Source organism: Pyrus communis, chromosome 13 (assembly GCF_963583255.1).
Source record: "Pyrus communis chromosome 13, drPyrComm1.1, whole genome shotgun sequence".
Taxonomy (NCBI): Eukaryota; Viridiplantae; Streptophyta; class Magnoliopsida; order Rosales; family Rosaceae; genus Pyrus; species Pyrus communis.
This window is the reverse complement of record NC_084815.1, coordinates 811889-883977: the sequence shown is the minus strand read 5'-3', so window position 1 is coordinate 883977 and position 72089 is coordinate 811889. Positions and strand designations below refer to the sequence as shown.

Genomic DNA, 72089 nt, shown 5'->3' with positions numbered 1-72089 from the left:
AAATTTGACTTGGTCTTATAATATGATTATATTGAAATGTGATTATATATATATATTTATATATATTTAGCCATAGACCTATGTTTATCAAACATGATTTAGCTTGTGTACTGATGATGATCGTGGTATGTGAATTGACGTGCATATTCGAAAGGTGTTTGATTTACATAGATGGTATGTTATGATGAAATGTGAGTGACTTTAATATATGTGAATATGAAATGGTTTTATAATCATTTTTCCTATAAATTGTTAATTTTCATATTTAGCCAATGATATTGTTATATGATATGAAGTGGGATTTGACGTGCATATTGGAAATATGGTTTGTTTTGTTTGATTGGCTTGATTTGATGAGGTGAGGGCTAGTGGTGGACCGTTAACCCATTGTCATGGGGTTTGTTGCTTTGAAACATGTGTCAATGCTCGTTTCATTATTTCATTTCTTGTTTCGTTGAGCCTTTATAACTTGAGCAACTTGATTCATGTATTGTTTCATTGATTGGTGGTTATGCAATGTACTCCGTGATTCCGTTGAGTGATGGTCAGGAATCGTATCTTGGTTTGGGTTTCGTTGAGTGATGGTCCGGAATCCCTCTTACTCCGCGATTCCGTTGAGTGATGGTCAGGAATCGTATCTTGGTTTGGGTTCCGTTGAGTGATGGTCTGGAATCCTTCTTACTCCGCGATCCCGTTGAGTGATGGTCCGGGATTGTATCCACATTAGTTCATTGAGTTTAGTTGAGATGGTTGCAAAGGTGTAGGCTTTGGATGAACAGTGCCGCCCTAATTCTACTTTCATTGTGTGTATGTGAATATGGGTGTGAGATGTTATGGTTGTTTGAAATGAACTTTTGGATGTCTGGGTGACTCCCTCGGAGTTTTCAAAAGTTGGGTATTGATTTCTTTTGAAAGATTTATATTCAAGGTTTATAAATTATAATTGATGGCTAGTTTTATTATTGTATCACGTGCTTATTTTATTGTCCCTCACCTGAGCCTCTCAGCTTGTCTGGGTGTCTGATTTGCCAGTGCACGAATTCCATAATATTGGCATTGACTTTACATATGACAGGTCTGGGTAGATTATGAGAAACCGCTTGATATTTTGGTTCCGTTGAGTGGTCCGGAACCCAATGTTGTTGCATTTCGTTGAGTGGTCTGGAATCCTTGCTCTTATTCATTCCGTAAGGTGATCTTAGAATCCTAAATTCGAGTAGATGGGAATTACCCACAATAGATATTGTGAAAATAATTAGAATTACCATGTTATTATTCTTAACCCAAATTGGGAATTATGTAGAGTTCCTTAATTAAATTCGTGAAATGATATGTTATCTCACTGATTGATTAACGTAATTAAATATTAATATTGTACTTCATGATTCCTTGATATGTTACAAGCTATGTATTGAGATATAATGTTGGAAGTATAGTGATTAGTATGATGAAGTAAAATGTGATTTGACTTGTGTATTGGAAATGGTTGTGACATGTGATTGAAACGCATATTGAATTGCTTGGGAAATGGGAGGTCTAGTAAATGACTGATGACCCATTGTGATGTGGATTTTACTCAATATTGCTTCGTTTCGTTGAGTTTCGTGAATTGGGTAACTTGAATCATGTCTTGTTCCTTCGAGCCGTTGTTATGCTTCTTGGACTTCCGTTCATTCGGTTGGGTGGGTTGGAACTGAGTTCTGTTTGGATTCCGTTGAGTGATGGTCCGGAATCCCCTTTGGAGCCTTGGTCCGTTGGGTGGTCCAAAATCCCCTTTTTCCAAAGATGTAGTCTTCAACTGAATTGTGTTGCTCTAGCCTTGCGTTTCGACTTGTTGTATGTGTTATTGATGATGTGATTATGGAATGACGTTGGATATGAGTGTGGTTATCATGAGTATTTTAGTTGATTAATATTTCTAGAGAATCATGTGTACTTTATTAATTCTTAACTATGTTACACACTATAAAATGCGATTTTATGTGGAAATCGTGATGAATTACGTGATGGATGAAGTGGAAAGGTTAATCGTCATGTGGGATTGTTATGTTGGATATCATGGTTATTGTCATGATTAGACTTGTTGATAAATGTGGCTAGAGAACGGTATTGTGCTTCGTTGGTTCTTTGAAGTGATATATGTTGTGAATTGCGGTATCATGTTGCGACATAATGATTTATATATAGTTGGAGGGGAAATCATGTTTTTCAGATGGGTTTGTTATGTAACCCTGAGTCTAGTATTTTCATGCTTGTCAAGTTCTATTGATTGATTAAGAAATGTTATACCTTTCGACTTAATCGGACTGTGTTATATATCAATTATTGTGCATGACGAACTACGAATGACTTGATCCCTGTTTAGGGTACGTAGGCAGTCTAACGGGGAGGTTAGATGCAGCCATAAAACATACGAAAAATAACTATGCGATTCGATTTTTGAGTTGTGCTTGCCCATATACCAGAGGTGGGATATGATGGATACAGATTTCTTTGGTGACGTCACGTGTCAATTTTGGACGTATGTCGGGATTGGGGCGTGACATGACCACTGCAACATATGCAGATCTAGAACTAGATTTTATTGAATCTATGTAAAAGGAAATTTCTTTGAAGAGTATCTAGATTTAACCTTGATCTGTTCAGATTGGTAGGCAGCATTAACACAATTGTGAGGCACATAAAAGGAAATAAGGAGGAAAAAACATTAGCTTTCCTGTGACTATGAGTATGAGCATACAATTCTGAAGAAACAACCAACGAAAGTAAATAAAGGGGAGAATACGTATATCCTTTCGATATATTGCGCCTTGAAAGTACAACAAAGTTGGCCGACTATCAAAAGTAGACGAGTCATTCACATAGGATTTGATTACATGCTTGTAGGGGGAAATGACGTCTTTCTGAACATTTACTACAATTATTATAACTTTTAGAGGGACCCTTGTTTGTCGTCGTTGGATAAAATTTCAATGGCCCGATGCGCTTGATCAGGAGAATCCTCACTGTTTGCTCAGGAGAGGATCCTGATCCGCATGTTTTGATATGGGTCTAATATATTGCACAGTCATAGGTAGGGTCTAATAAGTAGAGCAATTAAAGTGTCCATAATTTGAAAACAAAATTGCGCCGACTGTCGTTGAATGTTTTATCATGACTCTTCCAGAATTAACATGGAACTTTAAGTTACACATCAAATTTCATCATTTCATAAAAAACTCTCATCTTTTTTAGTGTAAAATATATCGTTGTATTAAAAAAAAAAAAAAAAAAAAAAAAAAAAGCTATTCATCAAATCTTGTCATTTCATAAAAAAATACTCTATCCGACTCCTGTTTTGAATTTTCCTCACGATTCCTGCAGATTAGTATCCAAATTTGAATTTGAATTCGCATGAAGCTATGAGAACTACAAGTAATTTTACATGTTTTCGTTGAGTCGTTTACAACAGTAAGCTTCATTTTTGCTGGTATTTGTTACCTGATTCTAGTCTACATGAATCGCGAGCATTATACATTGATTGTCTTTTGTAAGTAATTGCACAAGAGGCGTTTGACATTGATTATGTTAGCTTGGGGGGCTTTTAACATTACCAATATAGAGGACTACATCTTACTGTTATAATCATGTAAAATTACTTATTCCACCATGATAGGTAGTTTAGCTTGTACAAGTACTTATATGACATGCAGTTTAGATTGTAAAAATACTTATATGATAGGTAGATAGGTAGTTTAGCTTGTACAAGTACTTATATGACATGCAGTTTAGAGTGTAAAAATACTTATATGATAGGTAGTTTAGATTGTAAAAAATCAGCTGAAATTTTGGTTTATGCCGACTAATAGGGTACCTAAATTGAAAAAAAAATAGAAAAATAATATAACTAATAGCGAGGCCCCCCAAGAGATTTATAGGTGTCCGAAATTTGAGAAATGTCCTAAATTAATTTTAGAAAATATGTGGTGCGAATAGAATGACTCTAACTTTGGCTTATAGCACACAATTTTTTGTGAAAAAAAAAAATTTTGAAATTTTTAGCTTTAAGAAAAATTTTGCGCTGGAGTTAAGGAAAATATTGCAAAACTTTTGGATGTGATCCTACCGATTATTAGGTCATGAAACTATTTTTTTTTAATTCTTAAAGTGAGAAAATAGAAAAATATCTTTAAATTTAGGTTTTAAATCATTGATTACAAGTGTTTAAAAATGAATTATAATATATTTTGCAGGGAAACAATATATTTTGAAAAACACGAATATGATAGTTTGTTGTTATGGTAAGAGAAATAAAAGAAACATTAACAAAATAAAAATAAAAACTGAAAAAAAAAATTGCAAAGGGAGGGATCGGTATGAAGGTAGCGACTCTTAAAAGAATGAGCAAACATTTTATGCTACATTCTTTCTGCATAAGACATCTCCTTTACCGTAGCAAACTATACGAACAAGTTAACATGTAACTCTCAAATCCTGAATCGCCTCCGCTATGTATGCCATATCTGGAGCCCGCATGCACAGTAAAAATAAGAAATTTATACTTGAATCTATGCAACTATGATTGCTGTCTTGACCACTGCAACATATGCAGATCTAGAACTAGATATTATTGATTTTACATCGAAACGCATCTATGTAAAAGGAAATTTCTTTGGAGAGTATCTAGATTTAAACTTGATCTGTTCAGATTGGTTGTCAGCATTAACACAATTGTGAGGCACATAAAAGGAAATAAGGAGGAAAAGCATTAGCTTTCCTGTGACTATGAGTATGAGCAGACAATTCTGAAGAAACAACCAACAAAAGTAAATAAAGGGGAGAGAATACATACATCCTTTCGATATATTGCGCCTTGGAAGTACAGCAAAGTTGGCCGACTATCAAAAGTAGACGAGTCATTCACATAGGATTTGATTACATGCTTGCAGGGGGTAATGACGTCTTTCTCAACATTTACTACAATTATTATAACTTTTAGAGGGGCCCCTGTTTATAATCGTTGGATAAAATTTCAACTGTCCGATGGGCTTGGTTAGGAGGATCCTCACCCTTTGCTCAGGAGAGGATCCTGATCTGCATGTTTTGATATGGGTCTAATGTATTGTATAGTCATAGGTAGGGTCTAATAAGTAAAGCAATTAAAGTGTCCATAGTTTGAAAACAAAATTGCACCGACTGTCGTTGAATGTTTTATCATGACTCTTCCAGAATTAACATCGAACTTTAAGTTACACATCAACTTTCATCATTTCATAAAAAAACTCTCATCTTTTTTAGTGTAATCAAATCTCGTCGTTTCATAAAAAACTCTATTCGACTTCTGTTTTGAATTTTCCTCGCGATTCTTGCAGATTAGTATCCAAATTTGAATTTGAATTCGCATGAAGCTATGAGAACTACAAGTAATTTTACATGTTTTCGTTGAGTCATTTACAACAGTAAGCTTCATTTTGCTGGTATTTGTTACATGATTCTAGTTTACATGATTTGCGAGCATTATACATTGATTGTCTTATGTAAGTAATTGCTCAAGAGGCTTTTGACATTGATTGTGTTAGCTTCGGGGGCTTTTAACATTACTAATATGGAGGACTACATCTTACTGTTAGAATCATGTAAAATTACTTATTCCACCATGATAGGTAGTTACAATATGATAGGTAGTTTAGTTTGTACAAGTACTTATATGGCAGGTAGTTTAGACTGTAAAAGTACTTATAATAGGTAGTTTAGATTATAAAAGATAAGTTGAAATCTAAGTTTATGCCGACTAATATTATAATATGATAGGTAGTTTAGCTTGTACAAGTACTTATATGACATGTAGTTTAGAGTGTAAAAATACTTATATGATAGGTAGTTTAGATTGTAAAAGATCAGCTGAAATTTGGGTTTATGCCGACTAATAGGGTACCTAAGTTGAAAAAAAAAATAGAAAAATAATATAACTAATAGCAAGGCCCCCAAGAGATTTATAGGTGTCCGAAATTTTGGACATGTCCTAAATTAATTTTAAGAAATATGTGGTGCGAATAGAATGACTCTAACTTTGGCTTATAGCACACAGTTTTTTGTGAAAAAAAAAATTTAAATTTTTAGCTTTAAGAAATATTTTGCGCTGGAATTAAGGAAAATATTGCAAAACATTTGGATGTGATCCTATCGATTATTAGGTCCTGAAACTATTTCAAATTTAGGTTTTAAATCATTGACTACAAGTGTTTAAAAATGAATTATAATATATTTTGCACGGAAAAAATATATCTTGAAAAACACGAATACGATAGATTGTTATTATGGTAAGACAAATAAAAGAAACATTAACAAAATAAAAAAATAAAAAATAAAAAATGAAAAAAAAATTGAAACGGGAGGGATCGGTATGAAGATAGCGACTTTATACATGTAACTTCGCTACCATTATAGCGATTATTTACATAATGTATACCTAGGAAAGTACCGATCATACCGATCGTATCATTTTCTATTTTTTTTTTCTTTTTTTTTCTTTTTCCATTGAATAGCTATATAAGAGTAAAATAGTAATCACAATGCAAAGTATCAACCTAACAACAAAAAGTGTTGACACATGGAATCCTATTCATGGACCTAAATAAAAAAAATAACTAAAAATTGGACTAATCTAATTATTAGGCCATAAAATTGGGAAAGGGATTCTTTCCGGATCTCTTTCCCCAAATCTACCTAAGCACCTAATTCGGACCCTTGAAATTTAGTCCAAAGGCTAAATTAGTTATAACTTTTAAAGGGGCCCCCTGTTTGTAGCCATTGGATCAAATTTCAAGGGCCTGTATTAATTGATTGGGTGGATTTGGTGGAAGGGATCCGGAGAGAATCTCTTTCTATAAAATTGGACCTATTTCAAGTTAGTTTATTTACACATAACAGATTTGTAAGGAAGAAGTTAATTTAAACCACATATTAATGAAACTCTTTTTGTCAACTATAAGAGGGTGAAAAAACATTTTTGTCTTCTATCACAAAATAAAATTATGGATAATAAAGTAATTTGCACAAACTAAATTTTACAGTTGTTTTTAAAAACATCATCTACATGTAATCCTAACAAATCACCTACAAGAACTCCAGATTTTTACGGGTGTATTGTTTTATGAAACTTCTAATTTCTATGGCACTTATTTTCAAAACTTCAAGTTCGAGTTTAAGTACGAACTCTAGGTTCATGATACCTGCAAACAAACACAATATACATATGTAGTCAACGGGAATAGCTTCGGGACCTATGTGTGAAAAGAATGAGTGATGACCCAAAATATAGGGTTGTCGTGGCTTGCAAGCCCAAAAGAGTGGTTGTTGGGTTGCTAGGCAATAAAGGAGAAGTAAATGAGTTAACAGATTATATATCCAATTATTGGGCTAAGAAGGAAAAGTGAAAAGTAAGGCCTAACCCATGGGCTTGTTATTTCATGCGAGTAAAAAAAAAACAAGGCCCAAAAGAAAAAGAAAAACAAGTGGGACGGTTTGGTGCATATGCCCAATTGGGTTGCGGGTCGACTGGAGGCAGCCCAGGTCTGCAAGATAGGTGATACAAAATGGCTTTGTTTTGGATCTTAGAGTTTTGGAGCAGCAACGACTTGGTGGCTCGGGCAGAGCGGCTTCAGGCTGCGGCTCCTATGCGTGTAGGGTTTGAAAAATCCCATTTTTTTTCTTCTCTTATTCATACATATTCAATTCACCACAATTATAAGAACAATAAATTTAAGCTGAATCTATAATTTGAAAAAAAAAAAAAAAAAAAACGTAAAATTAGAGTTCATGCTTCATAGTGAATGTTTCATGCAATCATTGCTGAAAAAATATCGAAATTGAAACCATGTTTTGTAGATTACTTGGATTGCTTGACGAATATTGTGAACGGCTTTGTAGTATACAAGAATTCAGTTCCTTAGCTCAGTGTCAGGAGCGTGTTTAACAATGCGTTGTCACCTAAATTTAACTAAAGGAGAGAGAGATAGGGGTGCAGCTGCATAAGGAGAAAATATAGGCTTGGGAATTACTGTGATGATATTTCTCTGTACCTCGTGCCATTTTTAAGAAAAATAATGGGGTTACTTGCCCTACAAGTAATACAAAGTTGTGCCTTTTTGTTTTTTGTAATTAATTCTTGAATTGTTTCTTACTAACATTAGTAGTTGTTGAGACTATAAATACTTAAGTAATAATTTCTATTGTGAAATTGGTGTGAATGTCCATATAAAGAAAACAACCACATATGGCTAAGGGTGGAAAGTAGAACAATAGAAGTCAAAATTATATTGCTTAAATAATAGAAGTTTGGTTTTTATTGTTTTGGTGTGTAAACCTTTTACATGCATTAAAAGAGACATATGTTTGTATCGTGTGGGTAATACAAAAAGATGAAAAGCAGAAAGTAATAATCATGTTTTCCTCATTTGTCCCTCTCTATGTTCAATTCTCTTATCTGATACTAGTGAAGAAAATAAACAGAATAATACATGGTTCCCGTTTCACTTCAATCTCTAACAACTCTGATAATATATATAGGTACGCATCATCTGATAATAACATGTTTCTAAATGTTCAAGGTAATCATTACCTTGAATTGGTCAAAGCTCTAAAAGACTTCAAAACAAAAGTGTTGAACACTCTAATGTTTTAGCACATTCAATCACATATATTAAACATTAGCCCGTTCTATAACTATATTTTTTTTTCAAGTGAGGCATAAATATATATATTATATGGCCCTTTATAACCAAATATATCTCGGGATACTAAACCTAGTTAGAAACTAATTATTTATTTATTTATTAGTTTTACATATATTAAAATAAACGGTTAAATGGGTACCCGTTTATAACCGCGGGTAATACCCATAACTGTCCATTTAAATTTCACGGGTAAACAGTTATACCCATAACCGTTTATTTATCTAAATGGTTACTCATAGCCGTAACCGTCAAATTTAAATGAACGTATAACCGCGGTTACCTATAACCAATGGGTATTTGCCCATCCCTAGCACTAACTTTTCATTCTGAGCAATGCATATTCAGTGCTATGTATGATTGTATCTGTTCGTGTGTTCAGGGTGTGTACACATCCCGAGTTTCACATGATTTTGTAGTCTATGTACCCTTTTCATGTTTTGAACTGCAATCCCATCCACCCATTTAAATCAGATTGTATTTTTCTTTACATCATATGTTTGGACTTGGATTATGAATTTTCTGATATTGGTTTCCACATTTCATATATTTGAATAGGTTTACAATGCCCTCGGTGTCAGTTATGTCCGTGAGGGTAAACTTGCTAAGGGAATTACGCAGTTTGAAACTGCCGTGAAGCTTCAACCTAGGTGATGCTTATGAAAAGAGGAAAGACTTTAAGGATGCACTGAACGCATTTGAAGAAGTACTACTGTTTGATCCGAATAACAAGGTAGCAATACCACGGCGGGAAACTTTGATGGAACAAGTGAAAATGTACAGAGATGTTCCGGTAAAAACAAAGGAGAGATCATCTGACAGTATGCGTTGACGAGGATGCTATCAGCAGCAGCTTATGTAGGTTTTGCTTGGCATTCTCCGAAACATTCATGGCCCGTTTATGTAATTGGAATTAAAATAAGAGGAATTGAATTGATGAGGAATTAAATTGAGGAGGAATCAGAATTGGATTCATATTGAAACTGTTTACTTAAATATTCTGGAATCGGAATAAAAATAGCACTGAATTCATATAAGTTGTTTACTTATTCACCTGAATCGGAATGAAAATCAGTGTGATTACTATAATGCCCTTCTTCAAAAAAATTAAATTTGTATACAAATTTATTAGAAAATCTCTGCAAATCTCATCCTTCCCTGCTTCGGTGCTTCTAGTGCTCTTCACTAGAGCCACAATTCTCTTTTCTTCCTCGAGGAGACCCGTGGTATCAATAATGCCCTTATTCAAACCCAGTTGAATAGAATACTCCTCTCTCCTTGCAATTTTTCATATCCTTTATCCCTGTCCTCACCTCCATCTTCCCCACTCACCCTACCCCATAGCCACCACCTCTTCTCCTTGCAAAGTATTTCATAATTTTTTTGGGTTTTTGAGTGATTGCTTCCCCGCATTTGTGGGTTTCGGTCTAGTTTGAATTGTTTCTTTGTAGGATTTGGGTGATTGATTTTTGAATCTGGTTTCAGGATACGTGGATGGGGTTCTTGAGCTGGTGGGCCGGGTAGTGAAGGTGGCACAGGGTTGCATTGGTGGGTTGGGTAGTGAAGGTCGCACCAGGAGGTGGAACCGGAAGGTGAGGTGTGCCGCATGAAGCAGAGTGCGCAAGGAGGGTGGGGAGCGGTGAGTTGAGTGGTAGACTTGAAATTATAAAAATAATCAGAGGGCATAATAGGCAGGAAAAATGCATTCCCATTACCTCAATCTCTCGGAACTCAAATACCACATCCATATAGGGATTTCAATTCCTCCAATTTGTGGAGTTGGATTCCCTCTTTCGTGTGGGCCCCACCACACTTTTGATTCCTTCAAAATTAGTAAACGATTCAATACTCCGTAATCGGAATTCAACTACTTGTTTTGATTCCGATTACGGGCACGTAAACACGCTATCAATGGTTGTTGAGTTATCAGTTCGTTTTTTCCACGGTCTAAGATTTAGGCCTGCCTTCGATAGTCACATTTTGTATTTTCTAGTATCTAAGTCTGTAATTTGATTCAGAAAACTTGATTGTTGCTATCCATACACCCCTTTTTACCTTCTATACACCATTAATTTTTTATTTTTTATTTTTCAATTCATTCGACCTGACGGCCTAAAATTGCATATATGTAATACAATCTCTATCTGATGATCAGATAATAATTCCTGTGGTACATGTATTTAATACAATCAACATCTGCCGTTGATATAGTGATTTCTTAAATACAAAAGTCAAATCCTAAAATCTTGAATATGCCCCACCAATTTGAAGGGTCAAGATTGTAAACCTAAGGAGATTACCATATAGTACTGTACTTGCAATAATCCGCTTTGTAAGAGAGAACTAGTGGAGTTACTCTTTTAATGAAATTTTCTTTATCACAAGGATATTGTTTTTAGTGGGTTAAATAGTTAGTTATTACGGAGAAGGAGAATCAGTAAGAATCAAATCCGCACAAGAATATATAGACATGATTGTTTTCCATTATTTCAACATAAATTAGTCATCCTGAGGAGTTTCGACTGGAAAACAGAATGTATTTCAATAAATTCAGATACATTCCAATTTCGTTCTAAACTTGTTTGGAATTTTCGGATTTCAATTTTTGGATGTCGAATTTAATTGAAGGTGCTACAAAGTCGAAAAATATTGGATTGGAAAGCTCAAATCAAAATTGTCAATTCAACTTGCCCCCCTTGTCGAAAACTGTCTTCTTTTTTAAGTGCTTTCAAACTTGAATAATCGCATATTGGCCCTCCAACTTGATTGTAATGTGAGATTGAAACCACTAATTTATGTAAATTTGACCACCAATTTTTATTTCCTGCACACATTCGTCCTTTCAAGTTTTCATGCAAAATGGAAAAAACAGACCACGGTCTACATCCAGTTGGCCAAACAGAGCAGTCCCCATGAAGGGAATAGAAACCCAGAAAAATCATACATATTGACAAGAAATGCAAGCCTATTCACCGGTACGATCATCCAAACGATCATTTTGCCAGTTCGTTGCTACGAAACAACACAACGACAAGGACAAAATGCGTGTAAGAATGTCGGATGCAAGTGACCAGATAAAAATATTATGAGTTTACAGATGACAACCTTTTCTTTAGAAATGAAATATGACTACCAACTGAATTCTATCCTGAGTAGGAGCGAAGAACGAATCGGTTTTGAAGGCGTAGAGCTAACTTATCCAATTTAATTTTCTAATGTTGGAGCAAATGAAGATGTTTGCACAATGTTGTGTCTTGTAGTTTAGTCCTGTGTGGTTGTTAATAGTCAGAAAATCTGCAGAGACAGACAGTGTTAATTCCCCCGTCTTACCAAAAGTTACTTGGTGATGGTATCCTGCTTAACCCCGTCTCCTTCCGAGAAACTGTTCGAGAGAATCGTCTAGACTTGTGTAACTTCATTCTGATAGCCGGAACTCTGCGAGCAGCTGCTTGCCATATCATCTGGACAGCATCCCCCTCCCTTGACGGAAACTGAAACTCATAGAATTTCTGAACCTCCTGCAACTTCTTCCACATTCGCGTCCACTCGTCCCTCCCAATGTTCCTGGTGAGGTTTACGAGAAAGTTCTGCTTAAGAGCGTCCCTTGTTGGAACAAATATGCAGAACTCAGAGTAGTCAAGCACGTCCTCGTACGGAACTTCAATATCATCACTGATGATGACGGGGACACAGTGGCTAGCAATAGCGTCAAAGAGGCAATTTGATGATGGGGTGTCACCGGCTATGTTGAGGCAGAATTTGGAGGTGTGCATACCCTGGGAGGCCTTGTTGATTCCATCTTTTTGAACACTCCCAAACGTGAGTTAGGAATGAACGAACAGCCTAGACCAAAACAGAAAATGAAAGATAAAGAAACAAGGCAAAAGTTGACAACATAAACAGTGCATGAACCCAAAAAGGAAGCTTAAAAGAATGAGCAAACATTTTATGCTGCATTCTTTCTGCATAAGGCATCTCCTTTACCGTAGCAAACTATACGAACAAGTTAACATGTAACTCTCAAATCCTGAATCGCCTCCGCTATGTATGCCATATCTGGAGCCCGCAAGCACAGTAAAAATAAGAAATTAATACTTGAATCTATGCAACTAAGATTGCTGTCTTGACATGTGATATCCCGTCCCTAAAATTATGATTTTATTTTATTCTTGATGTGTTTCGAAGATTTGATTGGGACTAGTTCTTTATTTCTCCAAATTTGAGAAAAACGAAGTGAGGGTTACTTTAGTCATTTCCAATTTTCTTGACCTTTTCGGTCAACTCTTGAATTGGTTAGGTAGAGTTCGATTCCATGAGCGCGTAGGCGTAAACAGATCTTATTTCCGAGTCCGAATGGAGAAGTTAGAATCGTTTAAAGTTGGTGGCATTTTGATAATATTACCAAAATGCTATAAATGGGGGAAACCTCCAGAAAAGGGGGAGGTTTTCAGAAAATGAATGGGGGAGAGCTGCCTAGCCCGTTTTAGGGAGAATTTGACCCATAAACCCACTAAATTTGACCCGCTTGTATCTTTTTCATCCGAGCTCCGTTTTGGATGATCTTGGTGTCCATGGAAAGCTCTTGACGAGCCCTACACCTCTGTGATGTTAGATTTTCCCCTTTCTTTTCCATCTTTGCAGTTCGAGGTCGCAAAGTCCACGACTTTTCTGGCGGTTTTATCATTTTTCCGGCGATTCCGGCAACGATTTTCTTCGAGTGAGGTATGAAACTTCATCTACTCTTCATAATCTTCAAGTGGGTATGCTTAGTTTGTGCTTTCGTATTCATTTTAGAGTTGGGTGTTTAGAACCCTAGAAATCCGGATTTCTCCAGTGAAATTGGACGGTTTCCGGTTAGAATTTATCGTCGGCCTAGTTGTGAAAAGTGTTTCCGTTGTTGAGCTCTAGCTACCATGTAAATTTGAGCTCATCTAGTAAACGTTGAAATTCGGGGTTTGTAAACCCTCCATCTTGACTTCCACCGCGTGTGGCGGTGCGTGGGATCGTTCACGAGTGTTGTCTAGGTTTCAAATACCTTCTAGTGACCATGTGAACCTATGTCTAGCTTGGTTTCCAAAGATTCAATTGTTTGGTGTGGTGATCAATTTGGACCGCCACTTGTTTGTGTGATTGACGACAATTCGACCATTGGATCAAAATGAAACTTTAGTATGTTATCCTCGAAGCATAATGTGGACTTTGGGAAGTTATGGATCGTAAATCTGATTTGCGGATTGTTGTGGACCCCATCGTTGACCGGGAATTGATTTATGGTCAACATGTCTCGGAATGTTCTAAATAATAAAATTAGTACTATGGGAGACTTAAGTGAAGTCTAATGGGCCTACATTGGTTAGAGAGTGACTTGAACATATGTGATATGGTTATTACCTTGATTTCTTATATTGGTATCATCTGTGAATTTGACTTGGTCTTATAATGTGATTATATTGAAATGTGATTATATATATATATATATATATATATATATATATATATATATATATATATATATATATATATTTAGCCATAGACCTATATTTATCAAACATGATTTGGCTTGTGTACTGATGATGATCGTGGTATGTGAATTGACGTGCATATTCGAAAGGTGTTTGATTTACATAGATGGTATGTTATGATGAAATGTGAGTGACTTTAATATATGTGAATATGAAATGGTTTTATAATCATTTTTCCTATAAATTGTTAATTTTCATATTTAGCCAATGATATTGTTATATGATATGAAGTGGATTTGACGTGCATATTGGAAATATGGTTTGTTTTGTTTGATTGGCTTGATTTGATGAGGTGAGGGCTAGTGGTGGACCGTTAACCCATTGTCATGGGGTTTGTTGCTTTGAAACATGTGTCAATGCTCGTTTCATTATTTCATTTCTTGTTTCGTTGAGCCTTTATAACTTGAGCAACTTGATTCATGTATTGTTTCATTGATTGGTGGTTATGCAATGTACTCCGCGATTCCGTTGAGTGATGGTCCGGAATCGTATCCTGGTTTGGAATCCGTTGAGTGATGGTCCGGAATCCTTCCTACTCCACTCCGTGATTCCGTTGAGTGATGGTCAGGAATCGTATCTTGGTTTGGGTTCCGTTGAATGATGGTCCGGAATCCCTCTTACTCCACGATTCCGTTGAGTGATGGTCAGGAATCGTATCTTGGTTTGGGTTCCGTTGAGTGATGGTCTGGAATCCTTCTTACTCCGCGATCCCGTTGAGTGATGGTCCGGGATTGTATCCACATTAGTTCATTGAGTTTAGTTGAGATGGTTGCAAAGGTGTAGGCTTTGGATGAACAGTGCCGCCCTAATTCTACTTTCATTGTGTGTATGTGAATATGGGTGTGAGATGTTATGGTTGTTTGAAATGAACTTTTGGATGTCTGGGTGACTCCCTCGGAGTTTTCAAAAGTTGGGTATTGATTTCTTATGAAAGATTTATATTCAAGGTTTATAAATTATAATTGATGGCTAGTTTTATTATTGTATCACGTGCTTATTTTATTGTCCCTCACCTGAGCCTCTCAGCTTGTCTGGGCCTGATTTGCCAGTGCACGAATTCCATAATATTGGCATTGACTTTACATATGACAGGTCTGGGTAGATTATGAGAAACCGCTTGATATTTTGGTTCCGTTGAGTGGTCCGGAACCCAATGTTGTTGGATTCCGTTGAGTGGTCTGGAATCCTTGCTCTTGTTCATTCCGTAAGGTGATCTTAGAATCCTAAATTCGAGTAGATGGGAATTACCCACAATAGATATTGTGAAAATAATTAGAATTACCATGTTATTATTCTTAACCCAAATTGGGAATTATGTAGAGTTCCTTAATTAAATTCGTGAAATGATATGTTATTTCACTGATTGATTAACGTAATTAAATATTAATATTGTACTTCGTGATTCCTTGATATGTTACAAGCTATGTATTGAGATATAATGTTGGAAGTATAGTGATTAGTATGATGAAGTAAAATGTGATTTGACTTGTGTATTGGAAATGGTTGTGACATGTGATTGAAACGCATATTGAATTGCTTGGGAGATGGGAGGTCTAGTAAATGACTGATGACCCATTGTGATGTGGATTTTACTCAATATTGCTTCGTTTCGTTGAGTTTCGTGAATTGGGTAACTTGAATCATGTCTTGTTCCTTCGAGCCGTTGTTATGCTTCTTGGACTTCCGTTCATTCGGTTGGGTGGGTTGGAACTGAGTTCTGTTTGGATTCCGTTGAGTGATGGTCCGGAATCCCCTTTGGAGCCTTGGTCCGTTGGGTGGTCCAAAATTCCCTTTTTCCAAAGATGTAGTCTTCAACTGAATTGTGTTGCTCTAGCCTTGCGTTTCGACTTGTTGTATGTGTTATTGATGATGTGATTATGGAATGACGTTGGATATGAGTGTGGTTATCATGAGTACTTTAGTTGATTAATATTTCTAGAGAATCATGTGTACTTTATTAATTCTTAACTATGTTACACACTATGAAATGCGATTTTATGTGGAAAACGTGATGAATTACGTGATTGATGAAGTGGAAAGGTTAATCGTCATGTGGGATTGTTATGTTGGATATCATGGTTATTGTTATGATTAGACTTGTTGATAAATGTGGCTAGAGAACGGTATTGTGCTTCGTTGGTTCTTTGAAGTGATATATGTTGTGAATTGCGGTATCATGTTGCGACATAATGATTTATATATAGTTGGAGGGGAAATCATGTTTTTCAGATGGGTTTGTTATGTAACCCTGAGTCTAGTATTTTCATGCTTGTCAAGTTCTATTGATTGATTGAGAAATGTTATACGTTTCGACTTAATCGGACTGTGTTATATGTCAATTATTGTGCATGACGAACTACGAATGGCTTGATCCCTATTTAGGGTACGTAGACAGTCTAACGGGGAGGTTATATGCAGCCATAAAACATACGAAAAATAACTAAGCGATTCGATTTTTGAGTTGTGCTTGCCCATATACCGGAGGTGGGATATGATGGATACGGATTTCTTTGGTGACGTCACGTGTCAATTTTGGACGTATGTCGGGATTGGGGCGTGACATGACCACTGCAACATATGCAGATCTAGAACTAGATTTTATTGAATCTATGTAAAAGGAAATTTCTTTGAAGAGTATATAGATTTAACCTTGATCTGTTCAGATTGGTAGGCAGCATTAACACAATTGTGAGGCACATAAAAGGAAATAAGGAGGAAAAAACATTAGCTTTCCTGTGACTATGTGTATGAGCAGACAATTCTGAAGAAACAACCAACAAAAGTAAATAAAGGGGAGAATACGTACATCCTTTCGATATATTGCGCCTTGAAAGTACAACAAAGTTGGCCGACTATCAAAAGTAGACGAGTCATTCACATAGGATTTGATTACATGCTTGTAGGGGGCAATGACGTCTTTCTGAACATTTACTACAATTATTATAACTTTTAGAGGGACCCTTGTTTGTCGCCGTTGGATAAAATTTCAATGGCCTGATGCGCTTGATCAGGAGAATCCTCACTGTTTGCTCAGGAGGGGATCCTGATCCGCATGTTTTGATATGGGTCTAATATATTGCACAGTCATAGGTAGGGTCTAATAAGTAGAGCAATTAAAGTGTCCATAATTTGAAAACAAAATTGCACCGACTGTCGTTGAATGTTTTATCATGACTCTTCCAGAATTAACATGGAACTTTAAGTTACACATCAAATTTCATCATTTCATAAAAAACTCTCATCTTTTTTAGTGTAAAATATATCGTTGTATTAAAAAAAAAAAAAAAAAAACTTTATCCGACTCCTGTTTTGAATTTTCCTCACGATTCCTGCAGATTAGTATCCAAATTTGAATTTGAATTCGCATGAAGCTATGAGAACTACAAGTAATTTTACATGTTTTCGTTGAGTCGTTTACAACAGTAAGCTTCATTTTTGCTAGTATTTGTTACATGATTCTAGTCTACATGAATCGCGAGCATTATACATTGATTGTCTTATGTAAGTAATTGCACAAGAGGCGTTTGACATTGATTATGTTAGCTTCGGGGGCTTTTAACATTACCAATATAGAGGACTACATCTTACTGTTAGAATCATGTAAAATTACTTATTCCACCATGATCGGTAGTTTAGCTTGTACAAGTACTTATATGACATGCAGTTTAGATTGTAAAAATACTTATATGATAGGTAGTTTAGCTTGTACAAGTACTTATATGACATGCAGTTTAGAGTGTAAAAATACTTATATGATAGGTAGTTTAGATTGTAAAAAATCAGCTGAAATTTAGGTTTATGCCGACTAATAGGGTACCTAAGTTGAATAAAAAATAGAAAAATAATATAACTAATAGCGAGGCCCCCCAAGAGATTTATAGGTGTCCGAAATTTTAGAAATGTCCTAAAGTAATTTTAGAAAATATGTGGTGCGAATAGAATGACTCTAACTTTGGCTTATAGCACACAATTTGTTGTGAAAAAAAAAATTTTGAAATTTTTAGCTTTAAGAAATATTTTGCGCTGGAGTTAAGGAAAATATTGCAAACCTTTGGATGTGATCCTACCGATTATTAGGTCATGAAACTATTTTTTATTAATTCTTAAAATGAGAAAATAGAAAAATATCTTTAAATTTAGGTTTTAAATCATTGATTACAAGTGTTTAAAAATGAATTATAATATATTTTGCAGGGAAAAAATATATTTTGAAAAACACGAATATGATAGTTTGTTGTTATGGTAAGAGAAATAAAAGAAATATTAACAAAATAAAAAAAAATAAATAAAAACTGAAAAAAAAAATTGCAAAGGGAGGGATCGGTATGAAGTTAGCGACTCTTCAGGAAATTAGTTGCTAGATTTTTAGCGATTATTCTTATTAAACATACCTAGCAAAGTACCGATCGTATCATTTTCTTTTTTCTTTTTTTTTTCTTTTTTTCCTTTTCCATTGAATAGCTATAGTAGAGTAAAATAGTAATCATAATGCAAAGTATCAACCTAACAACAAAAAGTGCTGACACATAGAGTCCTATTCATGGACCTAAATAAAAAAAATTAACTATAAATTGGACTAATCTAATTGTTAGGCCATAAAATTGGGAAAGGGATCCTTTCCGGATCTCTTCCACCAAATCCACCCAATCACCTAATTGGGACCCTTGAAATTTATTCCAACGGCTAAAGTAGTTATAACTTTTAAAGGGGCTCCCTGTTTGTAGCCGTTGGATCAAATTTCAAGGGTCTGTATTGATTGATTGGGTGGATTTGGTGGAAGGGATCCGGAGAGGATCTCTTTCCATAAAATTGGACCTATTTCAAGTTAGTTTATTTACACATAACAGATTTGTAAGGAAGAAGTTAATTTAAACCACATATTAATAAAACTCTTTTTGTCAACTATAAGAGGGTGAAAAAACATTTTTGTCTTCTATCACAAAATAAAATTATGGACAATAAAGTAATTTGCACAAACTAAATTTTATAGTTGTTTTTAAAAACATCATCTACATGTAATCCTAATAAATCACCTACAAGAACTTTGATGGAACAAGTGAAAATGTACAGAGATGTTCCGGTAAAAACAAAGGAGAGATCATCTGACAGTATGCGTTGACGAGGATACTATCAGCAGCAGCTTATGTAAGTTTTGCTTGGCATTCTCCGAAACATTCAATGGTTGTTGAGTTATCATTTCGTTTTTCCACGGTCCAAGATTTAGGCCTGCCTTCGATAGTCACATTTTGTATTCTCTAGCATCTAAGTCTGTAATTTGATTTGGAAAACTTGATTGTTGCTATCCATACACCCTTTTTTACCTTCTATACACCATTAATTTTTGTTTTTTGGTTTTTTCAATTCATTCGACCTGACGGTCTAAAATTGCATGTATTCAATACAATCTCTATCTGACGATTAGATAATAATTCCTGTGATACATGTATTTAATACAATCACCATCTAACCGTCGATATAGTGATTGTCTTAAATACAGGAACCAAATCCTAAAATCTTGAATATGCCCCATCAATTTGAAAGGTAAGATTGCAAACCTAAGGAGATTACCATATAGTAACGTAGTGGCAATAATCCGCTTTATAAGAGAGAACTAGTGGAGTTTTGCTTTTAATGAAATTTTCTTTTATGACAAGGATAGCGTTTTTAGTGAGTTAAATAGTTAATTATTAGGGAGAAAGAGAATCGGTAAAAATCAAATCTGTACCAGAATGCATAGACATGATCGTTTTCCATTATTTCAACATAAATTAGTCATCCTGAGGAGTTTAAACTGGGAAACACAATGTATTTCAATAAATTCAGATACATTCCAATTTCGTCCTAAATTTGTTTGGAAATTTCGGATTTCAATTTTTGGACATCGAATTTGATTAAGGTGCTACAAAGTCAAAAAATATTGGATTGGAAAGCTCAAATCAAAAATTCCAATTCAACTTGCCCCCCTTGTCGAAAACTATCTTCTTTTTTAAGTGCTTTCAAACTTGAATAATCGCATATTGGCCCTCCAACTTGATTGTAATGTCAGATTGAAACCACTAATTTATGTAAAATTGACCACCAAATTTTATTTCCTGCACACATTCGTCCTTTCAAGTTTTCATGCAAAATGGAAAAAACAGACCACGGTCTACATCCAGTTGGCCAAACAGAGCAGTCCCCATGAAGGGAATAGAAACCCAGAAAAATCATACATGTTGACAAGAAATGCAAGCCTATTCACCGGTACGATCATCCAAACTATCATTTTGCCAGTTCGTTGCTCAAAACAACACAACGACAAGGACAAAATGCGTGTAAGAATGTCGGATGCAAGTGACCAGATAAAAATATTATGAGTTTACAGATGACAACCTTTTCTTTAGAAATGAAATATGACTACCAACTGAATTCTATCCTGAGTAGGAGCGAAGAACGAATCGGTTTTGAAGGCGTAGAACTAACTTATCCAATTTAATTTTCTAATGTTGGAGCAAATGAAGATGTTTGCACAATGTTGTTTCTTGTAGTTTAGTCCTGTGTGGTTGTTAATAGTCAGAAAATCTGCAGAGACAGACAGTGTTAATTCCCCCGTCTTACCAAAAGTTACTTGGTGATGGTATCCTGCTTAACCCCGTCTCCTTCTGAGAAACTGTTCGAGAGAATCGTCTAGACTTGTATAACTTCATTCTGATAGCCGGAACTCTGCGAGCAACTGCTTGCCATATCATCTGGACAGCATCGCCCTCCCTTGACGGAAACTGAAACTCATAGAATTTCTGAACCTCCTGCAACTTCTTCCACATTCGCGTCCACTCGTCCCTCCCAATGTTCCTGGTGAGGTTTACGAGAAAGTTCTGCTTAAGAGCATCCCTTGTTCAAACAAATATGCAGAACTCAGAGTAGTCAAGCACGTCCTCGTACGGAAGTTCAATATCATGACTGATGATGACGGGGACACAGTGGCTAGCAATAGCGTCAAAGAGGCGATTTGATGATGGGGTGTCACCGGCAATGTTGAGGCAGAATTTGGAGGTGTGCATACCCTGGGAGGCCTTGTCGATTCCATCTTCTTGAACACTCCCAAACGTGAAATGAACATCTTTTTCGTCTTGTAGAAGATAGAACAACTCTTGCCGAACAAAGCCACCCTCAACATGCGGAACCGGAAAGTCAAGAGCCGTGAGTTAGGAATGAACAAGCAACCTAGACCAAAACAGCAAACGAAAGACAGAGAAAGAAACAAGGCAAAAATTGACAACATAAACAGTGAATGAACCAAAAAAGGAAGCTTAAAAGAATGAGCAAACATTTTATGCTGCATTCTTTCTGCATAAGACATCTCCTTTACCGTAGCAAACTATACGAACAAGTTAACATGTAACTCTCAAATCCTGAATCGCCTCCGCTATGTATGCCATATCTGGAGCCCGCATGCACAGTAAAAATAAGAAATTTATACTTGAATCTATGCAACTATGATTGCTGTCTTGACCACTGCAACATATGCAGATCTAGAACTAGATATTATTGATTTTACATCGAAACGCATCTATGTAAAAGGAAATTTCTTTGGAGAGTATCTAGATTTAACCTTGATCTGTTCAGATTGGTAGTCAGCATTAACACAATTGTGAGGCACATAAAAGGAAATAAGGAGGAAAAAACATTAGCTTTCCTGTGACTATGAGTATGAGCAGACAATTCTGAAGAAACAACCAACAAAAGTAAATAAAGGGGAGAGAATACGTACATCCTTTCGATATATTGCGCCTTGGAAGTACAGCAAAGTTGGCCGACTATAAAAAGTAGACGAGTCATTCACATAGGATTTGATTACATGCTTGCAGGGGGTAATGACGTCTTTCTCAACATTTACTACAATTATTATAATTTTTAGAGGGGCCCCCTGTTTATAATCATTGGATAAAATTTCAACGGTCCGATGGGCTTGGTCAGGAGGATCCTCACCCTTTGCTCAGGAGAGGATCCTGATCTGCATGTTTTGATATGGGTCTAATGTATCGTATAGTCATAGGTAGGGTCTAATAAGTAAAGCAATTAAAGTGTCCATAGTTTGAAAACAAAATTGCACCGACTGTCGTTGAATGTTTTATCATGACACTTCCAGAATTAACGTGGAACTTTAAGTTACACATCAACTTTCATCATTTCATAAAAAAATTCTCATCTTTTTTAGTGTAATCAAATCTCGTCGTTTCATAAAAAACTCTATCCGACTTCTGTTTTGAATTTTCCTCGCGATTCCTGCAGATTAGTATCCAAATTTGAATTTGAATTCGCATGAAGCTATGAGAACTACAAGTAATTTTACATGTTTTCGTTGAGTCATTTACAACAGTAAGCTTCATTTTTGCTAGTATTTGTTACATGATTCTAGTTTACATGATTTGCGAGCATTATACATTGATTGTCTTATGTAAGTAATTGCTCAAGAGGCTTTTGACATTGATTGTGTTAGCTTCGGGGGCTTTTAAAATTACTAATATGGAGGACTGCATCTTACTGTTAGAATCATGTAAAATTACTTATTCCACCATGATAGGTAGTTACAATATGATAGGTAGTTTAGTTTGTACAAGTACTTATATGGGAGTTAGTTCAGACTGTAAAAGTACTTATAATAGGTAGTTTAGATTATAAAAGATCAGTTAAAATCTAAGTTTATGCCGACTAATATTATAATATGATAGGTAGTTTAGCTTGTACAAGTACTTATATGATATGTAGTTTAGAGTGTAAAAATACTTATATGATAGGTAGTTTAGATTGTAAAAGATCAGCTGAATTTTGGGTTTATGCAGACTAATAGGGTACCTAAGTTGAAAAAAAAAATAGAAAAATAATATAACTAATAGCAAGGCCCCCCAAGAGATTTATAGGTGTCCGAAATTTTGGACATGTCCTAAATTAATTTTAAGAAATATGTGGTGCGAATAGAATGACTCTAACTTTGGCTTATAGCACACAGTTTTTTGTGAAAAAAAAAAATTGAAATTTTTAGCTTTAAGAAATATTTTGCGCTGGAGTTAAGAAAAATATTGCAAAACCTTTGGATGTGATCCTATCGATTATTAGGACCTGAAACTATTTTTTATTAATTCTTAAAGTGAGAAAATAGAAAAATATCTTTAAATTTAGGTTTTAAATCATTGATTACAAGTGTTTAAAAATGAATTATAATATATTTTGCACGGAAAAAATATATCTTGAAAAACACGAATATGATAGATTGTTGTTATGGTAAGACAAATAAAAGAAACATTAACAAAATAAAAAAATAAAAATAAAAAACCGAAAAAAAATTGAAACGGGAGGGATCGGTATGAAGATAACGACCCTATACACGTAGAGTCGCTAAATTTGTAGCGATTATTTACCAGAGTTATACCTAGCAAAGTACCGATCGTATCATTTTCCTTTTTTTTTTTTTCTTTTTCCATTGAATAGCTATAGAAGAGTAAAATAGTAATCACAATGCAAAGTATCAACCTAACAACAGAAAGTGTTGACACATGGAATCCTATTCATGGACCTAAATAAAAAAATAACTAAAAATTGGACTAATCTAATTGTTAGGCCATAAAATTGGGAAAGAGATCCTTTCCGGATCTCTTCCCCCAAATCCACCTAAGCACCTAATTCGGACCCTTGAAATTTAGTCCAAGGGCTAAATTAGTTATAACTTTTAAATGGGCCCCCTATTTGTAGCTGTTGGATCAAATTTCAAGGGCATGTATTAATTGATTGGGTTTATTTGGTGGAAGGGATCCGAAGAGGATCTCTTTCTATAAAATTGGACCTATTTCAAGTTAGTTTATTTACACATAACAGATTTGTAAGGAAGAAGTTAATTTAAACCACATATTAATGAAACTCTTTTTGTCAACTATAAGAGGGTGAAAAAACATTTTTGTCTTCTATCACAAAATAAAATTATGGATAATAAAGTAAGTTGCACAAACTAAATTTTACAGTTGTTTTTAAAAGCATCATCTACATGTAATCCTAACAAATCACCTACAAGAACTCCATATTTTTACGGGTGTATTGTTTTATGAAACTTCTAATTTCTATGGCACTTATTTTGAAAACTTCAAGTTCGAGTTTAAGTACGAACTCTAAGTTCATGATACCTGCAAACAAACACAATATACATATGTAGTCAACGGGAATAGCTTCGGGACCTATGTGTGAAAAGAATGAGTGATGACCCAAAATATAGGGTTGTCGTGGCTTGCAGGCCCAAAAGAGTGGTTGTTGGGTTGCTAGGCAATAAAGGAGAAGTAAATGAGTTAACAGATTATATATCCAATTATTGGGCTAAGAAGGAAAAGTGAAAAGTAAGGCCTAACCCATGGGCATGTTATTTCATGCGAGCCAAAAAAAAAAACAAGGCCCAAAAGAAAAAAAAACAAGTGGGACGGTTTGGTGCATATGCCCAATTGGGTTGCGGGTCGACTAGAGGCAGCCCAGGTCTGCAAGATAGGTGATACAAAATGGCTTTGTTTTGGATCTTAGAGTTTTGGAGCAGGAACGACTTGGTGGCTCGGGCAGAGCAGCTTCAGGCTGCGGCTCCTATGCGTGTAGGGTTTGAAAAATCCCATTTTTTTTCTTCTCTTATTCACACATATTCAATTCACCACAATTATAAGAACAATAAATTTAAGCTGAATCTATAATTTGAAAAAAAAAAACGTAAAATTAAAGTTCATGCTTCATGGTGAATGTTTCATGCAATTATTGCTAAAAAAATATCGAAATTGAAACCATGTTTTGTAGATTACTTGGATTGCTTGACGAATATTGTGAACGGCTTTGTAGTAAACAAGCATTCAGTTCCTTAGCTCAGTGTCAAAAACGTGTTTAACAATGCGTTGTGGCCTAAATTTAACTAAAGGAGGGAGAAAGGGGTGCAGCTGCATAAGGAGAAAATATAGGCTTGGGAATTACTGTGATGATATTTCTCCGTACCTTGTGCCTTTTTTAAGAAAAATAATGGGGTTACTTGCCCTACAAGTAATACAAAGTTGTGCCTTTTTGTTTTTTGTAATTAATTCTTGAACTGTTTCTTACTAACATTAGTAGTTGTTGAGACTATAAATACTTAAGTAATAATTTCTATTGTGAAATTGGTGTGAATGCCCATATAAAGAAAACAACCACATATGGCTAAGGGTGGAAAGTAGAACAATAGAAGTCAAAATTATATTGCTTAAATAGTAGAAGTTTGGTTTTTATTGTTTTGGTGTGTAAGCCTTTTACATGCATTAAAAGAGACATATGTTTGTATCGTGTGGGTAATACAAAAAGATGAAAAACAAAAAGTAATAATCATGTTGTCCTCATTTGTCCCTCTCTATGTTCATTTTTCTTATCTGATACTAGTGAAGAAAATAAATAGAATAATACATGGTTTCCGTTTCACTTCAATCTCTAACAACTCTGATAATATATATAGGTACGCATCATCTGATAATAACATGTTTCTAAATGTTCAAGGTAATCATTACCTTGAATTGGTCAAAGCTCTAAAAGACTTCAAAACAAAAGTGTTGAACACTCTAATACTTTAGCACATTCAATCACATATATTAAACATTAGCCCATTCTATAACTATATTTTTCTTTCAAGTGAGGCATAAATATATATATTATATGGCCCTTTATAACCAAATATATCTCGGGATACTAAACCTAGTTAGAAACTAATTATTTATTTATTTATTAGTTTTACATATATTAAAATAAACGGTTAAATGGGTACCCGTTTATAACCGCGGGTAATACCCATAACCGTCCATTTAAATTTCACGGGTAAACAGTTATACCCATAACCGTTTATTTATCTAAATGGTTACTCATAGCCGTAACCGTCAAATTTAAATGGGTGAATAACCGCGGTTACCCATAACCAATGGGTATTTGCCCATCCCTAGCACTAACTTGTCATTCTGAGTAATGCATATTCAGTGCTATGTATGATTGTATCTGTTCGTGTGTTCAGGGTGTCTGCACATCCCGAGTTTCACATGATTTTGTAGTCTATGTACCCTTTACATGTTTTGAACTGTAATCCCATCCACCCATTTAAATCAGATTGTATTTTTCTTTACATCATATGTTTGGGCTTGGATTATGAATTTTCTGATATTGGTTTCCACATTTCATATATTTGAATAGGTTTACAATGCCCTCGGTGTCAGTTATGTCCGTGAGGGTAAACTTGCTAAGGGAATTACGCAGTTTGAAACTGCCGTGAAGCTTCAACCGGGCTACGTCACAGCTTGGAACAACCTAGGTGATGCTTACGAAAAGAGGAAAGACTTTAAGGCTGCACTGAACGCATTTGAAGAAGTACTACTGTTTGATCCGAATAACAAGGTAGCAATACCACGGCGGGAAACTTTGATGGAACAAGTGAAAATGTACAGAGATGTTCCGGTAAAAGCAAAGGAGAGATCATCTGACAGTATGCGTTGACGAGGATGCTATCAGCAGCAGCTTATGTAGGTTTTGCTTGGCATTCTCCGAAACATTCATGGCCCGTTTACGTAATTAGAATTAAAATAAGAGGAATTAAATTGATGAGGAATTAAAATGAGGAGGAATCAGAATTAGATTCATATTGAAGCTGTTTACTTAAATATTCTGAAATCGGAATAAAAATAGCACTGAATTCATGTAAGTTGTTTACTTATTCATCTGAATCGGAATGAAAATCAGTGTGATTACTATAATGCCCTTCTTCAAAAAAATTAAATTTGTATACAAATTTATTAGAAAATCTCTGCAAATCTCATCCTTCCCTGCTTCGGTGCTTCCCTTGGAAGTACCAGTGCTCTTCACTAGAGCCACAATTCTCGTTTCTTCCTCGAGGAGACCCGTGGTATCAATAATACCCTTATTCAAACCCAGTTGAATAGAATACTCCTCTCTCCTTGCAATTTTTCATATCCTTTATCCCTGTCCTCACCTCACCTCCAACTTCCGCCGCTCGTGGTTGGATTGGATTTTCCTCTAAAGGAATTGAAGAGGAAGCTTCTAAAGGACGAAAATGTGTCAATGGTTGTGCTGACTGCCCCCGGAGGATGTGGAAAAACCACTTTGGCTACAAAGTTTTGTCAAGACAAGGATATCAAAGGTATCATATATTATAAGTTTGCACTCTGAATTGTATATGTTTTTTTACTTTGTACAACTATGGAAGATTTAAATGACGCCTCAATGACTGATTCGTATGTCTTCTTTGTGCCAATCAGTGGTCCACGTGAAGATGCAACTCGTATTGGATCTGCTGGAGTTGTTAGGCGTCAGGCTGTGGATATTTCACCTTTGAGGCGCGTGAATCAGGCTATCTATCTCCTCACCACCGGTGCTCGTGAGTCTGCTTTTAGGAACGTCAAAACTATTGCTGAGTGTTTGGCTGACGAACTTATTAATGCTGCCAAAGGTTCATCTAACAGGTAGTTCGTTTGTTTGCCTATTGCACTGTATTTTCTCCAAAGCTCTTTTATCTGAGTTTTTTTATTTACATTCTTCCCGTTGATTCATTGTTTCTTTGCTGACGATTAGTGGTGTTTTATGTGCAGTTATGCAATCAAGAAGAAGGATGAGATCGAAAGAGTTGCCAACCGTTAAGAGGCTGCAATAAAAATGTTATTTAGCAAGGAGAATTCTGTGGGCGTTAAAAATGTTATTTTAACTGAAAAAAAAATAGCAAAGGGAGGGATCGGTATGAAGGTAGCGACTTTTCATGAAATCAGTTGCTAGCTTTTTAGCGATTATTATTAAGAGATATACCTAGCAAAGTACCGATCGTATCTTTTTTTTTTTTTTTTTTCTTTTTTTTTCTTTTTCCATTGAATAGCTATAGTAAAGTAAAATAGTAATTATAATGCAAAGTATCAACCTAACAACAAAAAGTGCTCACACATAGAGTCATATTCATGGACCTAAATAAAAAAAAATAACTAAAAATTGGACTAATCTAATTGTTAGGCCATAAAATTGGGAAAGGGATCCTTTCCGGATCTCTTCCACCAAATCCACCCAATCACCTAAGTCATTGGACTAATCTAATGACGAGCAGCTGCTTGCCATATCATCTGGACAGCATCCCCCTCCCTTGACGGAAACTGAAACTCATAGAATTTCTGAACCTCCTACAACTTCTTCCACATTCGCGTCCACTCGTCCCTCCCAATGTTCCTGGTGAGGTTTACGAGAAAGTTCTGCTTAAGAGCGTCCCTTGTTGGAACAAATATGCAGAACTCAGAGTAGTCAAGCACGTCCTCGTACGGAAGTTCAATATCATCACTAATGATGACGGGGACACAGTGGCTAGCAATAGCGTCAAAGAGGCAATTTGATGATGGGGTGTCACCGGCTATGTTGAGGCAGAATTTGGAGGTGTGCATACCCTGGGAGGCCTTGTTGATTCCATCTTTTTGAACACTCCCAAACGTGAAATGAACAACTCTTCCCGAACAAAGCCACCCTGAACATGTGGAACCGGAAAGTCAAGGGCCGTGAGTTAGGAATGAACGAAAAGCCTAGACCAAAACAGAAAATGAAAGACAAAGAAACAAGGCAAAAGTTGACAACATAAACAGTGCATGAACCAAAAAAGGAAGCTTAAAAGAATGAGCAAACATTTTATGCTGCATTCTTTCTGCATAAGGCATCTCCTTTACCGTAGCAAACTATACGAACAAGTTAACATGTAACTCTCAAATCCTGAATCGCCTCCGCTATGTATGCCATATCTGGAGCCCGCAAGCACAGTAAAAATAAGAAATTAATACTTGAATCTATGCAACTAAGATTGCTGTCTTGACCACTGCAACATATGCAGATCTAGAACTAGATTTTATTGAATCTATGTAAAAGGAAATTTCTTTGGAGAGTATCTAGATTTAACCTTGATCTGTTCAGATTGGTAGTCAGCATTAACACAATTGTGAGGCACATAAAAGGAAATAAGGAGGAAAAAACATTAGCTTTCCTGTGACTATGAGTATGAGCAGACAATTCTGAAGAAACAACCAACAAAAGTAAATAAAGGGGAGAGAATACGTACAGCCTTTCGATATATTGCGCCTTGGAAGTACAGCAAAGTTGGCCGACTATCAAAAGTAGAAGAGTCATTCACATAGGATTTGATTACATGCTTGTAGGGGGCAATGACGTCTTTCTCAACATTTACTACAATTATTATAACTTTTAGAGGGACCCTTGTTTGTCGCCGTTAGATAAAATTTCAATGGTCCGATGCGCTTGATCAGGAGAATCCTCACCTTTTGCTCAGGAGAGGATCCTAATCCGCATGTTTTGATATGGGTCTAATATATTGCACAGTCATAGGTAGGGTCTAATAAGTAGAGCAATTAAAGTGTCCATAATTTGAAAACAAAATTGCACCGACTGTCGTTGAATGTTTTATCATGACTCTTCCAGAATTAACATGGAACTTTAAGTTACACATCAAATTTCATCATTTCATAAAAACCTCTCATCTTTTTTAGTGTAAAATATATCGTTGTATTAAAAAAAAAAAAAAAAAAAAAAAAAAAACTGTTCATCAAATCTTGTCATTTCATAAAAAAACTTTATCCGACTCCTGTTTTGAATTTTCCTCACGATTCCTGCAGATTAGTATCCAAATTTGAATTTGAATTCGCATGAAGCTATGAGAACTACAAGTAATTTTACATGTTTTCGTTGAGTCGTTTACAACAGTAAGCTTCATTTTTGCTGGTATTTGTTACATGATTATAGTCTACATGAATCGCGAGCATTATACATTGATTGTCTTATGTAAGTAATTGCACAAGAGGCGTTTGACATTGATTATGTTAGCTTCGGGGGCTTTTAACATTACCAATATAGAGGACTACATCTTACTGTTAGAATCATGTAAACTTACTTATTCCACCATGATAGGTAGTTTAGCTTGTACAAGTACTTATATGACATGCAGTTTAGAGTGTAAAAATACTTATATGATAGGTAGTTTAGCTTGTCTTGTACAAGTACTTATATGACATGCAGTTTAGAGTGTAAAAATACTTATATGATAGGTAGTTTAGATTGTAAAAAATCAGCTGAAATTTTGGTTTATGCCGACTAATAGGGTACCTAAGTTGAAAAAAAATAGAAAAATAATATAACTAATAGCGAGGCCCCCCAAGAGATTTATAGGTGTCCGAAATTTTAGAAATGTCCTAAATTAGTTTTAGAAAATATGTGGTGCGAATAGAATGACTTTAACTTTGGCTTATAGCACACACTTTTTTGTGAAAAAAAAAAAAATTTGAAATTTTTAGCTTTAAGAAATATTTTGCGCTGGAGTTAAGGAAAATATTGCAAAACCTTTGGATGTGATCCTACCAATTATTAGGTCATGAAACTATTTTTTATTAATTCTTAAAGTGAGAAAATAGAAAAATATCTTTAAATTTAGGTTTTAAATCATTGATTACAAGTATTTAAAAATGAATTATAATATATTTTGCACGGAAAAAATATATTTTGAAAAACACGTATATGATAGTTTGTTGTTATGGTAAGAGAAATAAAAGAAACATTAACAAAATTAAAAAATTAAAATAAAAACTGAAAAAAAAATAGCAAAGGGAGGGATCGGTATGAAGGTAGCGACTTTTCATGAAATCAGTTGCTAGCTTTTTAGCGATTATTCTAAAGAAATATACCTAGCAAAGTACCGATCGTATCATTTTCTTTTCTTTTTTTTTCTTTTTTTTCTTTTTCCATTGAATAGCTATAGTAGAGTAAAATAGTAATCATAATGCAAAGTATCAACCTAACAACAAAAAGTGCTGACACATAGAGTCCTATTCATGGACCTAAATAAAAAAAAATAACTAAAAATTGGACTAATCTAATTGTTAGGCCATAAAATTGGGAAAGGGATCCTTTCCGGATCTCTTCCACCAAATCCACCCCATCACCTAATTCGGACCCTTGAAATTTAGTCCAACGGCTAAAGTAGTTATAACTTTTAAAGGGGCTCCCTGTTTGTAGTCGTTGGATCAAATTTCAAGGGTCTGTATTGATTGATTGGGTGGATTTGGTGGAAGAGATCCGGAGAGGATCTCTTTCCATAAAATTGGACCTATTTCAAGTTAGTTTATTTACACATAACAGATTTGTAAGGAAGAAGTTAATTTAAACCACATAAACTCTTTTTGTCAACTATAAGAGGGTGAAAAAACATTTTTGTCTTCTATCACAAAATAAAATTATGGACAATAAAGTAATTTGCACAAACTAAATTTTATAGTTGTTTTTAAAAACATCATCTACATGTAATCCTAACAAATCACCTACAAGAACTCCGGATTTTTACAGGTGTATTGTTTTACACCCCTTTTACCTTCTATACACCATTAATTTTTGTTTTTTGGTTTTTTCAATTTCGACTTGATGGTCTAAAATTGCATGTATTCAATACAATTTCTATCTGACGATCAGATAACAATTCTTATAATACATGTATTTAATACAATCACCATCTGACCGTCGATATAGTGATTGTCTTAAATACAGGAGCCAAATCCTAAAATCTTGAATATGTCCCACCAATTTGAAAGGTAAGATTGTAAACCTAAGGAGATTACCATATAGTAACGTAGTGGCAATAATCCGCTTTATAAGAGACAACTAGTGGAGTTTTGGCTTTAACGAAATTTTCTTTATGACAAGGATAGCGTTTTTAGTGCGTTAAATAGTTAATTATTAGGGAGAAAGAGAATCGGTAAAAATCAAATCTGCACCATAATGCATAGACATGATTGTTTTCCATTATTTCAACATAAATTAGTCATCCTGAAGAGTTAGACTGGAAAACACAATGTATTTCAATAAATTCAGATACATTCCAATTTCGTTCTAAACTTGTTTGGAAATTTCGAATTTCAATTTTTGAACGTCGAATTTGATTAAGGTGCTACAAAGTCGAAAAATATTGGATTGGAAAGCTCAAATAAAAAATTCCAATTCAACTTGCCCCCCTTGTCGAAAACTATCTTCTTTTTTAAGTGCTTTCAAACTTGAATAATCGCATATTGGCCCTCCAACTTGATTATAATGTCAGATTGAAACAACTAATTTATGTAAATTTGACCACCAATTTTTATTTCCTGCACACATTCGTCCTTTCAAGTTTTCATGCAAATTGGAAAAAACAGACCACAGTCTACATCTAGTTGGCCAAACAGAGCAGTCCCCACGAAGGGAATAGAAACCCAGAAAAATCATACATATTGACAAGAAATGCAAGCCTATTCACCGGTACGATCATCCAAACGATCATTTTGCCAGTTCGTTGATACGAAACAACACAATGACAAGGACGAAATGCGTGTAAGAATGTCGGATGCAAGTGACCAGATAAAAATATTATGAGTTTACAGATGACAACCTTTTCTTTAGAAATGAAATATGACTACCATCTGAATTCTATCCTGAGTAGGAGCAAAGAACGAATCGGTTTTGAAGGCGTAGAGCTAACTTATCCAATTTAATTTTCTAATGTTGGAGCAAATGAAGATGTTTGCACAATGTTGTTTCTTGTAGTTTAGTCCTGTGTGGTTGTTAATAGTCAGAAAATCTGCAGAGACAGTGTTAATTCCCCCGTCTTACCAAAAGTTACTTGGTGATGGTATCCTGCTTAACCCCGTCTCCTTCCGAGAAACTGTTCGAGAGAATCGTCTAGACTTGTATAACTTCATTCTGATAGCCGGAACTCTGCGAGCAACTGCTTGCCATATCATCTGGACAGCATCCCCCTCCCTTGACGGAAACTGAAACTCATAGAATTTCTGAACCTCCTGCAACTTCTTCCACATTCGCGTCCACTCGTCCCTCCCAATGTTCCTGGTGAGGTTTACGAGAAAGTTCTGCTTAAGAGCGTCCCTTGTTCGAACAAATATGCAGAACTCAGAGTAGTCAAGCACGTCCTCGTACGGAAGTTCAATATCATCACTGATGATGACGGGGACACAGTGGCTAGCAATAGCGTCAAAGAGGCGATTTGATGATGGGGTGTCACCGGCTATGTTGAGGCAGAATTTGGAGGTGTGCATACCCTGGGAGGCCTTGTTGATTCCATCTTTTTGAACACTCCCAAATGTGAAATGAACATCTTTTTCGTCTTGTAGAAGATAGAATAACTCTTGCCGAACAAAGCCACCCTGAACATGTGGAACCGGAAAGTCAAGAGCCGTGAGTTAGGAATGAACAAACAACCTAGACAAAAACAGAAAACGAAAGACAGAGAAAGAAACAAGGCAAAAATTGACAACATAAACAGTGAATGAACCAAAAAAGGAAGCTTAAAAGAATGAGCAAACATGTTATGTTGCATTCTTTCGGCATAATGCATCTCCTTTTCCGTAGCAAACTATACGAACAAGTTAACATGTAACTCTCAAATCCTGAATCGCCTCCGATATGTAGGCCATATCTGGAGCCCGCGTCAACAGTAAAAACAATAAATTTATACTTGAACCTATGCAACTAAGATTGTTGTCTTGACCACTGCAACATATGCAGATTTAGAACCAGATATTATTGATTTTACATCGAAACGATCTATGTGAAAGGAAATAAGGAAGAAAAAACATTAGCTTTCCTATGACTATGAGTATGAGCAGACAATTCTGAAGAAACAACCAACAAAAGTAAATAAAGGGGAGAGAATACGTACATCCTTTCGATATATCGCGCCTTGGAAGTACAGCAAAGTTGGCCGACTATCAAAAGTAGACGAGTCATTCACATAGGATTTGATGACATGCTTGTAGGGAGCAACGACATCTTTCTCCACATTTGCTACGTTTGGAGGATACCTCCCAAAGTCCGAAAGTATGAATGTTGCAGGCCATAGACTCATCCTCGCATCTAAAAGGCTATTTGGATGGTGAGCCACAATTAAGTGGTCTCTTCCCCCTGATCTCTTCCATTCCTTTTGAGCAGTCACATACTTCACCAATTTATCTTGCAGCACCTTATTATTGCTTTTCTTCTGGTGCGGGTTTCTCTTGGAGAATCGGTTATAGCTCAAGGAAGAAAAGAACGGTATAAAAATAATGTCAGCTTCACTAGCATTGCGCACTCTCATTGCAGCACGAGCATTTGGTGGGTTGGGAAGTTCCGAAGCGAGGAGGTCCAGTGTCAGCCAATATTCTATACTGTGTTGCAAATTCAACCCGCCGGGATAAGCAGGTATTTTAGTATGAAAATCTGGCCAAACGCCACGCCCTTGGGGTTTCCAATTCAAGAGTCCGAAATGAAATTCGGGGGGTAAATCATACATGAACACCTTGAGAACTACTTTCTCATTCGTGTTACATCTGACACCATTGTTAGCTTGGGACGCTTCTTTTTCTTGGGATGAAGATGATGGCTTTTCTTCTTCCTCATTATCCACGAGGATTGCTCGATTCCCAGTTGAGGGTTCGACATCTTTTTGACTCTCACTTCCAGAACTCCTACTGTCCATCACGGCATTAAACTTGGAATTGGGTAACAATTTATGGTCAATGAAGCGAGGACTGCCCGTCGAACGCAACACAAAGAACCAAGATAATATGAAGAGTGTTGATGTAACTATAAACAAAAAGAACAAAGATTTTCGAGTAATGACAGCGAGGGACGAAACATTCCTTTCGGCCATTGTAATTCCCATCCCAAAGGATTCAATGAATCATGATACTCAATACCCGAAAAATCGAAAACCATGAAAACCAACGAGAATTAGACTAAATGATCGATGAAACATATCACGGAATCACAAAAAACCGCGGCATTAAGCCGAAAGAATCTAAACACTGATCGGAACAGATTTCCATCAATCATTTCCCAGCACCACCACAAAAATGCGGAAACTTTCAACACCCAGAAGAGAGAAGAAACGCTAAGATTGGTAATCCAATGCAAAATATAGATTGAAGATAGTGAAACTAACCCATGAAAACAGATCTCATTACGCTCTCACACCATTGTTTTCTCTCTCCATTTCGCTACACTGGCTACGATTGAAGAACAAGAACAATATAGAGAGAAAATCAGCTCAGAAAAAGAAAACCCAGATGAAATCACATGAGAAAAAACAGAAAACCCAGGTGAAATCCAATCAAATGTGATCAAACCCACCAGAGGAAAGCAACCCAGAATCTAGCTGAAGCAGAAGAAGAGAAAACAGAGAGAAATCCAATGTGGGTGTGTTGATTTGGTAAGGAAGAAAATGGCGTGGATTTCGTACCGTGTATGAAAACCAATCGCCACGGTTGGTATTTTTGTTGAGTAGGTGACGAATTTGCCAGCTGAGAATTCGAGTTTTTATCTCAGAAGCAAAGGAGTGGGAAGAAGGAAGCGTTGGAATAGGGTCTATCTGTTGAAGCGGGCTCATCTGTTCTCGCAATTTCAATGGACTTTCCATAATTTCTAATTTCTTTGTTTTAATTTTTGTATTTTATTTTATAAAAAGTATTGTTATTGCTACTTAAGTTTAACTCAACCATAATTATGCTAATTATGGCTAACAAACAAATACTCTATTTATCAAGACACGTTATTTTGAGAGAAACTTCTGATTTCGACTCTTCGATAACGATCGATATACTTGATATTTTATTTTCGAAAAAACTTCATTTTTAGTGTAATTTTTCTTCTCGATACATCATATAGATAAGCAAAACAATAGTAGCATGAGATTCTCACCAATTCAAAGTTAAGCAAAACAAAGAGAAATTCAATGTGAATGTGTCACATTGTACACTAACGGAATGCTCATACTAATGCTCGATAGGCTTATTAAAAAGTAATATATAATGTGTTACGATAACGTGACAAATCACCAGTGTAAAATCTCTATTCCCCTCGATTACTTGTTTTATTTTTTATTATTTTTTTAGAATATTAGATGCTTTACTAACTCGATCGGGTTGTTAATTAAAAATAGTGGGGTGTACTTAATCTTTGATCCAAATATTATTTGAAAAATAAAATAAAATAATCATATTTGTTAACAACTCTCTTCACAATCAACAACTACGCACTGGTTGTTCTACTTTTTTAACATAAAAAACAGCCACGAATTGATGGATCTCCTTGAAAATAGTGGACATTTTGAGTCAAACTATGCAATCTGCACGTTGATGCTCAATTGGGATCTACAAATGCAACTAATGCAAATAAAAATATTTTCTTAGTTGGGAGACTAATTTACGTAGAAGAGATTTTTCAGTACGTTAAAAACATCATTCGGCATATTAAATGGTATAATATAATTGGTTGAAAAAAAATTCAAGTAACCAATCATTTTTATTATGATACCTAGTGTACGAGTTAATGTTCTCAGCATATTAAAACATTTTTCCTTACGTGAAATAAATTTATCGTCACATTATTCATTTCTTATGGCATTGTATTATGAGACTGAAATATTGCAACAGAAATTTGTTCAATGTAAATCATTTTCAGCCAGTTGGAACGGGTATATGACTTGGTCTTGCCTTTGTTTTTTTATTTGACCTAGTTAGCAACGGTCCCTTTCACCTTATTGATTTTTATTTTGATTTTGTCTAGGCATGGAGAGACTTTGTCAAGTGACATGTTGTCTCTCACCTTCCTTGCCACATATAACATGACGATGATAAACTTAATCAATGACGATAAAACTAGTTTGCTTGGCTATGAATTAGGCAAGGTTCTAAAAAACGTTAGGCGCTAGTCAGGCGGCAGGCTGAAGTCTAGCGCTTAGCGGTTAGGTAGGCGTCTAGGCGGATTTAGGTAAATTTCTTGTATATCTTATAAATAAGTGCATATTGATACTTACAAAAAATTATACTTGTATGAAATTCATGGATAAGATAATAAAAGAATGATAAAATACAAAAATAGTATACAACAAGTCCAAAATTTAAAAACACATTAAGCATATATGCCATATGACCACAATGAGAAGTATTGTAGGATGACACATGTATAACAAGTTCACAATTTTAAACCACTTAGACTTAGATAGGATTTTTTATTTTATTCTTTAATTTCATTTAAAAATAATAATAATAACCGCCTAGCTCCGCCTAGAGCCCATCTGATTTTTCCCACCGATTTGCAAGAAAACACCTCGGCTCATAGCCGCCTAGTCCGTTTTTTAGAACATTGGACTTAGGAGAGAAAAGTGTATTAATAGCAGTATGATTTAGTAGTAGAGAAATGCTAAGGAAACTTCCTATGGATTCTTTGTCATCTCACAGTTTAACATTAATTTCCACATCAACCTTAACAAATATTGTGCTAAAAACATGAGATGACAGAGATTTCATGAAAAGTCACACTTTTGAGAATCTCGTTAATAAGAGGTGTTTGGTTCAACTCACATTAATATAACAATTACCACACACATTTTTAACCATTTATGAATTTCGGCAAAAATTCAAATGTTTCCGAGAAGATTTGGAGTTGTTAGGTCGTCATCACTGGTGTGTTCAATCGAGATTTTTAAGAATTTTAAAAAAATAGATGAAAAGGGTGCTTAGAGTTGCTTATATTTGTAGTAAAGTGAATTTATTCCTAGGATTAATCCAAAATTCCGATCCCAAACCATCAGAAACAAGATCCAACATCCCTTCTTGAACCAAAGGAGTCCACTCTAACAATTACAATTGCCATGTAAAAAGTTCCATCCGACTTTTAAAGCAAAGAATGTGCTAAATTCACTTGTTCCAATGAATGGAAGTCCTTCGCTCGACCCGCGAAACCTCTGATTACAGCGTTTGTAGAAGACCGTGCAGAACGATCAGAACTGGAACTGCATCTCCGGTGCATATCCAAGTGCTTCAAGGTGACCAGCCATGGCCTTGTTCATCGGGGGCGGACCACACCTCAGAATCTGCAGATTTCAAGGACAACGTCAGCACTTCGCTTATAACAATACGCTAGCGACTTTTCATATCTAACAACGCGATAATGGAAACGCATGTTTGTAAGCTTTTAGATTCACTTACCTGAATATCATGCGCCGGGGCTGGCAAGTGCTCTTGAATCATTTCCTTTGAGACAAAGCCAACACCACCATCCCATACTTCCGGAGGCTGTGAAGTAACCGTTTTCAGAGGCAGTGAAAAAAAAACATAAAGGTCGTCAGTCATGGCATACAACATAAGGATTAGGAGTCAACACTAATAAAAAAAAGACGGAATATCATTCACAGTAACGAAATAATAGCATTGAAGCAGAAGATGGCAACTTCACGCTCCATGAGGAGAACTTTGTAGTAGTATGAGTAGAGTATGTATTTCTAAATATAAATCTTGAACCACTAGAAGTTGGAATATAATTCACGGTAAGCTGAAGACCATCCTTCTCAAAACACACATAGAGGTAAAAATAGAAACGGAATTCATGGCATTTTAATTTATTTTGGCTTGATAGCGAACTCTGGTAGCAAACTACAGGATAAAACTCAAAGTTTTTTCAAAAACACCAGGAGAAAGCAACGGGAAGAAAGAGTTTTAGAAAATACTGCAAGAGAAAGGCAGCTAACCTGATTCAAGACGTAGTAAATCTTGAAGCGATCGGGGTAGTTCCTAGCAAGGCCATCCAGCTCTTCCTGCAAACAAACAGAAGGAATTCCAATTACATGACTGCAATTCTCATGTACTACAATTCCTACTTCCCAGTTCAATGTCAAAGCCGAAAACAAATAACATCTTCCTAGACTATATACAGACCGAGCATGTAATTCATTGCACATTCAACAAGGCAGGTTATCTAAGTGGGAATTGTATAGTCAACTAAGAAATATCAAATTAAACTGCATTAGTAGACCCATCCTGCTAACATTTTATACTGACCCAATATGTTGGTTCCTTGGTGAAAGAATGGGCCAAACCAGTGGTAGTGTAAATTATCAAATAAACATAAGAAGTGGACAATGCAAAGATGATACGAAACACGATACATGATACAAAGGGGAGAGCAGGATACCTTTAAGAGAATGTCATCATATGTCACATTGGCATAGATCAAGTGCACCTTCGTTTTGTCTTTTGGGTTTTCTAATATTGCCCTCGCAACCTACAGTGGACGCAGATAAGGTGAGAATATTCTCCAAGACTAGAGCAACGAAAGAACAAATTGTACTCTTATGTGGTAAAACATACATACCTGGAACATTGGCGTGATTCCAGACCCTCCAGCAAGCATCCCAAATGCTCTAACTTGGCCAGGTTGATACTTGAAACGCCCCTGGTAACCATAAAATTTCAGAGATCAACTTTAGCATGTAGGATTTATATGATTTAATTGCCAAACACATTTGAATAGCAGATAAAATGTGTACCTTCGGTCCCTTGACAGCAAGATGATCTCCAACACGCATCTCTCGGAAATGATGTGACATTCTTCCTTGAGGATACATCTGATGCAAAGAAATATCCAATACATGATACCTGTTTAAAATAACTACATGTACATTTTTCTCTGTTTCCATGTTTCAACAAAGTGAAGGTACAAGTGAATCTCCCTACAAGTTAACAGATAAATACCTTTATAACCAATTCAAAATATCCAACATCAGAATCCAATGTAGTTGGGGTATATGGTTTGATAATCTCTTCTCCTTGTGCATCCTTGCCCCTATTCGACAAAGTATATCACATAAGAAGCTACAACGATACAATCAAGACAAAAATCATCCAAACTTCCTCTTTATCGATCAGAATTTCCAACAAACATTCAGTGAATCAACCATCATATATCAAATTATCAAAAGCTAAAGGACTCGGAAAAGATGACCATTTAGTAAACAAAGCAAACGAAAATAAAAACCAATACGAATTAATCGTACCTGCAACTTATGTGCTGTCCAATTGGAAGGCCTAAAACTGCTGTAGGTGTAGGAAGTTCAAATTTAAACTTTGCCACATTGTGGCTCAGCTGCGTGCGCTTGACAAGTTTGAAGTCCTTGAAATTCTCCGGATCTAAGTAGCCTGTAAACATACACAATGATGTGAGGCATTTTACACATTTTAATGGTCAATGTTTGGAAAAATGCCACACACACAATGAGTCCACCCAGTTTTGTATACCTTACATTGTTAACACACAAAACTGAAGGAAACTTGAGTAGAAGCTGCCATTTGACTACCGAGAAGGGCAAAAGAGCAAAAACAAGAAGGACTAGAAGTAAAATGGTCAAATCTAGGATTTCTTCAAACTAAACAAAACAGATATTAAAGATAACACATTTTCAAACTCTTCAAATAGATATACAAAACGTTTAAAATAGTCCTGCTTTTCGATGTTTGATTCGTATATTTACAAAAGGATGAAGAAAGGAAAAAGAAGAATTTGAAGATTAAGGCTTTGGTCCACCATTGTCTTCCAGAAAGTGATCCTCTTACCTTATAAGCCATTCTACTGGATAACATATAACCCTTTTCCTTAAAATCAAGCATCAAACTTTTTTGGATACAACAATGTTCTACTCTAGCGGAAATTTTGGCTAAGCCACACAATGGGCATGCAATAATAATAATAATTAAGTATCGAACTGAACTTAAAACCTCTACTTCCAAGTGACAAGAAATACTGCACTGTAGTACTAGTGACAGTGGCAAAAATCAAGCATCAATCTTAATCGAAATATGATTACCCAATGATCATTACAACTCAAACAAATATCACAAAAGAGTACATCACAAAGCATCAAACTTTTCCTACTCCTCCAAATCCAATCCAGACAAAAATCACAGAAAAATAATACATATTCATAACCCAACACTAAACACTCGAATGAACAACCATAAGTATGATCAAAGCTATGGAAACCACCAACTAATCACAAAAAATTGAAAGGAAAACAAAAGGGGCAATTAAAATTAAAAAAACAAACCTTTGGGCTTCTTGGAGGAGAAGAGATAAGCAACAGCCGCAATAACAACAACAGCCACAGCTACACCCACAAGGATCTGGGGATCCAGTGACTCTAAGAAATCCATATTACTTGTGGGTTTTTGGCAAAAAAATGATCTTGCTTCTTGATTTTATCAAAAGACATCAACCATATATAGTACAGTGTATGAAGAGCAGTGAGAGAGTTGGAGGTGATAGGGTGGTAGGTGAAATCGTTGATGGTGGGCTGACGGATGGTGAAATCGTTGATGGTGGGCTGACGGATCCGGTCTTTGGTACACCAAACGATGCTGACCCACAGTTGCAGACGCCCATAGAAACGATTACTTAACCCGGGACCGTTCTCAAAACAACGTTTCTCAATAAACTAGGGATGATATTACTCCTCCAATTAATTTCTCATGTCTTTTCCCATGCGAAATTTTGTCATGTTTTTATCATGTTATATAAAAAAATTTCGGATTAATTTTTGTTAATGGTAGGTAGACCAATTGTTAAGATTACATTTGCAAATCATATGATGTATCAGTGTCACTAATAAAAAATAAGTACGTTAATAAATATTTAAATGATAATTCAATCATTAACAACCACGTCATATGATTTAAAAAAATGAAAAATGATCATTTCCGAATCCTCTTTGTGGGGATTCGGGGGATCAATCAATCATGTCCGTTCATCGTACATCGTGCGATCAGTTTTCGTTATGTACTATTTATATTCAATTTTAAATTTTAAATTTTAAATGATTTATGACTTCATGATATATGATAAACGGACATGATTAATTCATCTTCCGGATCCCCACAAAGAAGATTCGGAGAGAATCTTTTTCCTTGTTAGATAGTGGGATATAAGCCTCTTTGATTCGAATACAGATATTGTTATAGAGTTTAAAGATGGAGGGTTAAAACGGGTTATAAAGTTGAATCTAAAATTCATGTATTTACTCTTTTCTGTATGACGAAGATGAATATAAATCTGATTTAGAATGGAACAATTATTTTAAAGGTCATAAATGTAAAAAAGGGAGAGTACCAATGAGAGCTTTCAGAGCTGATTAGTTTTAGGAAAAAAAGTCTCACAGTTGGACACTCTGTTAAAAGGGTGAAAGGTTGTTCCAACAATTTTTAGTTGATTCTTACGCAACACTTGAAGAAAATTGATTGGATTATATTAGAAGAAAAAAAATGACAAGTGAAGTTTATAAAAGTATTTATAATAGAATCTCAAGGGGTGAAAATGATGCCAATAATGTAAGACAAAGAGTGATAGTAGCTAGCTTATAAACCAGAAACCCTGAATATTTGCTTAATAATTATCAGGATGCTATAACTATTTACATATAATATGGGCATTCTGATTTGTTTAATACAAATCAAAAGATAGACTTGTCATGTGTTACGAAAAAAAATATAGACTTGTCATTGTTTCGAAGGTGTTTAAAACAAAGCTTACATCAAATCAGAAAATTTTTTTGGAGAAACTGAAGCAGGTAAATACAAACTCCACAGTTCTACTTTTCTCTATTTATCCTCCTTTAAAACATGATAGAACTTATCTCTTATTTTTCTTATTTGATCATAAATAGATGTTTGTATCATCGAATTTCAAAATAAAAAGGAAAAGAAAAAAAAAAAAAGAATTGCCTCATTCTCACATGCTGATTTAGTTGAAACGAGCTTACAAATGCTTTTTCTTAAAAATGTTGCACAAGTTATGAGTGGTGGCAAAATATAGAACATGTGGTGCCATGGGTCGAACATGTTATGAACGTATGAGTGGTGGCAAAATATGGAACATGTGGTGCCATGGGCGCAACGTGTTTTCCTGTAGCCCCATATGCTATGTGGTACAAACAAAGAAGTACCAAGCACAAATGACAGCACAAATGTGGGAGCATGTCCTGGCTTCTCTGTTCTCTCACTTTTCATACATTTTCATCATTTTCTATTTGTGTAGTCCTGATTAAGTTACGTTAACATTTTATATTACTATTATTTTTTATCTTATTATCTTTATAAAAAAAATCAATATAAAATGTTAACGTGGGTTAACCGTGACCGCACAAAATAGGAGAGAATGAAAGTGTATGGGAAGTGAGAGGGCAAAGAAGTCGAATCTACACATTTTTCATCCAACTAAAGATAATTAGACGTCATGGAAAATTTTGACCTTAACTTTTACTAAATTTGTTTTTAATCTCATTTTACTTTCTAAAACTCAAAAATCGTCATTTTACTTTATAAAATTCAAAATTCGCTCCACGTTGCCTTAATTATTTTAATTCCATTATGTAGGCTATTAACTCATAGTGGAGATTTATAACATTTTCTGTTAATTTCGTCATTTTACTCTACAAAACTCGATTTTAATATTTTTTTCATTGTTGAATGTTAACACATAGTTGAGATTTATAATCAAATTCATTGGCACGTGACACAGTCTTGTTGAATGGTGGGTCCCAAATATGTTTTAGAGGGCGAACTTTAAAGTTCAGGGAGAAGAGAACGTCCACAAGTCAAGGTGAAAAATACTTTTAAGTTTCAAAGAGTAAGGACTCGTTTGGATGTGCTTTTAAAATGATTGAGAACGCTTTTAGAGTAAGGACTCATTTGCAAGAAGCACCAGTTATGTGCTTCTTGTCCAAGATTTACTTCTATTTTTACTAAGGATTGATTCCAAAAACATTTTCACCACAAATGCTTTCAGTCATTTTGAAAGTACATCCAAATAAGCCCTCAAGTGGTGACTTTTGAGTTTTAGAAGGCAAAATGACATGAAAATTAAGTTTCAAGAAACGTAACTAAAAATAAGCCAAATTTTAAGTTTCAAAGAGTAAAGTAGTGACTTTTACATTTCAGTTGGCACAGTAAGATCAAAATTAAGTTCCAGGGAGAAGAGAGTCCACAACTAATTGCCCTCACCTAGTGTTCGTCCATGTCTCAACATGTAAAATGCATTTAGCTCCAATCTGGACAATTGCATAACTAGAAGAAATGTATATCTTTATACACTGTTTGGAATGCACCCAAAGTTTTGTCCAAGGCAACCTATGAAAAATACAACTATGCAAAAGTATGAAATAAACAATTATCTCATCTTCCAAAACAACAAAGAGGAAGTCCTTTTTGTGATTTCTCAGTTACCATCTCTTTCCTTTGCTGGATCAGAGCTTACAATAGGAAGATTTTTTCTGTATTGTGGAGATGTCAGCCTCCTCTCCAACGGCGTTTTCCGCTTGCTGACAACAAACCTATTCACCCCTTTCCGCATTGGCATTATTGACGGGAAATCTTCATCAGGAATCTGACTCAGCTCTGAGACGTCTTTTATCTGCGCAACGCGCTTGAACCATCTCTCCGCCTTTGCCTCTTCTGACATATCTAAAGGATCTGGCTCCTTCACTGCTGACCCCTCCAAACTTTTCCCAGTCCAGCCCTGCCTAATGTTCTGATCATTGGACTGTTGCGGTGGTGGATTCCATGTCGAACTTGCTGTCTGGTTAGAATTCTCTTTCCCTGAAGATCCACTGTTCAATCTATCCGTGCTGTTTGGGCTAGAATTAGCAAAATTGCGGGCAGAATCCTTGAGCTGACTTTGTCCCGAACTTTCTGAGTTCCAGCTTGGCACACTGCTTTGCTGATTTTTCATCTGTTGAACATGATCAGCATTCAGCTTCCCAGGTCTAGCATCAACCATATTGTCTGAAGGGTTGTTATCTGGGATCATAGTTGTAGTTGTTTCATCAGCAGTCTTATTAGTCAAATCTGTCTCTTCTGTCTGCTGGCTGTTTTTTTTAGCAAAATAGTCAGGTGGGAAGGGTACGAAGGGAACATAATTGGCATTGCCAGCTTGTTCAGTAGCTGAACGTCTCTTGTATGCCGGAGTAGTCAAAGACCGATCTTTCTTCTTGCTGACAACAAATCGATTCTCTCCTTTACGCATCGGCATAATTTCAGGAAAGTCCTCATCTGAAATTGCGCTCGCAAGATCAGTAACATCGTGCAACTCTGCAACCCTCTTAAACCATCTCTCAGATTTTTCCGCTTGATCTCTTTCGCCATCCTTGCTCCCAGCCTGTTCCGGAGGCTTCTCAGACAGCTGCACACTCTCCTCCACACTTGAATTCTCAGGTTTCCTGGCAAACTTATCCTCGGGTAATGGCACAAATTGGGAATAATTGGAATTGCCCCCATTAGGTTGTCCATACTCTGAGGAAACTGAGCTCTGCATGGAAGAGGGAGCGTCAGTTCCAACATTTTGTCTGGGATTGGTACTTGTATTATTTGATTCAGGAACAGATGCACGGCCAAGAATTTCATCTAAAGTCCGGTTGGCTGTACGACCAAGTGACCTATTCGCACTCCCAGCTTGAAGATCCTTGCCTTGATAATTGCCCTCATTATCCACGTTTCTTTGGTATTGAGCATTTTCCAGCCTCCTCTCTAATGGCGTTTTCCTAGTGCTTACAACAAATCTGTTTACTCCTTTTCTCAGTGGCATTATTTCAGGAAAATCTTCATCAGATACAGCATTGCTCATGTCTGAAGCGCTGTCTAGCTGAGAAATCTTACTAAACCACCGCTGTGCCTTCTCTTCATTAGCGGCCAGCCTGCTATCGATTTCAGCCCTATTTCTATCACCCACATTTTCATATCCCATATCTAACCTATTTTTGGTGGAACTAAGTGAGACCTCTCCAGGGCGCTTACAATCACACCTCAAACATACCGTGTTTCTACCATAGTTGAAAAAATCACATCTGAGAAAGAAGTTATTTTCATCATGAATTGATCGGTAAAGGAAAAAAAATTACCAGAACCAAAAAAAGAGATTTAATAAACAAGCAATGCTTACTGAGGGCACTCCCACTCATTGCCAGTCAGCTGTCTCTTTGGCCGAGCCTCCTCGCAGTCCAGGCATTTCATGTTTCTTGCAAAGTTCATGAAATTACACCTGCTCATCAACAGAATCTCATATGAACAATAAACAAAAGAAAAATAATGTACATTAAACTATCCCTATAGCCCCGAATCATTTCATACAAAATGCATTATAATATAAATGAAGATAGTAGGCCAAAAAAGGGACTCTACCTCTGACAAATCCAATCACCTCTTTTCATTTCAATAGTTTTTCCAAAAGGCCTAACAGATTCTCCATAGTTATCAGGGGATCGACTCTGCATTGCCCCAATAAAGTTCAAATCTGGAGCGCTAAAGCAGAGCTTGGCCATTTCACCCAACAGAGTACGAACAGATAATTCAACAATTTCTCTATTGTACAGATTGTTTCTGTCCGACGATAAAACAGGGGCACTAGCATAACTCAAAATAAATCTCATCAAATCAACCGTTTGTGCTTTATCAATGTCCAAGGCCTGTTATGGAGAAGGCAAATAGAGCATAAACATTGACTGGGTTAGCAACTTGTAACTTAAATGTACTTCATTTAAAACCGAGAAATTAGAAGATATCCAAATCATGTAGAAAGTCATAATGGTAAAAATTTAGACAAACCACATGAAACTCAAGTGGTCTTAATGCAGTTATATCAAATTTAACATAGAACAAAATTCAATTAGGCTGGAATGTTCAGTTTACAGAAAATTTTCAGCTCAACGGTTTTAACATAATAAACCTGCCTAGAGAACATCAGCTTTTGTACTTCTGTGGAACACATTACTTTCTCTGGTGGTTTCGCAAAGTGCCCAACTTAGGGAAGGCCATATATGTTTGCTCTAAAAAGTTACCGAACGCTACAATTTAAGATAGATTTCTGTAGTAAAAATGTTTGTTTGACCATATTTGTCTACCAGATTTTCTTCCTTATAGGTTTGTTGTATCTGATCAATCCAGTGTCTGAACAAACCATTTCACCAAAAACAAATTCAGGAGCATTGACAGAGTTAATGAAAACTCACATTGGTATCGCCTTGGCCGAGAAACAATCTCATTCGCCTCACCGAATCATCGCCATTCTGAAACAGAAATGGCGTCCCATTCTCCACCACAGCCTCTAAATCCCGCCTCGAAAGCAACCTGCATTGAAAACCACACACAATTCATCCATTGGTAAACATTTCGAGACTTTTACTGATTGAGAGAGAAGCATATAAAACATTACCTCAAAAGGCCAGCTCTTTGCCTAGCGAATGCCAAGCAAACATTCGCAGCAAGCATGAACTCCTCGGGCAAATCCCGGACCACAGCGGTGAACTCATCCTGGCCGTTGGTTCCGTTGTAGCCGGCAGCGGAGAGGGAGTTGAGGAAGTGGGACCACTCGGGCCAAGGGTGCGAGTGTCTTAAAGGGGCGGAATCAGTATAAGAAGGGTAGGCGGCGGAAACGGGGGAGTGGGAATGGGAATGGAAATGGTGAGAGGAATTGGGAGGGAAAGGGGAGGCGGAGGCGGAGGAGGAGGTGGGGCGGGAAGAGAGGGAGTGACGGTGGGAAAGGAAAGAGAGGGAGGAGGAAGCGAAGAGTGGGGGTTTGGAGTGGCGGGAAAGGCGGAGGAGAGAAGGGAAGCGGTGGAAAGGGTGGGTGGTGGTGGTGGTGGTGGAGAGGAGGGTGAAGAATCGGTTGCTGGCGCCACCCATTTAGAAGTGGAGTAGCATGGGAGTTTCACGGTGGAGCGGGAGATGATAAACCCTACTTGCTTGGGGTCGGGGATGGAAATGTGGTTGCAGGGATAAATAGCTTTTCTGAGGTTTCTGATTTTTTTTAATCTTTTGGATTCATAATAGGCCCAAATAAACAACAAAAGTAAGCCCAATATAATTCTCCAATTAAAATAGGGGTGTAACTTGGGCAGGATCAATTCGAACTCAATCGAAGCTTAACTTGAACTCAATCGAAACTTAATTAATTCGAGGCGTTAGAATTAGGTCAATACTTGCTCGTATCCAATAAATTTTTCCGATGGGTAGAGATTGAGTCAAGTTCTTCTCCTCCATAATCCAACCAGATTTCTAACTCGAGTGCTTATTAGCCACATGTTCAACATTAATAAATTATATTAATTAGGTATCTAACTCGTCATTCTCATAAGTTAGACCTAAGACACTTGAGAAGAATAATATTAATCAACTGTAGTAAATTAATACCAGTTGTTCACAAAACAAAAAAAATAATAAAAGTTAACTGAGCCAAGGTCAAGCCCAAGCCCATAATTTGAATGAAGGCTAGTAATTGGGCCTTGGTGTTCGTCAACTACACTAGTAACACTACATGGCCAACTCCTTCGAACCCACATCACAAAATTTCCAACATATAGAGGTGATCCAATCCAGCTTGTTTGAAATGAAAATTGGCAGCCACACAAAAGATACAAAACTAATTGGTGTTGATGTATCATGTTCATGCAGATGACACTTTACTACAGTGATGAAAAACAATCGTGCATATGCATTCCAATGTGAGTTCGTTCCCACCTATCCCCTCCTATGTAACAATTAACAATTTAATCTACGTTTTTCTAAAAAAAACAAAAACAATAGCTTAACATATTCCTTACATTGTTGAGTGAATTCTTTTCCAAATGTCTTCAAACACAATGACTTTATTAGGTAAAGTAGGGAGGATACTTGTCGGCAAATACATCATTCACGTGCAAACATATAGACCACTAAGTGATGTCGAATTTAAATAATAATAGAGCTACATTCTCTTGGTCATTAGGTGACTAAAAATTTACGGTCACTTATTATGAAATTTGATACTAAAAATTAGAGATTAAAAACAAAAGCTCATCCATTAATTCTTCATTATCAATATCAAATTCACGGTGAGTGACTATGCATTCTTTGATCATCTGGTCACCAAAACAACATATCGGATGAATATTATTATAGTCAACATATCGGATGAATATTATTATAGCATGGAAGTTGAGTTCATAGTGGTTTTGGGGTTTTGTCACATATTTTTTTAGTGTGTTAATTCCTTTGCAAAAGGGGAAGTAGTCAAAAAAGGCAGTTTAGTTGCAAATGTTGATGCCCCAAAGCCGCTTTTTCTTTTGGTTCAACAAAGGCTGCGATTGGTGTCCTTTTTTGGCTACAAAAGAGGCAAACCCCCAACCAATCTCAAAAGGTGCCACTAACACACACAAGTACCACCGTCTTGTAAGTTGTGACTCTCCCTAGTCCCAAATGAGTGCATGGTGACTGCCCATGCCTTTAGGTCATCTGGTTTTCTGAGTTGGGTTGATTTGGAGTTTGTTTAGTATGCATCTGTGCGTTGTATAATCGAAATTCTTAACAACTAGATCTTTAGTTTTTGAATTTAAGGTCTTATATTCAGCTATCAGTTCTTCCAATAAATGTCATGCATCGGAGTAGAGTAGAAATTTCGTAATTTATTATCACGCTCTCGTCTATTAAGTTTTCATGCATAATCTCATTTGATGAAATGAAAACTGAATATCATTAACTAATGATTATTTGCCAACCTTTTTTGAGAAACCATGCAGATTAAACCTATGTGTATGCTCAACCAAATCAAGTATACCGCTTTGTTACCCATAATTTATTTGGGATTACAAAAGCCTCCATTTTGTTGGAGAAAATCTCGAGTTTAAATTTCATAAACAACTGAGAAATGGGAATGTTTGTTGATTGGTTGGTGATACCACCTGGACATCTCAGGAGGTTGTTATCATTTTAGCTAGGGCAACTATCTATCAAGTAACAATCGTGAAAACGACTGCAGGTTTGGTATATAACATTCAATAAACACATATTATATATAAAATGGAATATAATTATCCCACATTATTGAGATGATGGTGATTATAAAATTCGAGTTTTAAGTAAATGACAAAGATTGTAGTTTTGTAACTATAAACTTTTGAATAATAATATAAAACCAAACGCTTAGTTTAGTTCTGCATAGGTATCTACGCAGAACTCGTGCTACTAAGAGTAGTGCCATGGCTTCTGGCAAGTGTACAAATATTTGAGCACATCCTTGTCAACGTCTTCCTCCTAAATTTGAATTATTGTGCATATAATGATTTTTTATGAACATATTTTATATGTATCAATTCGAAGGCTATATATTAATGTTACTAGATTCTTGCAAATACAATCAGGGATATGATGTGAAGAACAAGAGTCAAGAAGCTGACATCTTGGTCGTTAGCTTGGCCCACAGTTTACATTCATATATGATCTGTCATCTGAGATTGTATAACTCTAATTAAACTAAAAATGTTTATATAAAAAAGGGAGGTTTAACAAAACACTTTATGTACTGTTCACTTTTAACGAAAAATCACATGTATACCTTTTTTCTGATACTATTCACTATACCTTTAAAAATGATTTTTCATTAAAAGAGAAGTTTTTTTTGAACTTTTCATTAATTTTCCTCATAAAATTTTGATGACGATTTAACTAACATGCATGGTTTTGCATGCAAAACAAAATGCTAACATGCTTGGTTTTGTTGACCTATATTGACTGATAGGAATACCATGTCTTATTTGATAAAGTTTATCATTCAAGGATCAAACACCTTCATATAGATTTTCATTTTGTACAGAGAGTTCATAAAAGGGATCTTTGTGGAGCCATAAATATTCCCAAAAATCTCAAAAATGACATATAGTCTTTTTCCTGAAGAAGACAAGATTTCCTTCATTGCATGGGTAGGGCACACAAATATTCCCACGCGCAGCTTAGCATCTCTAGATGTCCAAGCAGCGGACGACGACTGCTCAAATCTCCCATGCTCGTGGCGTGGAAAAGTGAAAGACATTAAAGATAAGATTAATCACCAAATCCTATCTTTAATAACTCCACAATTGAAGATCAACTCAATCAAGCAAGGAATCCTATCACAGTCAAGGATGCTCCCATCATCATCCCAAGATATTATCTCCTAATCCAAAATATTAACCTCATCTATCCTGCAGATGACACAATTAACCTTGGCCAATGGGAAGTCGCCAGGTGTAGGGCAAAAACCTACACCTAGGCAGGTTACCGCCCTATAAATACCTCATCTCCATCAAATCTTGGTAAGCTTTTTGCTACACATACAAGCCATAAACACTCACTTTTTCAGAGATATTGACTTAGGCATTGAAGATCCACTATCCAACCCCACCCCCTCCCCCAAAACACCTCGTGGGCGAGTGTGGCTTTGGCTTTGATTGAAGGTGTTAATTGTTTTGTAGGTACACATTCGTCAAGATTGAAGACAACGAATTTTTGCTACCACAATCTTCATATTAAATACTAGCCTACTGATGAACAGACTATTGATATGTTAACTAAAGGATTTCATAGTCTTACCTTTGTTTGAAATTGTTGCAATCCTAACCTTGGTTACCCTAATTGAGATTGATGGAAGATGTTGACCTATATTGACTTATAGGAATGCCGTATCATATGCCATGGCATATTTGATAAGCTTGTCAAGTCGTAATAGGATTGGATTATGATAAGATTGCCATGTCATCATTAGTTTGGATAGGATTTGTTACATTGGCTTATAGTGTAAGAAAGGTAGTTATCCTTGTATTAGTAGTGAGGACAGAGATCATTTTGTACTACTGTTGTATTGAAGCTAATACACAGATATTACTTTTGCTTCATCAAGCTTTCTCTTTGTTCTTCTTTCTTTCTTTTATGTCATACTGTCAAGAGGTTTTATTTCTCACTTGGCACAACAATTTAATGATATTCTTTTTTATTGAAAATGAATATGTAATTTTAGGTTTGATTTTTTGAACGACGAGTTAGTACCAAATCACTGTTGGTAATCTCTTATGTGACTTGCCCGAATTTCTTACCCTTTTATATAACTATATCGTTGTGAAGAACCATGCATAGTTTTATCATTTATATATGCAGGCGACAAGTTCGTTAGAAATGGAATCGATTCAAGGACATCTGAAAGGTTGAGAATATCGAACATATGCATATTTTATTCGTAAAAACACTCGAACATATGTATATTTTATCAAGAAGGTGTAGGCTCTTGTTAAGTAACCACCTAGATCTGTTAACCTGTAAACATCTTGGTGAGTATATTGAAGCCAAGTTTTTATCTTGTTTTATCAGCGAGTATCTAACACTAGTGACAATGTCAAGAAAAATGGCCTACATTTGGAATTAAAGTAAGTTTCTAAATATATGAAACAACATAAAATGATAATATTTAACAAAGCAAGGGGTACACATACAAGTCACAACATAAAATTTTATACCCGAGTTTTAAGTACGGAGTTGCCTTTTTTCTATGGTTATGGATGCTTCACTAAATTACCTTATTCTTTAATACATATAAATAGAAGATAGAGTAATGATAGGGAGATTACATGTACAACATGATGTGGCAAATGATACACAACCAACATTCAATGAGATAAACTCATTAATTGATATGATGTGTCATGTCACTTGCCGCATCATGTGGTATACAAATAAATATATAACACAAAAATGTAGTCTCACTAGCATTTTCCTAAAATGTACAGATGTACAGTATTTGGCTCCTCCTTTTCAACGTTCCTACCTAAATTTGAATTTCTTATGCACATATTTGGCTCTTTGAAATATTTTCTTATAAATTCAAAGTCTTTGTATAGTAAATTAATTCTGTTAGATTTCTTGGAAATACAATTAGTGATAGGGATGTGAATAGAACAATTAAGAGTCAAGAAATTAACCTTTTCATGGTGCTTGAATTCGCCCATATGTGTGTGTGTGTAGCTAAGATGGTATCAAATAATATTTGTTTTATACGTTGATGTTTTGACTGCATGATTTTGTTTTTTGGAATGGATCCAGTTGAGGACATATTTCATATGTGTCCCGTTATGAAGGCATGAGACCATCGATATTGGCTATGCATAATATTTGTTCGCATGGACACACTAATTGCTTAGTAACATGTTGGACGTCGTACATTCTTGTTAAGTAACCGCCTTGATCTGTTAACCTCTCTAGACATCTTAGTCTACTGAATCCAAGTTTTTATTTGGTTGTATCGGCAAGTATCACACTAGGTGATGATAAAATTCAAGAAACATGACCTACAATTGGAAGCCCATTCCTACATATATGAAACAATTATGAACGCTTGAGACAATCGATATTTGCTATGCAAAATATTTGGTCGCCTGGATACTCAAATTGCTTATTAGTTGCATGTTGGTGTCGTTCGTTCTTGCTAAGTAACCACCTTGATCTGTTGACCTCTCTAGACATCTTAGTCTATTGAGTCCAAGTTTTTGTTTGGTTGTATCGGCAAGTATCACACTAGTGATGACAATTTCAAGAGACATTCCCTACAAAGGAAGCCCGTTCCTAAAATATGAAACAGCATTATTAAATAAGAATTTACAAAACAATCGGTACGCATAGATCATCACATATATGAAGTTTGATGCACCTTGTAAAATATTTAGAGCAAGAGGCCAAAGACAATATATACACTTATATGTTAGGCTTTGAATTATATATGACCTTCAGGAAATGTGGAATGACTTGAGCTAAATACATACTATATTGAGCAACGAAAAAATACATGTGGCTGTTAGATATACAATGGGATTGTTGATAATGAATTCCTCGTTGATGAGAGGAGGGACCTTATAAGAAGTTGGGCCACTCCCCATACTACTAATTAGTTTTATGGTGGAATCTCAACTTCTTCATGCTATCAGAGCAAGTTGTCCCACGTGTGAAGTCCAACAGTCACACATGCTCCACGTCATCCTGTTGTGTTGTCCACGTGCTTAACTTGCAAATTCATCACACGTGAGAGGGCGTGTTGAGAATGAATCCCACATTGATGAGAGGATGAACTTTGCATGTGCTTATAAAAAATTGGATTACTCCCCATATGCCAATTCGTTTATGGAACCTCAACTTTTTTCAATGATAAATAGTATCATATATGTTTCTCAATATACATTCCTTTCCAAGTTCAAACCTCATTCTATTAGTGTAGATTAGTACAAAGTATCACTTGTAATAATAATAATAAAATAAATAAATAAGGGTAAATTATATTTTCATACCTCAGGTTTGGGGTCTATTTCAATTCCTTACAACATCTTCAAAACATTTCACTTTCATACCTTAAGAACTATTTTATTTCAAAATAATACCTCCGTTACATTTTCCATCCATTGATCCGTTAAATGCTGACGTGATTGCCACATATATGCCACGTGACTGCCAAATGTCTGCCACGTGGCAAAAAAATATTGAAAAAGAAAAAAACTTCAAAAAGCGGAAACCCACCTCTTCTCCCTCCCAAGCATCCCAACATCCCTAAAAGGAGAAGGAGGAAAAAAATCCCAGAAATCATCTTCGCGGCGGGGGCGGGGGGAAGGGGTCTAGGAAGGAGGAAAAGGTGGGAAAAAAAAAATCCCATAAATCATCTTCGCGGGGGGGGGGGGGGGGGGGGGGGGATCTAGGCACGGAGGGTCGCTGGGCGGGAGGGGGGGGATATGGGATCTGGGTTTCGCGGGAGGGTCGTTGGGTGGGGGGGATGGAAGGGAGCTGGGTCGGGGGGGGCGGGGGGAACGGGAGGGATAGTTTCAATTTTTTTTTCCCCTCCCTCCCTCCCTCCCTCTTCCTCTTCTTCTTCTTCTTCTTCTTCTTCTTCTTCTTCTTCTTCTTCTTCTTCTTCTTCTTCTTCTTGCAGATGTGGGTCTCTTCTTCTTCTTATTTATCTTGTTGTTACAGATATGGGTCAGTTGGGAGGGGGGAGGGATAGTTTCAATTTTTTTTCTTTCTTTCTTCCTCCTTCTTCTTCTTCCTCTTCTTGCAGACTGTGGGTTGCTGTGTGTTTCAATTTTATTTTATTTTATTTTATTTTTTTAGGTGAGAAAATTCAGGTTTTGGGTGGGATGGGATGGGGTTTTGGATGGGAGGGGAGGTGAAGAGAGTGGAGGAGAGGGAGGTGGTTGGGATGCTTGGGAGGGAGAAGAGGGGTTGCAGGGATAGGGTGGGTTTCTGCTTTTTCAAGTTTTTTTTTTTTTTTTTTTTCATGTTTTAAAAAAAAAAAATTAAAAAATTATTTTTTTTTTGTCACGTGGCAGACATTTGGCAACCACGTGGCATATATGTGGCAGCCACGTGACATATATGTGGCAGTCACGTCAGCATTTAATGGATTAATGGATGGAAAATATAACGGAGATATTATTTTGAAATAAAATAGTACTTAAGGTATGAAAGTGAAATGTTTTGAAGATATTGTAAGGAATTGAAATAAACCTCAAACCTGAGGTATGAAAATGTGATTTACCCAATAAATAACTTCCACTTAGTGCAAACTTTTGGTAAAAAAATGTTCTATAAATCAAAAGAAAAACAAAATTGAACCTAGGGTTCCAATTGTGTTGCAATGCCCATCTCATCATTAGTTTAAACGGCTTCGAAATTTATACGTTAAAGTGACGGCATGATAATTTTTTCTGTATAGTGAAGCCACTACGAAGAAGTTCCGGGAGTCAGAAAGGAAACTTCGAGCTCATATTAGTTATCTAATTTGTTGAAATTAATCTACATTTGGCTTCAAATTTTGAGACCTGTAACCTCCATATCTTCGTAAAGGGTATCTCATCTCGAATTATGGATTTATTTTTTCTTGTAAGTTTCCCTAAATTTCTATTTGTATTATTAATTAGACTGCTCGTATTGTAAGCTTAACGACGGCATATAAAATTAGAAACATGAAACTAGCCTTCTTGAGAAAAATTTCCACTCAAGAAAAACTAGCTCCCACATGAATCGCAGTAGTACGTAGTGGATGTGTACTGGTCGCTTGGTAATTGGGTAGGGTTTCCATTCATTTCGTCGGCAGGAGGTGACACCCTAAACCTAATACTATAAAACCTATGCATGACGACTGAGAGATTGAGAATAACAACCTATCTTTCTGATGGAGACCCAAGACATCGATATATTGTACACATGTGTAATCATAGAGTGACATGCACCACAACTACATCTAGAATGTTTTTAATCCAGTGATTTTTATTTTAATAGTACGTAACTTTGAGTGCTACAGAAAATAAATGATTATAATTGATAATATACGATTTAACAATTATGTAAATAAAATTTAACGATTAAAATATTCATACATTGAATACTGAGTAGCATTAAAATCACAGCTTAATTAGTCGCTTTCTCGAAATCTTTTCCATAACCATATAAAAAACAAAGAGAATTCCTTGAAATTGTTTGTGGGGGGGGGGGGGGGTTGGTCACTTGGTTAATTGTACCGATTCCACCAAGTATTATTCCAAGTAAAACAAAAAGGCTTTTGTAGCTCGTGGTCTCTGTGGGGGTCAAAAGTTATAGTAGGCCCTTTGGTTCATGCATGCAACAAATTAAGGGTCATCGACTCATCATTCAGCAAGAAAAAGGGAATAGAAAACAAACAAAAGAACATTGGGTGGGACATCTATATATGAACTATGATTGTGACTAAAGATAATCTCGGCTAACGGCATGATATGTGTACAAGGAACAAATTAACAAGAACTGAATTGTATAGATAACTAATCATTTCTTTAATCTAATTAGTTTCTCGTAATTATTCCCTCTTGTTTTCGTCGACAGATAGGCAATTAGGCATTATTATCTATTCTATTCTTATATTCGAGAGAAAAGGCCTTGTCAACTTTTTACCCTTTTTTTTCAATTTTGTCCTCATTTTTGATACACAATGTTGACATGAGGAGGGTAAAATAGTAATTTTGTATTTTTTGAACTTTTCCCTTTTTTTTCTATTTTACCCTCACTTTTGATGCACAATAATTACATAAGGAGGGTAAAATAGTAATTTTGTATCAAAATATTTACATATGATAAAAAAATATGCACTTATTAAGAGAAATTATCCCACCATCATTTTTTTATACACGTAAGTGAAATCATGATGTTTTTTGGATAGTTTGAATGAACTGAAACGGTTGCGTTTGAAGAGAACGTGGGAGAATGTGGGTAGTTGAAGAGGCTTTAATTTTGTACCTTTTGACAATCATATCCTTATTTTTCCTATTTTTCCCTCATTTTTTGAGAAAATAACAATCATATACCTATTTTTCCTATGACAAAACAGTAATTATGTAATATTAAGAAAAATATGCACTTATCAAGAGAAATTGTTCACACACACAAAGTGTGTGCTCTCTGCTAGTTAAGAAAATGATAACTCATCACACGTTACATTTTAATATTCATACATCTATTTCATTATTTCTGATTATCAACCTGAATAAATCTAATAAAAACACGAATAAAATTAAGCAGGTGTCGTGTCGGGAGAGAAGAAGAGTGTGTAATTATTATTTTTTACTGTTATACAAGATTTAATTAACTAATTCGTACTTTTCATGTTGAAGCATCCAAATTAATCTTTACCAAGAACTAACCAACATGATCTGCACCACAGAGTTGTTAATGAGATGTCGTTATCTTATATTAAGACGGAAATATTGAAAATGTTGATGAAGCAGCCAAATTAATCTTTACCTAGAACTAATCAACATGGTGCATCACGAAGTTGTTAACGAGATGTCTTTATCTTATATTAAGACGGAAATTAGTTGAAAATGTTGATGTGATCCTCCTATTTGGATTCCTTGATTACTGATTATAGTTAATCACGTGCACGGTAATTAGTAATTACCACCATATTGACACAAACGTATGTATTTGAAAACAGTACTATAAAGTATAGTTCTATGATTCTCTCTATGGTACGTAATTTTAACTTTTGCACTCCATTAACGTGAAAACCCTCCTTGTATATGATGTTTCTAATTATCTTTCTTAATTAATCTTCTATTTGTTTGATGTTTGATTAATATATATTGAGAATGAATTTCACATCGATGGGAGAAGTAACTTTATATAGCCTTTATAAGTAAGTTGGATTATTCTTCATATTGTCAATTGGTTATATGGTGGAACCTCAATTTTATTCGTGGTATAAGAGTAAGTTGTCCCACATGTGAAGCCAAACGGGTACAAGTGCTTCACGTCATCCCGCTACATTATCCACGTGTTAGGTTTGAAAATTCACCACACGTGAGGAAGCATATTGAGAATGAATCTCATATTAATAGGAGGAGGAATCTTGCATGATCTTATAAGTAAGTTAACTTTCTATATTACCAATTAATTTTACAATGAAACCTCAACTTTTTCTAACTTTCTTAAATATATAACAAAGTTTATTTGTTATATGTAACTACAAAGAAAAGTTTTTGTGATTATTAGGGAAAGTCTTTCTGCCAACATTATTCACTTTATTAAAAAGGGTCATACAAATGAAGTAGTAATTGCTGCCATTAGCTAATTTTGTTATTCTTTTTCAAAAGGGTCAGTCAAATGAAGTTGTAATTGCTGCCATTAGCTAATTTTGTTGTTCTTTTTCAACAAAGGCTGCTCTTTGTGTTCTTTTTGTTTATAAAGGAAACAGACCTAATTCATAATTCCACATATTTTATATTTTTTTTTTTTGTGTGAAGACATATTTTATATCATTGCCATGTATACTTAAACAACTTTTTGAACACTACATGATAACAAACTGAACGCACTATTATTAAAATTAAAATTAAAGTCACATCCCCTAAGTTATTGCTTGAAGAAATGACTTTAATTCCGTGAACTATATAGGCTTTGTTGCAATGCACTTGGAAATTAATGGATCAAGTTACCTAGTTTGCCACAAGTAACACATTGTGCCAATTGCAATGTGCATATTTGTGATTATTACAGTTTTGTAACGGGGACATTGAAAATGCTGATCTCACACCAATTGTGTCAATACGTGTAAGTATGTCACATTTAGTATCTAAGATTAAATTTTATGTGTTAAGTTACTAGTTCAAGTTATACCAAAGAAAGTGGAACGAATATCAACTTCTAAATCTTGTCTATGCTAGTGGAACTAGATGAACTAGTTGTATGGTGTTTTATTCAATTTGAGGTCATTTCATGACTAATTCATTACTTTTACTTTTAATTTTGACAAATTTAGAAGCTGATTTCCATTTCTTCCTTAAAAATACCTTAGCCCTAATGGATTATCAAATTCAATATTAAACAAACACGTAACGTGAAAGAAAATATCCTCCAAAAAGTTCAAAAACAAAAAGCGACACGAATTTGAAGTATAAATAAGATGTAATTTTATTTTTATGAATTATTAAGACGACATTATCCTGAAAAAAAATTTGGATTCCTACTACAAGAGGCAAAGCGTTCATGATATTTACCATCTGAGAAAAATTGTGCATGATATTATCATGTCATGATGAACTCAACCGCTAATGATATTAGATTTTGAACATCCTGTGGACGAGGGCATGTGGGTACTTTCGTCCATCCAACACCTCCACGCAACACCACGGGGGTACTTTCGTCCATACACTTTCCCCAAACACTTTCTTAACATATTGTCCAAGTGCGGAAGAATTTTTTTATTGTAATAGAAATACAAGTGAGAAATTTTATGTTTTAAATTATTAATTTTTTAACATACAAATCTTACAATTTGTATAATAAAAAGATATGTACAATCTTGTATGCCGATCAAAAATCTTTTTGAATACGGGACCCACGTCCAATATCCTCATAGATTTCGTTGCCCCCAGATTGTCATGCCCCAGTAACACCGTTCGCGTGTACGACAACGATTCAACCGCACGTGTAACCGGAAGCCCCAAACGCAAAAGCCAAACGGTTTCGGGAAACAGACAAAACGGCAGCGCATGGGAGATGCGGTGGAGAAAGCATGGACCAAAAAAGTAAAAATAACAATAATGCTGATGCCAAAAATGTAAATAAAAATTAATTAATCAAAAGCCCACTAATCTAATTTTTAAGATTATTAAAATATTGTGTTTACGTTAGCAGGAAACCGATGAACCGTTGTCGGTCGCTGCGTCTCTATGCTCTTCCTCCCTCATCGTTCGCACGTGTGCGTATCAGAAAACTCAGACGTTTGCAAGGTGCGTTGTTTTCTGGAAAATATTTTAACTCACCATTTTACCACTTTATTAATCGTTGCTAAGTAAATTTTGAATTTCAAAATTTATGTAAAAATTATATTACATTGAACTTATATAATAATAATTACTAAATGATTAGCATCGTTGCCACTTAATAATAGTGAGAAAAAATGTATTCCTATTAGTGCTTTTTTTATAATTGAGATTTATTCTAAATCTTTGTATCTGTGCCGATATTAAGAGATTCGCACTACTCAAATTCTAATTTTACAACTCTTATTAATCCATCCAACTGATCAACTTAAACACATAAAAAAACTTAAATGATATAATTTTTTTTCTCTTAAACAATCTAAATCTTTCGACCTACGATTCTAAAGTCTTACATAAAGATCTGGAGTAAATCTCAATTCTTTCCTTACTACTCTCTTTGCCCTCTCTCTCTGTTACGCAGATTCGGGGCAATGACAACGAGATCTTTCACTCACTCTCTTTCTTGATGTGATTTTTTCTTTTGTGTGATGGGATTTACTTTTATCTTTCTTTTATTTTTGTTACCATTTTTTTTGGTTTTTTAATGTGAAACGCAATGATGAGTGTTCTTGGGGTAAATAAAATGTAATGATGGGTATGGCGACGTTGGTTGTGCAAAGTTAAAGCCGATCACTTGCATTGCATTGTCAATCAAGTTTCTTTGGTTTTACTTATACTCCGGTTTCCTTCGTTTGTTGTTTTAGAAGAACAGAACATGTCATTTCATGTCTTTCGAAAAAGATTTTTCAATGTATTCAAAATATGGGGATATGTCAATTATCATACGAGTAGAAAGATTTTTTTTTTTTTTGAAATATCACTCTACTTGTATAATAATACTTAAAGCATACTTATATTCCAAGCACACTAAACAATCTCTCATAGAGTTAAGTAACTTACAGGCTTAAGTCTCACTTAAGCTCTAGATCAACACAACTCTTGCTTTAATGGATAGGGATTGTGGGTTAGTTTTCATATTGCCAATTAGTTCTATAATCATTTCGACAAAAAAAAATTCTATGATGGAAACCCATATTTCTTCATAGTAACAGAGCAGATTATCCCACATGTGTAGTCAAGCGGCCACACGTGCTTAACGTTACCTGGTTGTGTTGCTCATGTGTTAAACTTGAAAATTCGCAATATATGAGGAGGTGTGTTGAGAACGAATCTCACATTGATGGGAGAAGGGACCCTGAATGGGCTTGTAAGTAAGTTGAACTACTTCTCATTCTTCCAATTAATTTTGTTGTAGAACCTAAGTTAATTACGATGGTTAACATCCCCTAAGCGTAATTCCACTTAAAGTTTAGTTTTGGTTTCATTTCGTTGCGAGGACAAAATTGTTGCAAGTTATCTTTCGAAAACTTTGTCGACTAGCCAGTTCTAGTTGGTCCTCGATACTTAAAAGAGAAAAAAAAACAGTTCATATATTGGCCGTCAATTATACTTTGGATGGCTGAATAGTGAAAATATGTTTATATGAGGCAAATTCTTCTAGTGATTTTACATAGCGATTGTTATAAGATATTAGGAATGATATGTCCGAAGGCATTTAGGAATCGTTGAATAAATGCAATTGTCCCAGATCGAAGAAGAGGTTGTTTGTAAAAATGTATATTAAAGTGAGAGTTGTTGTTAAATTGCACTGAGGTTATTTTGAGATAAAATTCTACGTCTAGCGGCCTAAAGGCCCCAGACATGAGATTCGACAAAATTGTGATTTTTCTCTTTTTTACTTCATCTCATTATTAAGAAAAATATCGTTTTATGTTCACAATCAGATGTAAATGATTGAATAATTATTTTTTATGATAAAAAGAAAATTCCATAATTCTTTTAATTGCATTTGCATCTAAACTGTCATTTTTTTTCTAGGTCATATAGATTTAAGGTGCCATTGTTGCCAGAAAAACTCGTTTTTTGTCACGATCATATAAGAATGATGAATAATTCTTTTTCGATGAGAAAAAGAAAATTCAAGAATTCTTTTAATTGCATTTAAACTGTCATTTTTTTTCTAGGTCATATACATTTAATTTGCCATTGTTGCAAAAAAACACTCGCTTTATGTTCATGATCAGATGAGAAGAATGAATAATTCTTCACAATGAGACAAAGAAAATTCCATAATTCTTTTATTTGCATCTAACCTGTCATTTTTTTCTAGGTCATATACATTTAATCTGCCATTATTGCCAAAAAATATTTTGACGCAACACCGTTGAAAATTTTGAATTTAGAAATTTCGAATCTTCAAATTTTTGGAATGGAAATTGATAAATTTGTTTCCAATCCAGTTATTTCCGAAATCACCTTTAATTCCAATGTCGAGATTCGTAAAAAACATGCTACAGTTAGCTCAAAAACGAATTTGAACTACATTATTTCTTTACCATTACGAGACTTAACCAACTCTCTCACAACTTGGTATAGATAATATCGTTTATTAAATAAAAAAAAATAAAAAACTGCCACAGCTATTCAACTCTTAATTAGTCGGTCGAATGAAAAACGTTTGCTTGCAGAAGAACATGAAAAAAGCACTTTGGTTAGGCTGGTACAATTTGCCAAGTTGGATCCTGCAACAAGGACATGCACGCACTATTTACAAATATGGAATAATACAAAGGAAAAGGGGGGAAAAAGAAAGAAAAATAATAAAAGGAAATCAAATTTAAACAAATAGAAAGTAGTTGAATATGATTGGATAGGTAGTTCTAGAACAGTTGAGTTTTGGTGTTAGTTCGAAAATCAAACATGAATTTTTTATTATTTCACATTGCACTCTGATGTTTTAAAATTCGTCCAATTCACACATTTTGTTTTATTGTAATCATAGTGCCAAAAGAGTCTAAAAAAAAAGTGTAAATATGAGAAGCATCCTATTGAATTTCGTTGGCCTCGGACTCTCAATAACATAATAAAGATTACAATTTGACGGAAAATGTACATTGAACAAATTTCAAAATATCGGGAGTGCAAAGTGGAAAAATAAAAACTTGGTGCCCCCCGTTTTGAAATTGACATCAAACTTCGTTGGCGTGAAATGTACTTATAGTCCGAGTATCATATATGGAAAAAATAATAATAATGACAATAGTATTTTCAGTTATGGTGGTACGAGAGCACAGAAGGGCAATGACAGGTGGTGGGGATGAAGATTAAGACTTCGGTCGCTGAAAATTTCCGTTCTTTGAAAACCAAGGCAAAAGAAACGTTTCGCAAACAGACAAACAGATTCTGGTTTTCCAACGCACAAGAAAAATAAATAAATAAAAGAAGATGGGACAAGCAATGCAGCACTACGAGTACAACTAGTAGTACTTCTACGACTACATTAATCCCCTACCCAACACTCACGAAAATCTCAAAACTCAAAAGCATCGGTTTTTAGTGAGAGAGAGAGAGAGAGAGAGAGAGAGAGAGAGAGAGAGAGGCTGGATCCCCACCACCACCACCCACACGAGCGGTTCTCGAAGTGCATGCACAACAGCACAGACTTTCCTGCTTTCCAAACAATCCCACCACCCCATTTTTTCTATATTAGAGAGAGAGAGAGAGAGAGAGAGAGAGAGAGAGTGTGTGTGATGATGATATCAGTTTAAAAATAAGCACCCTGGCTCTTTGAGAGGAGGAGAGAATCAAATTTCAACCGTGCGGTTTTTTTGTTTATTTCTTTCTCCCAAACCAAACCCATTTCTCTGTTTCCTGTTCCCTTTCTTGTTTAATAGATTTTCTCTGGTTTCTGCTTTTTCTCTTGCATTTTCTCTCACTTTCTTCCCTGCCAAACAGACCTTTGTTTGAGTGATCTAACAGAGAGAGTGATCTCACAGATAGAGTGGTCTAACAGAAAAAACCCGAGTCTTGGTTTCTGTTGTTCTACCCTGTGGCATTGCACTTTTTCTGTTTGATAAAGAAACCACCCCAAGTTTTCTGCTTTTTTTCTTCCATTTTCTTCCAAAATTCTGCATCTTGGGTTTTTACCCTTCTGATTTCTGTTTGGTGGGTTAATTTTCCAAGTGAGAGTTACTAATGGGTTTTCAACATCTGAGGAGTGATTGTGATGGTTTCACCAGATACAAAGATTTGAACTTTTTGCCACCACCTCCTGTTTCTAATCAACTTTCTCTCTCAAACACCTTTGGTGGTTCTTCTACTTCTGCAATGGGGCTTGGGCCTTTCAGTCCCTCATCATCCCAGCAAACCAACAAACCATGGAGTTTTCAAGCTTTGGAAAATGGGGGACCAAAAAATATAAGCGATCATGGTGTGCTTTTTGGGGTTGATCTGAAAAGGCCCGTGCCTTTGAATTTGAATCTTGTTGGAGAGGAAGATGATGATGAAGATAGGAGCCCTGCTGGTGGGAGAACTAGTGCTAAGAGTTGTGCCAGAGGCCATTGGAGACCAGCTGAAGACTCAAAGCTCAAAGAACTTGTGGGACAATATGGTCCTCAAAACTGGAACATAATAGCTGAGAAACTTGATGGTAGATCAGGTAAACCTTTTTATCCCCCTCTTTGAATTTGTTACTTTCAAAGTTCAACGATTTTCGCACACTCATTTTTTCCTTTTTCGCACCCATATTTATTTCTATCCGTCGGATGTAAAAAAAGGGTGTTAAAAAAATGTGCGGAAATTCACTGCTCTTTACATGTTTTTTATTATAAAAATGTAAACTAATTAATTTGACATTGTTCATCATCTGATTTTTGATTTGTAGGGAAGAGTTGCAGATTGAGGTGGTTCAACCAGCTAGATCCAAGGATCAACAAAAGGGCCTTCAGTGAGGATGAAGAAGAGAGGCTGTTGGTTGCCCACAGACTCTATGGCAACAAATGGGCAATGATTGCAAGGCTCTTCCCTGGAAGGACTGACAATGCTGTGAAGAACCATTGGCATGTGATCATGGCCAGAAGACACCGAGAGCAATCCAATGTTTTCAAGAGGAGAAAGCCCTCTTCTCCTCCACCTCCATCTCCTCCTGCACCTCCTCCTCATGTGGTTGCTAATTTCCCAAAAAATCCTTCCACCAGTACTGAATCAACCATCTCAATAAGCACCATCAATGATGACAGCACTCAGTCTGCCTCAACATGCACTGATCTCTCCCTCACTCCCTCAAACAAACCACCTCCCACCTTTTTCACCAAGTTCCATCATTTTCATCACCACCAAAACTTTGGATCACATATAGGTATGTGACTGTTCCTTATGTTACCTCTTTTTTCACTTTATAAATGAATCATAACAAATGCATGACCAAATTGTTCATTGGTCGGTGCGGATTATGCCAAACTCATATGCACCGGATCTCATCAGAAAGTTAAACGAGTTTGGACGAGAATAATAAGTTAATTAGTTTATTTAAAATTATAATATATATTTGTTACTTATTATTACTTTTTTGTTGTTGCAGGCTCATCATCAAGTGATGGGGGATTTAAAAAGATGATTGGTAGCAATGGGAATGGTTTCTGCAGGAGCACTGGGCCAGCGAGAGGAGTGGGAGCGGCAGCTGCAGCTATGAAGGGTGTGGATACTTCTGGCCATCAATCAGATTCAAATTCAGATATTTCTGGGGATGACTCAGTCACCACCACCAGGACCAATCTGTCCTTATCTGGGGAAAATCAAAATCTGCATCATGAGAAGATCACCACCATCCATTTCATTGATTTCCTTGGAGTAGGCACTCCTTAAAAAAAGATTTGGGTTTTTAGCCAGCGGAAGTGGATTTTCCAGTATGTTTCGGGATATCCAGAAAAGCCTAAAACTTTAGCAAAAGTGCAAGAGCTTAATATCTGTTATGTGGTTAAAAGTAGGTCTGCAAATTGAGAGGGGGGCATAATCTCTACAGTCTTTGTGTACAGTTAGTTCTATAAAAGGCAAAAGAGAAACTACAGTGAAACTAGGTAAAAGAAAACAGGGGAGAGGGTTAAAAATATTTGAGAGTGGGTTAAAAGTAAGAGTCTTTGGATGTTGTTTTTGTTGTGTGGCATTTTGTACACAGTTGCTTCCTGCAGACTACTTACTGACTCAAATCAATGAATGAAAGTGCCCATGTTTTTTAGCGACTAGTGTTTTAAATGTCAATTCTGTCAATGTCATTTGTGAGTTTTGGTATTACTTGTTTGACCATGTTTTCCTCGCCCTTGCATTTACTAACCTCCTCCTTTTGTGCTTATGGTTTCTGCATTTGTGAGGTATGTGCTTTTATCGGCAGTAATGCAGTTCATACATGAATGATGTATAAAAATTGAGGTATGCAGATGTGGTAATTGGAAATTTCACAGGAAACTGCACCTATTAGTACTCCTACGAGACTTCTCTTACGATAGTAAAATACTAGGATTGGGTGGAACGAGTTCACCGGCATCATAGCATTGTAGGGTAGAAGGCCATGGAGATAGTCTTTGACACAAGGTCATTGAAGTCTCTTTCCTACGATACATGTTTGAGGAAGTAATACTAACCATCTCTAATAGAAAGGGCTAAGCATAGTCCTGTTTAGAATTATATGTTTAGCCCACGTGCATAATTATCGCCTTGGAAACAATTATTTTTAAATGAACAGTATCAGGTCATACTTATATATATCATATTTAACCGAATGGGCTAAACTTAGTCCTCTCAATAATTTATTAATTTTAAGTTTATATTTTAAATTTATTGGTTAATTTAATTAAACTACTGTTAGATGTTTTTAAATGTACCCATTTAATTTGAATCAATTATTGCAATTGAGGAGTTGAGTCTAAACAAAGGGCTAAGAGAAAGGCAACATTTAGCCAACCTGGTGTCCTTTTGGCTAAATAATGCATGGTAGGCTCCATGGAATTATAGCTCATCTATCGGTTGAAGATGAGTTTTGGGCAAATTGGGCCATTTGTTTTGCTTTTTGACCTTTAGCCCTCTCAATTGGAGATAGCTTGATGTTATATTGACATGGCATTGACTAGGATGGCCAAAATATCTGACGGTTTGGATAACCACAATTATTCGCTCTTTTATACTTGATGGCTATAGTTATGGGTAACCGTTTAAATAAATACAGTATTATCAGTATAATCGTTTACTTGTGAAATATAAATAGATAATTATGGATATTGGCCGCATGTACAAAAAGGTAAACATCTACCGTTGCTTCCAATTTGTTGTTGCAGTTCGTTTGTGAGAGAGATATCTCCTGAGCTATCCATGTCTCTTGAGATTCCAATTTGCAAAAGAAAATTGCTATTTTGGTGAACGGCCTCTGCTTGTCCATCCAACTCCATGGCTTCTCACGCCATGTTTTTCCCTTTCTTTTCTGTTCTTTTAAATTGTGCTGCTGATTGTTTTGGGTTAGAATACATGGAGGAAAACAAAAATAATATTCCATTAAATTGTAGATTTGCCTTTTTCTATTGCAAAAAATCTTGTTAAGAAGATGCTTTCTCTTAGCACACTAGCAGCATCTATATTTTTCTCACCACGTAGGTTATAAAGGTTGGTGATTGATGCTGAGAAAATCAAAGATCGCCTCCATAGTTCTAGTGTACATTCAGCTATGAAGTTAGAGATTTGTATGAACAACGGCATCCTCAAATAACAAAACCACAGTAAAAGGCTCAAGAATTTACTTAAAAAACACACTTATATATTAACTTATAAAGTTTTACATACAATATATTATAATATTTCTCGACGCGTTTTCATGTTTTGGAAGCGTTGCATGACAACATCATTATCAATATCATCACATATTTATCTCTCTATAAAAATAACCATGTTATCATTTATCCATCTTCCATCTGATTTTTGAATCGATTTTTCAAAAATTTCATAGCTGAAAATATTATTTCAACGGTGACAATAGCAACTAGAAAAGTTAATGCTAATGTTACAAGCAAGTAAATTGGTTATTAATTTAATTATCATCACGTGGGTTACTGTGGATGCAAAATGGCAAAATTATTTTATTTGTCTACCAATTTTAATTGTAGTTTAATTAGTACTGATCATTGGGATGCAAAACTATACAATTTAAAAATAAAAAAGAAAAAGAGTCGGGGCATCCGCCCATAGTGGCTCCGTCCATGCATGTATCAGTATCCAATCAACATTAACATAGGGCATGTATGTTATAGGAAATCAATTAGTTTGTATTTATACGAAATAATTGGTTCATTTTGCGTAACGTAATTATTGGCTACTGATGCAATATATACATGTATAATGAACAAATATAGTACAGTGCTTATATTTTTGGTTTTTGTGTGGTTGTTTGTAGTACTTGATAAGATGGAGACTCAAAGCGACAACGAGTCGACTAGATTTTGTAATAAATGTTGCCACAGTATTAGAGTGTTTGAAAGTTTAGTTTTGGATATTTTGGAGCTTTGAATCATCTAGTATTCAAGATAAGGATTACCTCAGAGTTTTTAGAAGCCTTACTTTGTAATCATATGAAATTTAATTTATTTTAATTAATAATAGTCTAGATATTATAATTGAAGACTTGCTTGGGTGTAGGGGAAAAGTATGTTGAAAATGCATGAATTTTCTATCCAATATGCTTTAGTTTGTAAAAAGAAATACTATTTTGAAATTTGAATTTACTTGCTCAAGTAATGAGAGGTCTTTTGTTAGTAACCCGATCAATTATTGAAAAATATATTATATTACCTTCATTGATAATAGCTATAAATATTGTCTATAAACTCTTATTTCACTTTCCAGAATGGTATGAGGACTTAAAGAATTTGAATAGAGAAATGCATGTTAAATTGTACATTGTACATATAACGGCGTTCAATTGTCAGTAAAAGAAAAATTATGACAAAATTTCTTTTTTAATTTAACAACTTGTTAAAAAAAAAAAAAACAGGTAAACAAGTATGTGGTTACGATTCGATTGAATAAGTATGCGGTTATGGATACGGTTAACAGTTTATAAATGGTTCGGGGTATGTGCCCACTTGTTTAGACAATTACCCAACGGATAAACAATTATACGAGTAAGAGTCTAAAAAGTTAGGAATAAATAACTGCGGTTACCCACTTGCAATAATCATTGCCTATCACTAGAATTGACTCCATTAACAGGACAAAAACTTGTGTGGGGCTTGACTTGCCACTGGATTGTGCTGAGTGGCACTACCATCCACTGAGAACTTGCCATTAGTTAAACCAAATAAGGAAAAAACAAATGACAAATTTTGAGTGGGTAGCAGTGTCATTCAGCATAACCAGTGACCAGTCGAGCCTGATACAAATTTTTCTCTATTAACAGAGATAAAATGTGTAAAATGCCCCCATTTAAATAGCACTTTAATTATCGATGTAGATTATTGATATGGTATTGATGCAAAATTGATATGGTATTGAGCCAATTCGTAGCACACACCAGTTCTTATAATTTATAAGTGGAAATGCTAATGGCTTAGTACAAACAAAAGTGTACTGACTTTTTGCCTTTGTTAATCGTGTATTATGTCAATGCTGATTATAAATTGGGTATTTAAGTGGATCATTTTAGAATTTTTGCCTTTGGCAATACTCCGTCACTATGATATTAGTGCTATTTAACCGTATTAGGGAAGTGTTATTGGGTGCAATCTTTGAAAAATTATTGTGTGCTTGTAAGTTGTAACACAATTTAGTATGTTAATATAGTGTTACCAATTCACCCAGATTATAACATTGTGATTGATTCACCCTGTAAGGTGTATAAATGATTGAATATAGGAATATTCTGGTCTAAAATTGGTCAAATAATTAGAACAGCTCATTGAAGTGAATCATTTCAAAACATTCCTCTGTATACTTCAGGGTATGTGAACAGTAAAATACGTGCAATATATTCGACTAAAAAATACATGTGATGTAATTTGATTGTAGTTATAATATGAGGTTGATATATCATGAAGTGTTACATGGTCACACAACGTAACTTTTCGGGTAATTGATAAATTCAAGTAGGGTCGTAGACACATGGAAACAAGGAAATAATTTCAAGTAGGGTCTACAGATCTTTGCATGAGCTTTTATCAAGGGATACCAAATAACTGTGAATGACAATGTTGTCGGCAGGACAATGGTGCTAATCATATATGCAGTGAGAGCTAGTAGGGGTGAAGGAGGGGAATGGTCATGTCAATTGCGGTTGCTTTTATTTGGCACATTTGACATTTCTTTTCATTGGAGAATTGGCTCACTCATGTCCAGTTCTTATAGAGTTTAAATTTGTTTCCTTTTAGATTAGAAAAAAACTAGAGCATTGACTCTAAATTTTAGTCGAAAACTTTAGTCGAATTGGAGCTTTTTGATGTTTGAAATCAAAAAATTCTAAGTATTGGTTTATAAACTTATCACAATCTGTAGCAATGATCATTTTGAGTAATCATGTTAAAATTTTTGTCCCTTGTTCCCCTTTTTAAACCTTTTTTTATCTTAGTATTAAACTCTTTGCTTTGTATATAAATTCTAGCAGTGTTTCCCAAAAGGACCACTGCTCCTTATTATGACGAGTCCAACTCGTAAATTTTTAATTTAAGGACTAAAACTCTAATTGAGCCAAAATTTAGAGAGCAATGCTTGTTTCTGATTATAGTTCACTTGATATGTGCTAGCCTTTCACCATGATTAGGACGACAATATGAAGACATTCTTTTCCTTTTTTATTTTATATTTTTGTTACAAAAAGTCTAAGGAATGAGAGGCTATTCCATTTCAAGGTCAGGGCATACCGTAAACTTTTTTGGGAACTTACATAGAAGGTCTTATCATGGTTTTTAATTTTTACAGATCATCCACCAATAGACTTTTGGCAGCTTGAACTTAGACCTTAGTCCAATAAAGGGAATAATTCTTTTAATTTTTGTTTGTAAGAATGTTATTTTTAAAATTTTGTTACTTTGCATTTCGAGGTCACGATAATGGTATTGGAACTAGCATCGATTTGGACAGTTTGGGGCCCAAGTAGGATAGGTCCATTGGTACCCATTTTTCTACATGTAATTTAACTGTTTGGACCTGGGCTTTCATTCCTCTCTGATCCGTGCCCCTTGTTTCAGGCCCTTGTTTTTGTGTTTAGGACATTATGGGGTGGGTATTTTAGGAGAAAGAAATCCTCTCTGGATCTCTTCTACCAAGGTCATCAGATCAAGTGATCCAGATTTTTAAAATTTGATTGAACGGTTAAAAACAGAGGCTCCTTTTAAAAGTTATAATAATTTTAGTCATTTGATCAAATTTCAAGGGTGCAGATCATTTGATCCGGTGGTCTTGGTGGAAGAGATTCAGAGAGGATCTCTTTCCAGGTTTAGGGTTTATAAGAAGTCTTTATCACAAGTTTTGATGAATCTGAGTACGCCAAGTTCAAGTTCCGTGTCATAAGATTACTTCATTGCGTACTGGTGAGCTTATGAGGAAGATGAAAGAGGAGTTGAATCTTCAAGTGCTGGCTTACTTGGACAGGGTAAGCTTTTGCATAAGCTCAAGAACTTAACAAGGATGATATGATTTATCGATAAAGATGATATAGGAGGACATTAACATCACCCATTATACATTTAAAAAGAATGTCCGAAAGAATCACCAAATATACAAAGTCTGATTATCGTTGCGCCCTACCGTAGTTGAATCAATTGATGCCATGTTAGCTTCTCGAAAGATGCGATTTAGCGCATGGTTAGGATTTTGATGCATAATGTGTCAAAATAGCCTTTTTGATAGATAAAATATGCCAATGAACTTGAATATCTTGTTTAATTGTATGCAAGATCTTCAAATCTCCTTCTATGTTGTAACTTTATGAAAATGCAGTCGAATTAGGTGTTTTATTCAAAATGATTTTTGAGATTATCATAACTATTT

At 35.5% G+C, this 72089-nt stretch overlaps 4 protein-coding genes across 5 annotated transcripts; 1 reads left to right on the top strand and 3 right to left on the bottom strand.

The window, feature by feature from the left end:
- Positions 1-32584: 32584 nt before the first annotated feature.
- LOC137713965 (probable arabinosyltransferase ARAD1) lies at positions 32585-35674 on the bottom strand. The gene is made up of 2 exons (XM_068453326.1): positions 33984-35674; positions 32585-33468 (listed from the first exon to the last, which is right to left on the bottom strand). The coding sequence occupies exons 1-2, from the start codon at positions 34962-34964 to the stop codon at positions 32914-32916; spliced, it is 1536 nt and encodes a 511-aa protein (XP_068309427.1). The 5' UTR covers positions 34965-35674; the 3' UTR covers positions 32585-32913.
- Positions 35675-37832: 2158 nt separating this feature from the next.
- Positions 37833-41429, bottom strand: LOC137712663 (NADH--cytochrome b5 reductase 1-like). Its single transcript, XM_068451783.1, has 9 exons — positions 41181-41429; positions 40134-40275; positions 39832-39922; positions 39627-39704; positions 39452-39532; positions 39272-39361; positions 38829-38894; positions 38290-38376; positions 37833-38174 (listed from the first exon to the last, which is right to left on the bottom strand). Exons 1-9 carry the CDS (start codon positions 41284-41286, stop codon positions 38082-38084), a joined length of 834 nt encoding a protein of 277 aa, XP_068307884.1. The 5' UTR covers positions 41287-41429; the 3' UTR covers positions 37833-38081.
- Positions 41430-44154: 2725 nt separating this feature from the next.
- LOC137712902 (zinc finger protein VAR3, chloroplastic-like) lies at positions 44155-47899 on the bottom strand. 2 transcript variants are annotated; one of them, XM_068452094.1, is made up of 5 exons: positions 47330-47899; positions 47127-47244; positions 46300-46583; positions 46061-46135; positions 44155-45965 (listed from the first exon to the last, which is right to left on the bottom strand). In XM_068452094.1, the coding sequence occupies exons 1-5, from the start codon at positions 47797-47799 to the stop codon at positions 44342-44344; spliced, it is 2571 nt and encodes an 856-aa protein (XP_068308195.1). In that variant the 5' UTR covers positions 47800-47899; the 3' UTR covers positions 44155-44341. The 2 variants fall into 2 exon arrangements, with proteins under 2 accessions (XP_068308195.1, XP_068308194.1); XM_068452093.1 differs by having other exon boundaries at positions 46061-46159; positions 47330-47897.
- A 15726-nt stretch (positions 47900-63625) lies between these two features.
- LOC137713864 (transcription factor CSA-like) lies at positions 63626-66326 on the top strand. Its single transcript, XM_068453217.1, has 3 exons — positions 63626-64728; positions 64954-65427; positions 65650-66326. Exons 1-3 carry the CDS (start codon positions 64266-64268, stop codon positions 65931-65933), a joined length of 1221 nt encoding a protein of 406 aa, XP_068309318.1. The 5' UTR covers positions 63626-64265; the 3' UTR covers positions 65934-66326.
- Positions 66327-72089: the final 5763 nt, after the last annotated feature.

What these genes read in the sequence shown, in the direction of transcription:
- LOC137713965 (XM_068453326.1), bottom strand. Translation starts at nt 34,964, where the DNA reads ATGGGAATTACAATGGCCGAAAGGAATGTTTCGTCCCTCGCTGTCATT. An exon ending in GCGCGATATATCGAAAGGAT is followed by an intron (nt 33,469 to 33,983) that starts GTACGTATTCTC and finishes CCACATGTTCAG; the next exon opens with GGTGGCTTTGTTCGGCAAGA.
- LOC137712663 (XM_068451783.1), bottom strand. Translation starts at nt 41,286, where the DNA reads ATGGATTTCTTAGAGTCACTGGATCCCCAGATCCTTGTGGGTGTAGCT. An exon ending in ATTTTGAATTGGTTATAAAG is followed by an intron (nt 39,705 to 39,831) that starts GTATTTATCTGT and finishes TCTTTGCATCAG; the next exon opens with ATGTATCCTCAAGGAAGAAT. An exon ending in ATGATGACATTCTCTTAAAG is followed by an intron (nt 38,895 to 39,271) that starts GTATCCTGCTCT and finishes GTTTGTTTGCAG; the next exon opens with GAAGAGCTGGATGGCCTTGC.
- LOC137713864 (XM_068453217.1), top strand. Translation starts at nt 64,266, where the DNA reads ATGGGTTTTCAACATCTGAGGAGTGATTGTGATGGTTTCACCAGATAC. An exon ending in GAAACTTGATGGTAGATCAG is followed by an intron (nt 64,729 to 64,953) that starts GTAAACCTTTTT and finishes TTTGATTTGTAG; the next exon opens with GGAAGAGTTGCAGATTGAGG. An exon ending in AAACTTTGGATCACATATAG is followed by an intron (nt 65,428 to 65,649) that starts GTATGTGACTGT and finishes TTGTTGTTGCAG; the next exon opens with GCTCATCATCAAGTGATGGG.
- LOC137712902 (XM_068452093.1), bottom strand. Translation starts at nt 47,799, where the DNA reads ATGGGTGGCGCCAGCAACCGATTCTTCACCCTCCTCTCCACCACCACC. An exon ending in TCGGCCAAGGCGATACCAAT is followed by an intron (nt 46,584 to 47,126) that starts GTGAGTTTTCAT and finishes TCTCCATAACAG; the next exon opens with GCCTTGGACATTGATAAAGC. An exon ending in AATGAGTGGGAGTGCCCTCA is followed by an intron (nt 45,966 to 46,060) that starts GTAAGCATTGCT and finishes CTTCTTTCTCAG; the next exon opens with ATGTGATTTTTTCAACTATG.